Source organism: Mus musculus, chromosome 4 (genome assembly GCF_000001635.26).
Source record: "Mus musculus strain C57BL/6J chromosome 4, GRCm38.p6 C57BL/6J".
Taxonomy (NCBI): Eukaryota; Metazoa; Chordata; class Mammalia; order Rodentia; family Muridae; genus Mus; species Mus musculus.
In genome coordinates, this window is record NC_000070.6 from 61,664,067 (window position 1) to 61,736,155 (window position 72,089).

General features: G+C 41.5%; 1 protein-coding gene and 1 long non-coding RNA gene across 7 annotated transcripts; one reads left to right on the top strand and one right to left on the bottom strand.

Annotated features, from left to right (window-relative positions):
- Nucleotides 1-6,110: 6,110 nt before the first annotated feature.
- Nucleotides 6,111-10,066, bottom strand: Mup18 (major urinary protein 18). 2 transcript variants are annotated; one of them, XM_006537515.4, is made up of 7 exons: nt 9,861-10,066; nt 9,389-9,522; nt 8,546-8,619; nt 7,806-7,916; nt 7,363-7,464; nt 7,154-7,240; nt 6,111-6,363 (listed from the first exon to the last, which is right to left on the bottom strand). In XM_006537515.4, the coding sequence occupies exons 1-7, from the start codon at nt 9,957-9,959 to the stop codon at nt 6,260-6,262; spliced, it is 711 nt and encodes a 236-aa protein (XP_006537578.1). In that variant the 5' UTR covers nt 9,960-10,066; the 3' UTR covers nt 6,111-6,259. The 2 variants fall into 2 exon arrangements, with proteins under 2 accessions (XP_006537578.1, NP_001186262.1); NM_001199333.1 differs by having other exon boundaries at nt 7,154-7,199; nt 9,861-10,028.
- Nucleotides 10,067-11,093: 1,027 nt separating this feature from the next.
- On the top strand, nt 11,094-38,505 carry Mup-ps15. Of its 5 annotated transcripts, XR_004691348.1 has the most exons (7): nt 11,094-11,148; nt 12,920-13,014; nt 33,875-33,944; nt 35,204-35,337; nt 36,734-36,844; nt 37,453-37,498; nt 38,279-38,505. It is a non-coding gene; the product is annotated as a major urinary protein, pseudogene 15 (long non-coding RNA). The 5 variants fall into 5 exon arrangements; XR_004691349.1 differs by lacking the exon at nt 12,920-13,014 and having other exon boundaries at nt 11,112-11,148; XR_004691350.1 differs by lacking the exons at nt 12,920-13,014; nt 33,875-33,944 and having other exon boundaries at nt 11,105-11,148.
- The last annotated feature ends 33,584 nt before the right edge of the window (nt 38,506-72,089 follow it).

Sequence of the window (72,089 nt, forward strand, 5' to 3'; positions counted from 1 at the left end):
GTGCTCGAGGCTCTTCCCTACTTCTTTTCTATCAGTTTCAGTGTATCTAGTTTTATGAGGAGGTCCTTGATCCACTTGGAATTGAGCTTCGTAGCAGTAGATAAGAATGCATTGATTTTCTTTCTTCTACATGCTAACTGCCAGTTGAGCCAGCACCATTTGTTGAAAATGCTGTATTTTCCACGGGATGGTCTAGCTCCTTTTTCAAAAATCATGTGACCATAGGTGTGTGGGTTCATTTCTGGGTCTTCAATTCTATTCTATTGATCTATCTTCCTGTCAATGTACCAATACCTTGCTGTTTTTTTTTTTTTATCACAATTGCTGTGTAGTGCAGCTTGAGGTCAGAGATGTTGATTCCCACATAAGTTCTCTTATTGTTGAGAATAGTTTTTGCCATCCTAGGTTTTTGTTATTATAGATGAATTTTCAAATTGCTCATTCTAACTCGATGAAGAATTGAGTTGGAATTTTGATGGGTGTGCATTGAATTTATAGATTGCTTTTGGCAAGACGTTCATTTTTACTATATTAATCCTGATCATGATCCAGTTCATGATCATGGGAGAACTTTCCATCTTCTGAGATCTTTGGTTTCTTTCTTCAGAGACTTGAAGTTCTTCTCATACAGATCTTTCACTTGCTTAGTTAGAGTCACACCAAGTTATTTTATATTTTGTGACTATTATGAAAGGGTGTTGTTTCTCAACTTTCTTTCTCAGCCTATTTATTCTTGGAATAGAGAAAGGCCACTGATTTGTTTGAGTTAATTTTATATCCAGCCACTTTGCTGAAGTTGTATATCAGGTTTAGAAGCTCTGTGGTGGAATTCTTGGGGTTAATTAAGTACACTCTCATATCATCTGCAAATAGTGATAGTTTGACTTCTTCCTTTACAATTTGCATCACTTTGACCTCCTTTTGTTGTCTAATTGACCTGGCAAGGACTTCAAGTACTATATTGAATAGGTAAGGAGAGAGAGGGGACCCTTGTCTCATCTCTGATTTCAGTAGGTTTGCTTGAAGTCTCTCTCCACTTAGTTTAATGTTGTCTACTGGTTTGCTGTATATTGCTTTTACTATGTTTAGATATGGGCCTTGAATTCCTGATCTTTCTAAGACTTTTATCATGAAGGGTTGTTGGACTTTGTCAAATCCTTTCTTGGCATCTAATGAAATGATCATGTGTATTTTTTTCCTTTGAGTTTGTTTATATAGTGGATTACATTGATGGGTTTCCATAAATGAACCATCCCTGAATCCCTGTGATGAAGTCTACTTGATCCTGATGTTTGATGATTTTGAATTGTTTTTGGATTAGTTTTTTGAGAATTTTATTGGGTAGTTTTTGTATCGATATTCCTAAGGAACATTGGCCTGAATTTCTATTTCTTTGTTGGTTCTTTGTGTGGTTTAAATATGAAAATAATTGTGGCTCTATGGAACAAATTGGGTAGTGTTCCTTCTGTTTCTATTTTTAGGACTACTTTAAGGAGTATTGGTATTAGGTCTTCTTTGAAGGTCTGATAGAACTCTGCACCAAATCCATCTCATCCTGGGCTTTTTTAAGGTGGAAGACAATTAGTGGCTGCTTCTATTTCTTTAGGGAATTGAACTGTATAAGATCCTGATTTAACTTTGGTACTTGGTATCTGTCTAGAAAATTGTCCATTTCATTCAGATTTGCCAGTTTTGTTGAGTATAGGTTTTCATTTTTTTTAAAGTAAGACATAATGGTTTTTTGTTTTGTTTTGTTTTGTTTTGTTTTGTTTTTTTGGATTTCTTCAGTTTCAGTTGTTATGTCTCCCTTTTCATTTCTGATTTTGTTAATTAGAATACTGTCTCTGTGCCGCCTAGTTAGTCTAGATAAGTGTTTATCTATCATCTTGTTTTCTCAAGGAACCAACTCTAGGTTTGGTTGACTATTTTACTAGTTCTTTTTGTTTCTACTTATTTGATTTTAGCCCTGAGTTTGATTATTTCCTGCTGTCTTCTCTCTTGGGTGTATTTGCTTCTTTTTGTTCTAGAGCTTTCAGATGTACTGTCAAGCTGGAAGTGTATGCTCTCTCCAGTTTCTTTTTGGAGGCACTCAGAGCTATGAGTTTACCTCGTAGGGTAGGACTGCTTTCATCCTGTCCCATAAGTTTGGTTATGTTGTGGCGTCATTTTCATTAAACCTAAAAATCTTTAATTTCTTTCTTTGTTTCTTCCATGACCAAGTTATCATTGAATAGAGTGTTGGTCAGCTTCCATGTGTATGTATGCTTTCCATTGTTGATGTTGGTATTTAAGACCAGCCTTAGTACATGGTGATCTGATAGGATGGATAGGATTATTTCAATCTTCTTGTAGATGTTGAGGCCTGTTATTTGACTGGTTATATGGTTAGTTTTGGAGAAGGTACTGTGAGGTGTTGAGAAGAAGGTATATTCTTTAGCTTTAGGATAAAATGATCAACAGATATATGTTAAATCAAATTGTTTTATAACATCTGTTAGTTTTAGTGTGTCACTGTCTAGTTTCTGTTTCCAGGATCTGTCCATGATAAGAGTGGGGTATTAAAGTCTCCCACTATTATTGTGTGAGCTGCAATGTGTGCTTTGAACTTTAGTAAAGTTTCTTTTATGAATGTGGGTGGCCTTGCATTAGGAGCATAAATGTTCAGAATTGGGACTTTTCTTGGTAGATTTTTTTTCTTTGATGAATATGAAGTGCCCTTCCTTATCTTTTTTGATAACTTTAGGATGAAAGTCAATTTTATTTGATATTAGAATGGATACTCCACCTTGTTTTTTTTTTGGGGGGGGGGACCATTTGCTTGAGGAATTGTTTTCCAGCCTTTTACTCTGAGGAAGTGTCTGTGTTTTTCACTGATGTGTGTTTTCTGTATGGAGCAAAAGGTTTGGTCCTTTTTAAATATCCAATCTGTTAGTCTATGTCTTTTTATTGGGGGAATTGAGTCCATTGATATTAAGATGTATTAAGGAATATTAACTGTTGCTTCATGTTATTTTTGTTGTTAGAGTTGGAATTATGTTAAGATGGCCTTCTAATTTTTTGGTTTGTTAAAAGATTACTGTCTTGAGTTTTCTAGGGTTTAGTTTCACTCCTTTTGTTGCAGTTTTACATTTTTTATCCTTTGGTGAGCTGGTTTTCTTGAAAGATATTTTGTAAATTTTTTTTATATCATGGAATATATTGGTCTCTCTAAGGTAATTGAGTGTTTTGCTGGGCATAGAAGCCTGGGCTGGCATTTGTGTTTTCTTAGGGTCTGTATGATATATTTCCAGGATCTTCTGGCTCTTATACTCTCTGGTGAGAAGTCTGGTGAAATGCTGAATGGTCTGACTTCATGTGGTACTTGACCTTTTTCCCTTACTGCTTTTAATATTCTTTCTTTGTTTTGTGCATTAGGTGTTTAGATTATTATATGACAGGAGGAATTTCTTTTCTGGTCTAATCTATTTGGTGTTCTCTCTGCTTCCTGTGTGTTCATGGGCCTCTTTTTTTTTTTATTTTAGGTCAGGAATGTTTTCTTTTCTAATTTTGTTGAAAATATTTACTGGCCCTTTAAGTTGGGAATTTTTGCTCTTTTCTATACCTGTTATCCTTAGGTTTGTTCTTCTCATTGTGTTCTGGATTGCTTGGATGTTTTGAGTTAGAAAGTTTTTGCATTTTGCACTTTCTTTGACTGTTGTGTCAATGTTTTCTATGGTATCTTCTGTACCTGAAATTCTCTCTTCAATTTCTTGTATTCTTTTGCTGATGCTTGAATCTATGACTTCTGATCTCTTTCCTAGGATTTATATCTCTGAAGTTTTCTCCCATTGTGATTTCTTTATTGTTTCTACTTCCATTTTTAGATCCTGGATAGTTTTGTTCAATTCCTTCACCTGTTTGGTTGTGTTTTCTTGTAATTTTTTAATGGATTTTTGTGTTTTCTCTTTAAAACCCTCTCCCTTTTAAATCTGTTCTCCTGTATTTTTTCAAGGGAGTTATTAATATCTTTCTTAAAATCTTCTATCAGCATCATGAGATGTGATTTTATATCCAAAACTTGCTTTTCCAGTTGTTGGGGGTATCAAGGACTTGCAGTGGTGGGATAACTGGATTCTGATGATGCCAAGTATCATTGGTTACTGTATGTAAGGTTCTTGCCCCTGCCTTTTGCCATCTGGTTACCTCTGGTGTTAAATGGCCTTGTAGTCTCTGGCTCGAGCTTGTCCCTTCTGTGCATCTGTAAGCCTGTGCCTATACTCCTTGGAGAACGCTCTATCCTGGATGAACTTGTGTACAGAGGGCTGTGGAACAGCCCAAGCTCCGGGAGTAGATGGTGACTGAAGGGATCCTGTCCCAGCTGCTCCACTGTTTCTGTGCCCTGCACACCCTTGCTGGTCATTCCCTGGAGTGTTAATGGAGAGAAAGTGTCTACTTCACCTCCCAGCCCTCGAGTGAAAGCACTTCTGGGAGAACAGTTCTTTCCTGTCCTGGCCTTTGCACAGCTGATAATCTTTATAAAAGGAATGAAATAAGGAACTCCTATAGGGTTAAGGAATGTCTCAATAAGCTCTAGGTTGGGTGTAATTGGGAAATTACACTTCAGTGATTAAATAGCCCATTATATCCTATTTATAATAAGTGGACACAAACATAAAGCTAACTCTGCTATTGGTAAAGAAGTAGCTGTCACTGATTTTAGCCAGAGGACAGACACCATTTTAGATGGCACAATTATCTTGTGTTTCCAATCTCAGGAGGATGGTGCCTAATGTTGATATTTTGTGAGGTTATTTATTCCTGATAAGACATTTGGGCCAACCATGAGCATCAAGCCAGCTTTTGCAAGTTGAAACTCCTAGATCTAGCAGTCAGACCAGTCCTTAGGTGTCAACAGCTGCTTTGATATTTAGAATGGTTGGTCCTGTCACAGCAGCTACAGGTATTTGTGTTTTTTCTGTATGTCATGTAAGGTTGGGCATCTGTCTTCAAATTCACCCTGCTTCAGCCCTTGTTATCTGAGGGTACATGCTCATGTGGCATCCTTGGGCTTTTGTGACAGTTTTCCCCAACCCTCTATGTTCCCTAGCTGTAATGTATTCCCAGATCACAAAGAATTGTACAGTTCTACTGTGTCAACCATCACTTCTTCCCTGTCTTCTTACTTTACAAAGGGATTGCTTGGTCTGAGATTTTGAATTCCTTCCTTGACTTTGAATGTTTTCACTATTTCAAATCTTATTTCTACAAAGTGTTTGGTGTTGAAAGCGAGAGGATTTAGCTTGAACATAACCTGCAGTGTTGGTATGGAATAACCAAAATTTTTTGTACCTTTCTCTGGGTTGTGTTCTTTTGAGGTATGGTAGCATGGTCAAGCCTTTTTTTGTCTTCTACAGAGTCTTGGATTGGAACTGCTTCTTAACTATATAAAGATTCCCATTGATAGCTTATTTTGTGAACACTTTTTTTGTCGATTAATTTTTTGTCAATTCTAAAAATGAAAAGCTAGGCATGGTAGTCCATGGATGTAGTTGAAGCCACTTAGGAGGCTTTGGTCAGAGAATGATTTGGACCCACAAATCAGGGCAATTGTGGGGAGGGAGCTATTTCATCATAATTGCTTAGGTTTCTCAATAGTGTTTTGCCATCTTTTAGCAAACTACAGGAAGAACTCCTTTCATGTGTCCTGAGTTGAACCAATTTAATCTATTGATCTAGGGTCCAGAGTATTCTATGGAAAGCTAGAAACCTTTTTCTTTTTATCCAATGTTACTCTAATTACCAAACCTCCCCCCTCACTATGTCCTGAAAGTTATTGAGCAGGCATAGCCTTAGAAATATGTGTCTCTCCTTTGCTGTGTTGAAAGAGAAAGTATGGATGTAGGAGTCATACAGCAAGTGTCATGCTCCCGAGGTCCTCATAAATCACTAAATCAGGAGAGCTAAAGAGCAGGCAGTACACATCAGGGCTTGGGATTTCTGCAGGGGAGCCAAAATCCAGAAACTCAGGTTACATTTGGGGTCATAAGGAAGGATCTTGGTTACAGGACCCAGGAGGTCCCCTCATTCACTCACTATCAGCCCCACATTTTTTCTGGACATAGAGACATATATTTAAGTGCAAGGGTAATCATTTATTGAACAGGAAGAGGAAGAAATTCATGAAAAATTGTCATGTGTGTATCAAAGAGAAATTTAAAGAAGTCTTTGATTCTTGATGAGGTATCCTAGGTAACATGTGGATATACTGGTATTGGACTTCTCAGTGAGACAGGATGGAATGCAGATCACAGAATTTATACTGGGGATGCTGTATGGATAGGAAGGGATGATGGTGGAGTCCTGGTGAGAAGTCTCCACTCAACACTGTAAGCCAGGAAGAAAGAATATAGAAACTCATTAAACACTTCTTGGATTGACTTCGGGACAGTGAGACATTCTATTATATAGAACAAAGGGGATGAAGAAATGGATCTTCCCTTGCAATCTAACTGGAATTATTTGCCAGAACACAGGGATGAAAGTCAGAATAAATGACCGTAATGGAAGATCTGAGGCTTGTTTCCACAATCTTTGTTATAAGAATCTCTGAAGAATGTTAGGTAAATTGTAGAATAATGATAAAAGCCTTGGCTACTTTTAAAGACTTCACACATTATATGAGTGATGTCTTGTACTACATGAGAAAGGAGGGCCATAGCAATTTGCTCTCCAACCTGGTCGAGAAGTAGTGATCAGGGACCTCCACTCCCAGGTAAGAAGCCAAGGTTGTACAGAGTTCAGATTAAGATGTTATTATCTCGAGTGGGATGGGGGGGGGGGTCCACAGACACTAAAGAACAGTTATACCACAACCTTCCATTCTATCTCTTAATGATATTGAACCCATCGCTGAGCCATTTTTATACAACCATACATCAAATATGTAAAACTCAAATCCTTGTTTCATTGCCTAAGTCTTGGGTCACATTACTTCCAAGCTCAAAGTAGGACTAGATCACAAATCCAGACAATTCAAAGCCAATCTTCAAGCTTTCCTAGAAGATTCTTTATCGAACTATTTTTTAATGTAATTTGGGTGCACAACATTAATACTTTGGGAAGGGCCTCTCCATGATGACCAACCCCCTCCTTGCTCTCTTTGGATATTGCCCACCTGGAGGCTCAGGCCATTCTTCATTCTCGGGCCTGGAGGCAGCGATCTGTAGTGTGAGAACAAGAACATGTTCAGGTACCAGGTCCACTTTATTTCCCCAAGAATAAGGATAGGACTCTCCAGCATTCAAAAATGACTGGTAGCCAACTAGGTTTGTTTCCTCTATGATAAATATTCAGGATGAGAAAAATAACTGAATCCTGACTTACTGGCATTGGATAGGTCAATGATATTTTCTCTAAGGATTCCATGCTCCTCACATAGTTGTGCAAACCTTTCCTTGATGTCTGAACTCAAATCTGGTTCTCGGCCTGTGAGAAGAGCAATAGTGAGTGTAGCAGCTATATTGTGTGCATTGACCACAGCCTGAGTGAGGGGACAGGGACTTCCCCATAAGGATGGGAGTATGTTTGCCAACACAATTGACAGGCATTGGTATGATCTATCCTGGATTTGGCATCCATAGAATATCCTTCAGTCACACTGAGAGATTTCAGAATGCTTCCATTACTATGCTCAAAGGTTGATGGGGAGAGCATCAATCTTCAGGAGGTTACAAAGAGGTAGGCCCAAGCTGGGAAAACCATATTAAACTAGAGGTTCTTCGTTCTTTTCCCATCCGAGGATCAGTTTCTGTGTGAAAATACTTTACCATAGAGCCCCATCAGCTGGAAGGTTTCCCCATCCTTTTCGTTAATGAGATGAGCCATAAGAAAGTTATCATAGTCTGTCTTAGGTATAGTAAATGTATTGAATCCATCATCTGTGGAAGAAATGGAACACAGCTCAGAAATTTTTTGTTCTGCAGGAAATTTTGGATACCCTTTACTTGTTCTACCCCAACATAAAATAAGTAAAATACATATCGTGGAAGAGATGGGTGAAGTGTCTGAGCCTTTCTGTCTTTAGTTTTCTGATCTTCAAGAAGTAACTGCCAAGAAAAGGGACTCTGAGAGGTCCACACCACTAGTGAACAGTCAGCCATAGCAGCACCACTCTCTCATCATCTCCTAGGCTTACCTCCCTCCCTCAGCAGCTTCAAGCAACATGTTTCTATCTTTTATAAGTTTGTTGTATCAAACATCCACTGCTACACCCTAAGCGATTAACACCAGTGCTAGCCTCCAGGCAGTATCAGATAGATTTCATCTCCCCCTACTTATCCTACTTTCCTGCCACAGGGTGTTAGCTATAAGATGGCACCAGTTTTACTAGTAGGTGCAAGTTCCTGAGTTCAAACTCCAGCAAAACACACACAACAATAACAACAACAACAACAACAACAACAACAACAACAGCAACAAAAACACACACACACACAGACACACACACTAAAGGTATTAAGGTTTACTAATCATCTTGTGGATAGATATATAGATTTTATGTACTCACACGTCACAGAATATTCACCAGCCTTTTCTGTTTTGTCAGCAACCATAGATAATTCGGAGCACTCTTCATCTCTTCTGTAAAACAGAGTGAGCTGGTTCATAAGGGATTTTGATCTGGATGGATTCTGGACCCTGTACTCTTTACCTATCTCCAGTTTCTGATTCCATTTAACTTTTGACTGTTTTTGTAAAATTAGCAAAAGGCGTTTATTTACATTAATTCCTTAATATTTCATGCTTTAGCAATCACAAATTTGCCTAGTATTTAAAAAAAAAAGAAAACAACAATCACTTCTCATCCTTATTACAACTGCAACTACCTCCAAGTTTCACCAGTGCCATGCTTCAGCCAGCGGTGTAGATTATCAGCCAGATTTCCACCATCTGCCTCAAATTAGCACTCTGTAATGTTGCCTGATGTGGTTCCCAGTACCACAGAGGAGAATTATTATTATCGCCTTTACTGCAGGAAAACGGAAGTACAAAGGGGTGGATTTATTTGGCTAACAACTAGAAAGAAAAATTTGATTCATGATCACATAATCTTAACTTGTGATAAACTGGCTCAATAATGTGGTTTCAGAAGTGTCTCTGACCTTTCCTTAAGGAACTCCTAGTGAATTAATTCCTGTCACCAACTCTTGTCTCTGACTTTTGAAAAATCCCTCGTTATGAGATCTTGGTTCAGTGTCAGATGGAGCGTTCTGGTTTAGGATACAGACTTAGTATGTGTGTACAAATGTACATACTGAGATGCATCTCTTCCCCCAGTCCCGAGTGTTTGTAGGCGTGAGACCATACCAGGTTTCATTTCCTCTTTCTCAGCTAAGAGCATCTCACTTACACAGTATGGAATTTAAGAACTAAGGAATTCTCCAAGACATGGATTTGCTCCAGAAAAAGTCTAAAGTTGCCATTATCTTCTATCTTTTCTCTTTTGTCAGAGGCCAGGATAATAGTATGCCATTCCCCATTAATCTGTAATAGATAAGCAAATGGTTAAGGGAGAAGAAGCAGGGATACCACATGCACATGTGTCCACTTGAACTCCAGCCTATGGGTTAGGGCCTGAGCATACACAGGGGTAGAACTCATGCCAGTTGTCACAAAACTTAGCATACTGCCCCTGCCTCTCAGTGAGACTAGAGGTCCCCCAACATTTTCAGTTATGAAGAGCTGGTCTTACTTCAAGGTCTGGATCCATTCATTTGTCTAAGAGATTGGGGCACTATACCCATCCCCTCAAAGGACCTACTTGGCTTCAAGAGTTCCCCAAAGCACATTCTGAGTCAGAAGCTACTATTCAGTGATCATACCTTTTCTACATTAAAGTTCCTTCCCGTAGAACTAGCTTCTTCTGCATGGACACAGACTAGGGTCAGTCCCAAACACAGCAGCAGCAGCAGCATCTTCATTTTGGTAGGGAATAGGATTGTCTGTCTGTCAGGACCACGTCTTTCTTGTGATCGTGGCTACACTCCACTTCCCAGCCCCTTTGCTTGTCCTTATATACTCTCTGGGTTCAGTGTTTTTTTTTTTTTTATTGTTTTTTTTTTTTTTTATCCTCTTCCTGTATGGGTCTCCTCTACCTCTGTCAGGCTTTGTGGTATGTTTTCTCATTTATTGATTAGAGGCCAAGAATTGTTCCTTGCCCTTTGCAAACTTGGCAATTTCATAACCTATGGATTGATTTAGTAATCTTATGTTTCTCAAAACATATTCCCAATAAAACAGTGGGTGTTCAAGAGAACTGCCAACTGGAATCAGATGCAACTTTGGATCTGGTTTGGAATCAGAAAGCCAGTTTTGGAGGGAGTACAGACTGAACTGGAAGGACAAGTATGCATAGAATCTTTGCTTTAAGATGAGTATGGAAGAACTTGAGTTACCCAATTTTTGCAAAAGATTCATTTATATTTCATGTGTATGAGCACTGGTTTTTCATGTGTACCTGAGTACCATGTCCAGGCCTGGTGCAGCGGAGGTCAGAAGAAGGAGTCAGATTCTTTGAAACTTGTTTTTACTGAGAACCCAGGTTCAATTACCAGCACTCCTATGGCATCCCAAAACACACTCTAACTTCAGGAACAGGAAATCACATACTTTCGACCCTTGTGGCCTCCTCTACAAATGTGGTGCATACAAACTCATTCAGTCACATGCAAATAAAATAGTAAATCTTAATTTAAAAAATTATCAAGAAAAGTCTTCCAAGGCTATGGGGATAGCTGCCTGAAAGGCTTCAACCTTTGTACAGACAGCACTGACCTCAGAATCCAAAGTGGTGTCAGTAGCCAGGTTTCATCAACTGTTTACTTTTGAGAACATTGGACTTCACCTGACAAGACATAATCTCATCATTAATGAAAAATACAAGTATTGTTCAAAGTCATATTTGCTGATGGATGTCCAAGTAGAAATCATGCTAAAAATCATGTTTCCAAAGACATGCATTTACAAAGGGAACATATTTTGTATCAGTCGACATTTCATTTACCCTGGAACTAGAAACATAAACTAGTGTTTGATGTGAGGAAATAAAGACTTCAAGAAGGAGGCAAGTATGTGATATGCTTTGTTTCAACTTTGCTTCAGCTTTATATGGTATGTACTATTTTATTCTTCGTACCATAGTATTAGTTAAGACTCACAAAGATGATGTAACTGTATAATGTCATTTAGCCAATCAACGTGAGAACTTAGATTTATTCCAAGACTCTCTAACTCAGGAGCCTTTGTTCTTATTGACTCTACTACACAGGTCACGATATTTTTACCATGAATGGGGAATGGTTAAACAGGCAAACGAGGAATAAACAGTGTTGGAGAGTTCCAAACAAGTCAGACTGGCAGGTAGTAGCAAAGAAAGTACACATGTGTTTCTTTAAAATATGGAGGAGTTGGTGTGGACTGAGAATGAATTTGGTATGACAACTGACTCTCTCTAGGTCTACAAGTATTTGGAGGAAGCTCTTCTAGGGGATTATCACATTTTTCCTTCCTCCCTTCCTCCTCCTCCTCCTCCTCCTCCTCCTCCTCCTCCTCCTCCTCCTCCTCCTCCTCCTCCCCATCCTCATCTACCTCCTCCTTCTCCTCTTCCCACATTCTTCTTTTTGGTTGATTATGGTGTCTGCACACATGTGCACATGCTTGTGCCTTTGCTGGTATATGCAGAAGTCAGCACAGGACACCAGTTGTCTCCCTTTATGTCTTTTTAATTCATCCGCTTGAGACAGGGTCTCCCTCTGAATCTGGCAATTAGTGTATTTCATATAGGCTGGCTGGCCACTAAGTCCCAGCAATCCTCCATTCTCCACCATCTACCCAGTGCTAGGGTTAAAAGCAGCCATGACCAGCTTTTTAATGTGAGCTCTGAGCTGGACTTGAGCTTACACTGAGGGTCTGAATGGTCTTAGATCTGTATCTATCCTCCTGCTCCAGCCTCCTGAACGCTGGGATTATGGGTTGTGGCACCTCATCTGCTATGGATTATTGTTTTTCTAGTAATAAACTAGAAGTTGCTTCTACAGCAGAAAGCAACAATGAGTTCCCCCCACTCCTGGCTTCAACTCAGGCACCTTCCCTGTCACTAAGCATGTTAACACTCCTTAGCATGTGTAGACTGTTTATGTGACTGAAAACCTGAAGTAGTCAAGAAATGACTAGACAAAGTGTGTGGGTAAGGGGTTTAAGGACTTTACGTGAAACCAACTTACATTCCAGTTGTAACTAGCTAGCATTTCTGAAACTAATAGGAAAATGATTTAATCACTTTGATCTTTGTTTCACCCTCAAGTAACTGAACAAATAACTCTTTCAGAAAGCTTGTGGACACATACAAGCCACTTATATGATGCCAGGGTATATTTGGGGCCGAGAAGAACATCAATAAAAACAGGCTTATTTGATTCATGTCCCAGAGAGGAAATATTCTGTTGTGTCTCTAGCAGCCAAAGTGATAGTGCATACAGCTGACCCTGGCTCAACATCAGTTCTGAAACACCTGCTGTGTCAGTGTCAGAGTGATCCCCACCAACCCCCAGCCTTGAGCTGGCTGAACAAGTTTGCAATACTGGAGGTCCTGTCTTGCTTTAATACAATTATATCATCTGTCAGACAACTGAGAACTGCCAAACCTCAGAGCTGCTGAAGAGCCTACTTTGCAACTCAATCCAAATGAAACAAGCAACAGAACTCAGCTGAAACAAAGGGATGGGACTTTGGGTTTTCCCATATATATCCAGTGCCATACATTAAAGATTGAGCCTTAATTAGAGAACTTTGTCTTGGCTTGTTATTTCTCTTGCTGTCCTTCCCATCCATCCCCAGTTTTCCTTTCAGGAACCCAGTAACCTGTGTCTGCTGTTGGCTACAGGTGGCACTGGATTCAGAGACCTGATATGGAAAAACCGACTGAGGGACACTGTCATGATGGGGCGCTACAAAAAACGGAAGATGGTATCCTGCATGGTAAGCAACATACAGCTTTAATGTTAGTGCTATAAGTTTTATCTTTTGAAGGCTGTTGATTGCAAGGGTGCAAAAAGGATACAGGCTAGACTGAGTAAGATTGGACCCAACAGTAATATCAGTTAGGGGTTGACAGTGGAAAATGGGTCTGGAAAATTCTAAAAAGTCATTTGTCCACAGTCAAGAACTGCATCAGAGAAGAGGAGTAGGCTAAAAATAATAAAATAAAATAAAATAAAATAAAAAGTTTAAAAAACTATACACACAAAAAGAGAAATGCTAGATATGCAAATGACATGAGAGAGAGACAGAGAGAGAGAGAGAGAGAGAGAGAGAGAGAGAGAGAGAGAGAGAGAGAGAGAGAGAGAGAGAGAGAGAGAAGGAAAATGGATTTTAGAACTCTCACAGGGACAGAAGGACATCAGGAGATGTCCTACAGGAGACATCCTTAGTTCTGGTTACACCAAGTTTTCTATTCTCTCTGTATTTTCTGTGTTTCTTGCAACAATCTGTCCACATGTCAACTCATGACTGCTTCTGTTTCTTTGTCTGAATGACTGTTGTTCTTTTGTTTTTTTGTTTGTCTTTTCAAGACAGGGTTTTCTTGTATAGTCCTGGCTGTCCTGGAACTCACTTTGTAGACCAGACTGGCCTTGAACTTAGAAATCTGCCTGCCTCGCCTCCCCAATACATGACTGTTGTTCTATGTTTTGTGTTGGGAGGAAAAAAAATGGTTTAAACTTTATCTGCTGGATCTCCATCTCTTGATTCAGTTTCAGTTTGCACAGTGGTGGCTGATTTAAGTTGCCCTGCACCCTTAGCCAGGAGTCAAGTACAGCAGGAGAAGCCCTGCTGGAAAGCTGTATTTTAGAGGGGCCCGCAGCTTCTTAGTTCTAAGGCAAAGAAGCTGATAGGTTTTTTCCCCCAGAAAAATCTCTGCAATTATGATTACTTGGTTCAGCATATGACAATGTGCTTTTTCTCTTGAAATTATTCCAAGAAAAGTAAAAATTCTTTGATTGGTACAAATGTATAAGATTCAAGAAGCTGCTTCATTTGTTTTCTGATTGGTCTTAATGGTATAAATATACTCTGCATGTCTTGGTCATAGAGTATTGGCTTATAAGTTATTGGGTATGATTTAAAAAGTGTAACACTGGTAACAAGAAAGTTAGCTTAAAACTGGTAACTCAGGGTTGTAGTCATTTTAAACAACATGTGGCATGAACCAGCCCAGGAAATCAGGCCTCTTAAGATACTTCTAAATCGGGATAATATTTTATGTAACTCTTATCCAAGAAACTAGACTCATAAGAGATAAGATTTAAAACAATGTCTCTTCAAAGAAGTATTAAAAGTTGAAATGTCATGCATTCATATATAAGAATTGTTAGCCAAACTTTGTAACATGAAAGTAATCCTTTTGGTATTGATTTTAAAGAGAATGGATTGCTTCTAGTTGGGGTTTGCTTTCCAAAATTTATGGTTATGCTCTAATATTGAAAAGAACTTAAAAATTATGGTTATAATTGCCAGTGTTCTATTGGCTGCACTTTGCAGTTTGATTGGAAGCTGAGGATTCTTTTTTTTTTTTTTTCTATTTTATTTTTTATTTTTTTTTCCATTTTTATTAGGTATTTAACTCATTTACATTTCCAATGCTATACCAAAAGTCCCCCATATCCACCCACCCCCACTCCCCTGCCCACACACTCCCCCTTTTTGGCCCTGGTATTCCCCTGTACTGGGGCATATAAAGTTTGCAAGTCCAATGGGCCTCTCTTTCCAGTGATGGCCGACTAGGCCATCTTTTGATATATATGCAGCTAGAGTCAAGAACTCCGGGGTACTGGTTAGCTCATAATGTTGTTCCACCTATAGGGTTGCAGATCCCTTTAGCTCCTTGGCTACTTTCTCTAGCTCCTCCATTGGGAGCCCTATGATCCATCCATTAGCTGACTGTGAGCATCCACTTCTGTGTTTGCTGGGCCCCGGCATAGTCTCACAAGAGACAGCTACATCTGCGTCCTTTCAATAAAATCTTGCTAGTGTATGCAATGGTGTCAGCGTTTGGATGCTGATTATGGGGTGGATCCCTGGCTATGGCAGTCTCTACATGGTCCATCCTTTCATCTCAGCTCCAAACTCCGTCTCTGTAACTCCTTCCATGGGTGTTTTGTTCCCAAATCTAAGGAGGGGCATAGTGTCCACACTTCAGTCTTCATTCTCCTTGAGTTTCATGTGTTTAGCAAATTATATCTTATATCTTGGGTATCCTAGGTTTGGGGCTAATATCCACTTATCAGTGAATACATATTGTGTGAGTTTCTTTGTGAGTGTGTTACCTCACTGAGGATGATGCCCTCCAGGTCCATCCATTTGGCTAGGAATTTCATAAATTCATTCTTTTTAATAGCTGAGTAGTACTCCATTGTGTAGATGTACCACATTTTCTGTATCCATTCCTCTGTTGAGGGGCATCTAGGTTCTTTCCAGCTTCTGGCTATTATAAATAAGGCTGCTATGAACATAGTGGAGCATGTGTCCTTCTTACCTGTTGGGGCATCTTCTGGATATATGCCCAGGAGAGGTATTGCTGGATCCTCCGGTAGTACTATGTCCAGTTTTCTGAGGAACCGCCAGACTGATTTCCAGAGTGGTTGTACAAGCCTGCACTCCCACCAACAATGGAGGAGTGTTCCTCTTTCTCCACATCCTCGCCAGCATCTGCTGTCACCTGAATTTTTGATCTTAGCCATTCTGACTGGTGTGAGGTGGAATCTCAGGGTTGTTTTGATTTGCATTTCCCTGATGATTAAGGATGTTGAACATTTTTTCAAGTGCTTCTCTGCCATTCGGTATTCCTCAGGTGAGAATTCTTTGTTCAGTTCTGAGCCCCATTTTTTAATGGGGTTATTTGATTTTCTGAAGTCCACCTTCTTGAGTTCTTTATATATGTTGGATATTAGTCCCCTATCTGATTTAGGATAGGTAAAGATCCTTTCCCAATCTGTTGGTGGTCTTTTTGTCTTATTGACGGTGTCTTTTGCCTTGCAGAAACTTTGGAGTTTCATTAGGTCCCATTTGTCGATTCTCGATCTTACAGCACAAGCCATTGCTGTTCTGTTCAGGAATTTTTCCCCTGTGCCCATATCTTCAAGGCTTTTCCCCACTTTCTCCTCTATAAGTTTCAGTGTCTCTGGTTTTATGTGAAGTTCCTTGATCCACTTAGATTTGACCTTAGTACAAGGAGATAAGTATGGATCGATTCGCATTCTTCTACACGATAACAACCAGTTGTGCCAGCACCAATTGTTGAAAATGCTGTCTTTCTTCCACTGGATGGTTTTAGCTCCCTTGTCGAAGATCAAGTGACGATAGGTGTGTGGATTCATTTCTGGATCTTCAATTCTATTCCATTGGTCTACTTGTCTGTCTCTATACCAGTACCATGCAGTTTTTATCACAATTGCTCTGTAGTAAAGCTTTAGGTCTGGCATGGTGATTCCGCCAGAAGTTCTTTTATCCTTGAGAAGACTTTTTGCTATCCTAGGTTTTTTGTTATTCCAGACAAATTTGCAAATTGCTCCTTCCAATTCGTTGAAGAATTGAGTTGGAATTTTGATGGGGATTGCATTGAATCTGTAGATTGCTTTTGGCAAGATAGCCATTTTTACAATGTTGATCCTGCCAATCCATGAGCATGGGAGATCTTTCCATCTTCTGAGATCTTCTTTAATTTCTTTCTTCAGAGATTTGAAGTTTTTATCATACAGATCTTTCACCTCCTTAGTTAGAGTCACGCCAAGATATTTTATATTATTTGTGACTATTGAGAAGGGTGTTGTTTCCCTAATTTCTTTCTCAGCCTGTTTATTCTTTGTATAGAGAAAGGCCATTGACTTGTTTGAGTTTATTTTATATCCAGCTACTTCACCGAAGCTGTTTATCAGGTTTAGGAGTTCTCTGGTAGAATTTTTAGGGTCACTTATATATACTATCATATCATCTGCAAAAAGTGATATTTTGCCTTCCTCTTTTCCAATTTGTATCCCCTTGATCTTCTTTTGTTGTCGAATTGCTCTGGCTAATACTTCAAGTACTATGTTGAAAAGGTAGGGAGAAAGTGGGCAGCCTTGTCTAGTCCCTGATTTTAGTGGGATTGCTTCCAGCTTCTCTCCATTTACTTTGATGTTGGCTACTGGTTTGCTGTAGATTGCTTTTATCATGTTTAGGTATGGGCCTTGAATTCCTGATCTTTCCAAAACTTTTATCATGAATGGGTGTTGGATCTTGTCAAATGCTTTTTCTGCATCTAACGAGATGATCATGTGGTTTTTGTCTTTGAGTTTGTTTATATAATGGATTACATTGATGGATTTTCGTATATTAAACCATCCCTGCATCCCTGGAATAAAACCTACTTGGTCAGGATGGATGATTGCTTTAATGTGTTCTTGGATTCGGTTAGCGAGAATTTTATTGAGGATTTTTGCATCGATATTCATAAGAGAATTTGGTCTGAAGTTCTCTATCTTTGTTGGATCTTTCTGTGGTTTAGGTATCAGAGTAATAGTGGCTTCATAAAATGAGTTGGGTAGAGTACCTTCTACTTCTATTTTGTGAAATAGTTTGTGCAGAATTGGAATTAGATCTTCTTTGAAGGTCTGATAGAACTCTGCACTAAACCCATCTGGTCCTGGGCTTTTTTGGTTGGGAGACTATTAATAACTGCTTCTATTTCTTTAGGTGATATGGGACTGTTTAGATGGTCAACTTGATCCTGATTCAACTTTGGTACCTGGTATCTGTCCAGAAATTTGTCCATTTCGTCCAGGTTTTCCAGTTTTGTTGAGTATAGCCTTTTGTAGAAGGATCTGATGGTGTTTTGGATTTCTTCAGGATCTGTTGTTATGTCTCCCTTTTCATTTCTGATTTTGTTAATTAGGATTTTGTCCCTGTGCCCTTTAGTGAGTCTAGCTAAGGGTTTATCTATCTTGTTGATTTTCTCAAAGAACCAACTCCTCGTTTGGTTAATTCTTTGAATAGTTCTTCTTGTTTCCACTTGGTTGATTTCACCCCTGAGTTTGATTATTTCCTGCCGTCTACTCCTCTTGGGTGAATTTGCTTCCTTTTTTTCTAGGGCTTTTAGATGTGTTGTCAAGCTGCTAGTATGTGCTGTCTCCCGTTTCTTCTTGGAGGCACTCAGCGCTATGAGTTTCCCTCTTAGAAATGCTTTCATTGTGTCCCATAGGTTTGGGTACGTTGTGGCTTCATTTTCATTAAACTCTAAAAAGTCTTTAATTTCTTTCTTTATTCCTTCCTTGACCAAGGTATCATTGAGAAGAGTGTTATTCAGTTTCCACGTGAATGTTGGCTTTCCATTATTTATGTTGTTATTGAAGATCAGTCTTAGGCCATGGTGGTCTGATAGGATACATGGGACAATTTCAATATTTTTGTATCTATTGAGGCCTGTTTTGTGACCAATTATATGGTCAATTTTGGAGAAGGTCCCGTGAGGTGCTGAGAAGAAGGTATATCCTTTTGTTTTAGGATAAAATGTTCTGTAGATATCTGTCAGGTCCATTTGTTTCATAACTTCTGTTAGTTTCACTGTGTCCCTGTTTAGTTTCTGTTTCCACGATCTGTCCTTTGAAGAAAGTGGTGTGTTGAAGTCTCCCACTATTATTGTGTGAGGTGCAATGTATGCTTTGAGCTTTACTAAAGTGTCTCTAATGAATGTGGCTGCCCTTGCATTTGGTGCGTAGATATTCAGAATTGAGAGTTCCTCTTGGAGGATTTTACCTTTGATGAGTATGAAGTGTCCCTCCTTGTCTTTTTTGATAACTTTGGGTTGGAAGTCGATTTTATCCGATATTAAAATGGCTACTCCAGCTTGTTTCTTCAGTCCATTTGCTTGGAAAATTGTTTTCCAGCCTTTCACTCTGAGGTAGTTTCTGTCTTTTTCCCTGAGATGGGTTTCCTGTAAGCAGCAGAATGTTGGGTCCTGTTTGTGTAGCCAGTCTGTTAGTCTATGTCTTTTTATTGGGGAATTGAGTCCATTGATATTAAGAGATATTAAGGAAAAGTAATTGTTGCTCCCTTTTATTTTTGTTGTTAGAGTTGGCATTCTGTTCTTGTGGCTGTCTTCTTTTTGGTTTGTTGAATGATTACTTTCTTGGTTGTTCTAGGGCGTGATTTCCGTCCTTGTATTGCTTCTTTTCTGTTATTATCCTTTGAAGGGCTGGATTCGTGGAAAGATATTGTGTGAACTTGGTTTTGTCGTGGAATACTTTGGTTTCTCCATCTATGGTAATTGAGAGTTTGGCCGGGTATAGTAGCCTGGGCTGGCATTTGTGTTCTCTTAGTGTCTGTATAACATCTGTCCAGGCTCTTCTGGCTTTCATAGTCTCTGGTGAAAAGTCTGGTGTAATTCTGATAGGCCTTCCTTTATATGTTACTTGACCTTTCTCCCTTACTGCTTTTAATATTCTATCTTTATTTAGTGCATTTGTTGTTCTGATTATTATGTGTCGGGAGGAATTTCTTTTCTGGTCCAGTCTATTTGGAGTTCTGTATGCTTCTTGTATGATCATGGGCATCTCTTTTTTTATGTTTGGGAAGTTTTCTTCTATTATTTTGTTGAAGATATTAGCTGGCCCTTTAAGTTGAAAATCTTCATTCTCATCAATTCCTATTATCCGTAGGTTTGGTCTTCTCATTGTGTCCTGGATTACCTGGATGTTTTGAGTTAGGATCCTTTTGCATTTTGTATTTTCTTTGACTGTTGTGTCGATGTTCTCTATGGAATCTTCTGCACCTGAGATTCTCTCTTCCATTTCTTGTATTCTGTTGCTGATGCTCGCATCTATGGTTCCAGATCTCTTTCCTAGGGTTTCTATCTCCAGCGTTGCCTTGCTTTGGGTTTTCTTTATTGTGTCTACTTCCCCTTTTAGTTCTAGTATGGTTTTGTTCATTTCCATCACCTGTTTGGCTCTGTTTTCCTGCTTTTCTTTAAGAGCCTGTAACTCTTTAGCAGTGCTCTCCTGTAAATCTTTAAGTGACTTATGAAAGTCCTTCTTGATGTCCTCTATCATCATCATGAGAAATGTTTTTAAATCTGGGTCTAGATTTTCGGTTGTGTTGGGGTGCCCAGGACTAGGTGGGGTGGGAGTGCTGCGTTCTGATGATGGTGAGTGGTCTTGATTTCTGTTAGTAGGATTCTTACGTTTGCCTTTCGCCATCTGGTAATCTCTGAAGCTAGCTGTTTTAGTTGTCACTGTTAAGAGCTTGTTCTTCAGGTGACTCTGTTAGCCTCTATGAGCAGACCTGGAGGGTAGCACTCTCCTTAGTTTCAGTGGGCAGAGTATTCTCTGCAGGCAAGCTCTCTTCTTGCAATGCAGGTACCCAGATATCTGGTGTTCGAACCAGACTCCTGGCAGAAGTTGTGTTCCACTCACTAGAGGTCTTAGGATCACGTGTGGAATCCTGTGTGGGCCCTTGCGGGTGTCAGGCGACTCAGCTGGCAAGGTAGCCGGGGCTCGAGTGGAGTGGAAGGGGTTTGTGCCCCAGATCAAGCCCGGGTAGCCTGCTTCCCTATGTACCGCAGTCTCAAGTTCCACGCGATTGGATTGGGGTAGGCGCTGTGTTCCACTCACCAGAGGTCTTAGGGTCCCGTGGGGAGTCCCGTGTGGGCCCTTGCGGGTGTTGGGCAAGACTCTGCTGTCAAGGTTGCCCGGGGCTCGAGTCTCGAGTCGAGCGGAAGGGACTTGTGCCCCAGATCAGGCCCGGGTAGCCTGCTTCCCTATGTACCGCAGTCTCAAGTTCCGCGCGATTGGATTGGGGCAGGCACTGTGATCCACTCACCAGAGGTCTTAGGGTCCCGTGGGGAGTCCCGTGTGGACCCTTGCGGGTGTTGGGCAAGACTCTGCTGGCAAGGTAGCCCGGGGCTCGAGTCTCGAGTCGAGCGGAAGGGACTTGTGCCCCAGATCAGGCCCGGGTAGCCTGCTTCCCTATGTACCGCAGTCTCGAGTTCCGCGCGATTGGATTGGGGCAGGCACTGTGATCCACTCACCAGAGGTCTTAGGGTCCCGTGGGGAGTCCTGTGTGGACCCTTGCGGGTGTTGGGCAAGACTCTGCTGGCAAGGTAGCCCGGGGCTCGAGTCACGAGTCGAGCGTAAGGGACTTGTGCCCCAGATCAGGCCCGGGTAGCATGCTTCCCTATGTACCGCAGTCTCGAGTTCCGCGCGATTGGATTGGGGCAGGCACTGTGATCCACTCACCAGAGGTCTTAGGGTCCCGTGGGGAGTCCCGTGTGGACCCTTGCGGGTGTTGGGCAAGACTCTGCTGGCAAGGTAGCCCGGGGCTCGAGTCTCGAGTCGAGCGGAAGGGACTTGTGCCCCGGATCAGGCCCGGGTAGCATGCTTCCCTATGTACCGCAGTCTCGAGTTCCGCGCGATTGGATTGGGGCAGGCACTGTGATCCACTCACCAGAGGTCTTAGGGTCCCGTGGGGAGTCCTGTGTGGACCCTTGCGGGTGTTGGGCAACACTCTGCTGGCAAGGTAGCCCGGGGCTCGAGTCTCGAGTCGAGCGGAAGGGACTTGTGCCCCAGATCAGGCCCGGGTAGCCTGCTTCCCTATGTACCGCAGTCTCAAGTTCCGCGCGATTGGATTGGGGCAGGCACTGTGGTCCAATCACCAGAGGTCTTAGGGTCCCGTGGGGAGTCCCGTGTGGGCCCTTGCGGGTGTCAGGCGACTCAGCTGGCAAGGTAGCCGGGGCTCGAGTGGAGTGGAAGGGGTTTGTGCCCCAGATCAAGCCCGGGTAGCCTGCTTCCCTATGTACCGCAGTCTCAAGTTCCACGCGATTGGATTGGGGTAGGCGCTGTGTTCCACTCACCAGAGGTCTTAGGGTCCCGTGGGGAGTCCCGTGTGGGCCCTTGCGGGTGTTGGGCAAGACTCTGCTGTCAAGGTTGCCCGGGGCTCGAGTCTCGAGTCGAGCGGAAGGGACTTGTGCCCCAGATCAGGCCCGGGTAGCCTGCTTCCCTATGTACCGCAGTCTCAAGTTCCGCGCGATTGGATTGGGGCAGGCACTGTGATCCACTCACCAGAGGTCTTAGGGTCCCGTGGGGAGTCCCGTGTGGACCCTTGCGGGTGTTGGGCAAGACTCTGCTGGCAAGGTAGCCCGGGGCTCGAGTCTCGAGTCGAGCGGAAGGGACTTGTGCCCCAGATCAGGCCCGGGTAGCCTGCTTCCCTATGTACCGCAGTCTCGAGTTCCGCGCGATTGGATTGGGGCAGGCACTGTGATCCACTCACCAGAGGTCTTAGGGTCCCGTGGGGAGTCCTGTGTGGACCCTTGCGGGTGTTGGGCAAGACTCTGCTGGCAAGGTAGCCCGGGGCTCGAGTCACGAGTCGAGCGTAAGGGACTTGTGCCCCAGATCAGGCCCGGGTAGCCTGCTTCCCTATGTACCGCAGTCTCAAGTTCCGCGCGATTGGATTGGGGCAGGCACTGTGATCCACTCACCAGAGGTCTTAGGGTCCCGTGGGGAGTCCCGTGTGGACCCTTGCGGGTGTTGGGCAAGACTCTGCTGGCAAGGTAGCCCGGGGCTCGAGTCTCGAGTCGAGCGGAAGGGACTTGTGCCCCAGATCAGGCCCGGGTAGCCTGCTTCCCTATGTACCGCAGTCTCAAGTTCCACGCGATTGGATTGGGGTAGGCGCTGTGTTCCACTCACCAGAGGTCTTTGGGTCCCGTGGGGAGTCCCGTGTGGGCCCTTGCGGGTGTTGGGCAAGACTCTGCTGTCAAGGTTGCCCGGGGCTCGAGTCTCGAGTCGAGCGGAAGGGACTTGTGCCCCAGATCAGGCCCGGGTAGCCTGCTTCCCTATGTACCGCAGTCTCAAGTTCCGCGCGATTGGATTGGGGCAGGCACTGTGATCCACTCACCAGAGGTCTTAGGGTCCCGTGGGGAGTCCCGTGTGGACCCTTGCGGGTGTTGGGCAAGACTCTGCTGGCAAGGTAGCCCGGGGCTCGAGTCTCGAGTCGAGCGGAAGGGACTTGTGCCCCAGATCAGGCCCGGGTAGCCTGCTTCCCTATGTACCGCAGTCTCGAGTTCCGCGCGATTGGATTGGGGCAGGCACTGTGATCCACTCACCAGAGGTCTTAGGGTCCCGTGGGGAGTCCTGTGTGGACCCTTGCGGGTGTTGGGCAAGACTCTGCTGGCAAGGTAGCCCGGGGCTCGAGTCACGAGTCGAGCGTAAGGGACTTGTGCCCCAGATCAGGCCCGGGTAGCCTGCTTCCCTATGTACCGCAGTCTCAAGTTCCGCGCGATTGGATTGGGGCAGGCACTGTGATCCACTCACCAGAGGTCTTAGGGTCCCGTGGGGAGTCCTGTGTGGACCCTTGCGGGTGTTGGGCAAGACTCTGCTGGCAAGGTAGCCCGGGGCTCGAGTCACGAGTCGAGCGTAAGGGACTTGTGCCCCAGATCAGGCCCGGGTAGCCTGCTTCCCTATGTACCGCAGTCTCAAGTTCCGCGCGATTGGATTGGGGCAGGCACTGTGATCCACTCACCAGAGGTCTTAGGGTCCCGTGGGGAGTCCCGTGTGGACCCTTGCGGGTGTTGGGCAAGACTCTGCTGGCAAGGTAGCCCGGGGCTCGAGTCTCGAGTCGAGCGGAAGGGACTTGTGCCCCAGATCAGGCCCGGGTAGCCTGCTTCCCTATGTACCGCAGTCTCAAGTTCCACGCGATTGGATTGGGGCAGGCACTGTGATCCACTCACCAGAGGTCTTAGGGTCCCGTGGGGAGTCCTGTGTGGACCCTTGCGGGTGTTGGGCAAGACTCTGCTGGCAAGGTAGCCCGGGGCTCGAGTCTCGAGTCGAGCGGAAGGGACTTGTGCCCCAGATCAGGCCCGGGTAGCCTGCTTCCCTATGTACCGCAGTCTCGAGTTCCGCGCGATTGGATTGGGGCAGGCACTGTGATCCACTCACCAGAGGTCTTAGGGTCCCGTGGGGAGTCCTGTGTGGACCCTTGCGGGTGTTGGGCAAGACTCTGCTGGCAAGGTAGCCCGGGGCTCGAGTCTCGAGTCGAGCGGAAGGGACTTGTGCCCCAGATCAGGCCCGGGTAGCCTGCTTCCCTATGTACCGCAGTCTCAAGTTCCGCGCGATTGGATTGGGGCAGGCACTGTGGTCCACTCACCAGAGGTCTTAGGGTCCCGTGGGGAGTCCCGTGTGGGCCCTTGCGGGTGTTGGGCAAGACTCTGCTGGCAAGGTAGCCCGGGGCTCGAGTCTCGAGTCGAGCGGAAGGGACTTGTGCCCCAGATCAGGCCCGGGTAGCCTGCTTCCCTATGTACCGCAGTCTCAAGTTCCGCGCGATTGGATTGGGGCAGGCACTGTGATCCACTCACCAGAGGTCTTAGGGTCCCGTGGGGAGTTCCGTGTGGACCCTTGCGGGTGTTGGGCAAGACTCTGCTGGCAAGGTAGCCCGGGGCTCGAGTCTCGAGTCGAGCGGAAGGGCGAAGCTGAGGATTCTTAACTCACCCATATTTTGTAATTAGGATGGATGCAAGAGTAATAAAAGTTAAAAACAGCTGTGGCCAGTATGAACCTGCTGCTCCTTTTACACAGCTTTATTGGATACAGTGGTAGAAGCAAAATTTAAGTCCCCAAGATTGGAAAGGAGATCTAAGTGATAATTTATTTGGTATCAAACAGGTTTCTGATTAACATTTTCATGATTTTGTGGATATGTTACTAAAAACAGCTAGCAGGATTTTTAGAGAGTCTCAATTCAAGCAGGGGTTCCTTTTTTTTCTTCTTCTCACAATTGTCTTATGAGAATGCTAATGCAGCTCTCTGTGGATATTCAGCCACATGAAACAAAGACAGACTTATCTGGATATATTTGTCCTTGTGCAGAAAATTGGAGCCTCATATAATCAGTGTTTGCTTATTATTGCTGTCTTGCAGGGGATTATAATACTTACAAGCAATGTTTTCACAACACTAAGATTATAAGGAATGTTTTAAGTATAAATCATCTTAGGAAAGACTGTCCAAAACTTTGAAGCACAAAGAGACAGTAGAATTGCTCCCCTGGAATCTTTTTGCTGTAGGAGGGGTAGTCATTGGGCCAGACCTCAGGAAAAAGGCTCAGATTAAGAAATATTTTCATTTGAGTTAATGAAAAGCTCAGAGCAGCCTTAGTGAGGATTGTGTGGCCTTCCTTCCTTCCTTTCTGTCTTTCTTTCTTTCCTTCTTTCTCTCTCTCTCTCTCTCTCTCTCTCTCTCTCTCTCTCTCTCTCCCTCTCCCTCTCCTTCTCCCTCTCCCTCTCCCTCTCCCTCTCCCTCTCCCTCTCTCCCTCTCTCTCTTTCCCTCTCTCTCTCCCTCCCTTCCTCTCTCTCTCTCTCTCTCTCTCTCTCTCTCTCTCTCTATCTATCTATCTATCTATCTCTTTTTGCAAACCCTCCCCAGGGAAGTTGTTGGGGCCTCACCTCTCCTTGCCTTTAGGGAATGATTTTTAAGCCTAAAGGGCATCATTACAGGCCTATCCAGGTGTTGTTCAAAATAAAGTTTAAACTTAAGATTTATAAAAGTTTAATGAGGCTGTGGAACTACTAAGGGCATTACAATCTGCATTGCCTACTCCATATAGTATTATTATGGTTTTGGAAGTTTGTGTTTTCCTTGCAACCTGATGATTTTAAAGGGTTTGCTTCTAGTGAGTTTGTGACCATTGGAAAGTTTTGCCTCTAGGTATGCCTAATAGCCCTACATCATGTAAATTAAAAAATAATAATTTTTTGTCTCTGGTTCAATACAAGAACTTTAAATCTTTGAGTTTATATTGTTTATTATATGGAGAGTATTATATTAACTATTCCATCTTAAGGGAAATTTACTGTAAACCTTTGCTCTTACACAATGAGCTTGAAAAATTTTGGAGTAGTTGTCACTCCAGAAAAGATTCAAAAGGCAATATCTTTTTCAATATTTGGGCTCTCAGTTATATCCTAGAAAACTATGGTAGAGAAAATTCAAGAAAGAGAAGATGATTTGCTTCCTTCAAATGATTTTCAAAAGGTTCCAGGAGATGTTAATTGGCTAAGACCTCACTTTAGGCTTACCACAGGAGGACTTAAGCCTTTGTTGGATGTTATCAAGGGAGATGCAAATTAACTGGTGATAAAATAAAGCTATTCAGAAAATAGAGGAAGCTTTTGTAATCAATTGTTATCAACTGTAATCAATGATAGTGGAATGATAACTGCTTATTTTAGTTATTGTTACTCAATGAGCCCACAGCAATTCTTTGGTAAAGGAAGTATTAATGTGAAATCATCTTTCTTCATCTCCAAGTATTGTTTTAACATCCTGTTATGAAGCTGTCATGGTGTTAATAAAATATTGTAGGATAGAATCATGAAGGTAGTTTAGAAAAAAAATCTTAAAAGCCTGACAAGACATCTATAACTTGTTTCAAATAGCAATTAAATTGTTTTTGCAGAATATTGATATTTGGCCTATTGCATAGTAAACTTTTGGGTAAATTGATAATCATTATCCAAAGACAAGTTAAAATTTACTTCTATGCATGCCTTTGTATTTCCTGTAAATTGACGTATGCATCCCATAAAGAAAACACCTACTGTATTTATAAACTGTCCGTCTATGGGAGAGAAGTATATGTGATTGGATCACATGTTTATTCTTTTGAGGTTCCTCCTGCTTCAGGACAGATAATTGAATGTGTGCTGTAGCCAGTGTTTTGAAATGTTGGAAAAAAAAACCAAGCTTTAATTTGTATACTGATATCATATATATATATATATATATAGGTTAATAGTTTCTTGAAAGAGTTTCTTTTTTAGATACTGCTAATTCTCAAATTTTGCAACTGTTTCTGCACATACATCTCAAGGGAAAATATTGCTCCTTTAAAGGACTCATTGCACCTTTAAGAACTCATTGTGGACTGCCCGGAACAGACCCCTTAAGGCAATGGCACAGCAGATTTTTATCCCAGGAAGATTATAGACCTTAAACAAGAACAGTTGGCCATATTATCTCATTTTTTTACATCCTCAAAATAGTAATGGCTTGATATAATAATTTGGTATTTTTAGAGAATGCACATGTTAAATTGTAAAGACTTGTTCTCAGAAACCTCAATTTTTATCTGTTCCACCGAATGGTATTAAAATCTCAATGACTTATACTTAATCAATTATTGCAAACTGATACTCATATTTCTGATCTTAGAAAAATAAAATATTTACATGTGACTATTGACACCTGTTCAGGCTTTATGGTTGCAATTTCTTTAACAAGAGAAGCAAATATTAATGTAATTAGTCATTGCCTACATTAACTTTTTTTAATGCTTGGTGTTCCAAATCAGATTAAAACAGAAAATGGAAGTGGCTATTACATTCAAGCATTTGAGATATTTTGTTAACAATTTAATATTACCCTTGATACTGGGATTTTATATAATTCTCAACGAAATAAATCCAATTTTGGATATTCTAATCATGAAGATTGCTAAAAAAATCTTTATCATCCAGCTTACCTGACTCTTACAACTATTTACCTGAGGAGGAACAGTTTTTTTATTTTTTATTTTTTTTCTGTTGCTTCTCAAAGCCACCTCCCTCACACTAGGAGGCCAGACCCTGGGAAGGATCTTTGCTAATTTGAACTGAATTGAGAGCCTGGGACATCCCCACAGAGAACTTTAGTTCTGTTCCTTTTAATTTTTCCTTTGTATTTTAAGCAGGTTGGTTATTTGCATACATTCTCACCTTCAGCAAAGCTCACATATGGCAGTTATTCATCGCTATGAAGAGATGCATTGAGAGCATATTGTGGCTTTGATCTGAATGGGAAAAAGGCGTGCTATGAGGTCCAGTAGCCAAGATGGGCCACTGATGAGTCTATGACTCTTATCAACCTAAGACAGAGGCATGTGCCAAAAGGCCATGTTTGTTCATTATAAACACTGAAAAGCCATGCTTGTGTAAATAAACACAAATTGCACGTGTACTCCAGGGAGGATCAAAAGGAGTCTAGACATTCAGAATCAAGGCAGGCACAGCCACCAGCCACCATTTTTCCCACACAGGGCCATGGAGCATAAGTAAATTCTATGCTCCAGTTCAGCTGATTTTTAATCAATAAAAATGGAGGAACTGGACCCCCTAAGTCTATGCCACTGGAGCCAGGCATCTGGCTCTATACATTTACATGTTTCTGCTACAGAACTGAAATCTGCTTGACCACTGAGCAGCTGAAGAGCCTACTTTGCAACTCAATCCAGCTGAAAGAAACAACAGAACTTAGCCAAAACCAAGGGACAGGTATGGGGTTTTCCCATATATATTCAGGGACTTACATTAAAGACTGAGTCTTGATCTGAGAACTTTGTCCTGGCTCATTACTTCTCTAGCCATCCTTCCCATCCATCCACAGCTTTCCTTTCAGGAACCCAGGAACCTGTGGCCACTTGTGGCTACATCAGAGGATGCTTGGAGTAACTGGAATCTACCTGCTTAGCTCCCCAAAACTATCATGGTCCCCTGGAAACCAGAGGTAGAGACAGAATTAGGGGGCAAACAGATTATTGGCCAGTAACTCATGGAGGATGAAGGGAGCTAGAGGGCAGCAGAATCAACAAAGGGAAGTGGTCCTGTGTTAGTCAGAAATGCTATGACATAGTTTTGTTCATTCATGGGGGAAGGGAGGTGTACCCCAAATAGGCTAGCATCTCAGCTCAAAAATCATAGAGTCTGCTGAAGAGGTTAACAGCTGGGACTGCTAGCTGTTCCCACCCCTCACAACCAAGCAGTCTTTTCTTCAAGGTTGGGGGTGGACTCCAAACTATACTGACTCTTGATTCTGACATTCCAATCTGCTATTGAACACAGATAGTCTTTTCCTAAGAGGTCTTGAGTCCTCTCCTCAATAGGTATCTGTCATAGTGACATTGCAGTACAAAGTTATTTAACTTAGGGAAATCTGTCATCTGAGGTCAAGAACAATGTTTACAGGAAAGGTCAGCACATGGCAGGCACAGAGTTAGCAATCAGTCACTAAATGTTGAACAAGGGAAAGCAGGATGACAACAGAGAGGGAGAGGCTGGAGAGATAACTCCTGGATAAGAGCACTTGCCTGTTCTTTCAGAGGTCCTGGGTTAAATATCAACCACTGACATGGTAGCTTACAGGAATCCATAACTGTAGTATCAGGGGTTCTGACACCCTAGGTGTGCACTGCAGGCATGTAATGCACAGACATATGTGCAAGCAAAACACTCACAAACATGAAATAATCTATTAAAATATGAAAGCATTAACCAGACCACCAGGAAGTAGGCAGAGGGCTATCTAGGGCATGGAGAGTGTCCACACATGCAAAGGCCATGACAAATAGGAGCACAAATAGTTCAGAGAGCCAAAGGAAACCTTGCAGGAGCACAGCAAGCATAGAAGTTATGAAGTGAGTCAAGGCTAGAAAGGGGGTTGTTTCAGTTTGCAGGGTGTGACTTTACGAAATCATGCAGTATGGGTGACTTCAACAGCAAGAATTGAACTCTCTCATTTCTGGCAGCTAGAACTCTGAGAGCAAGGTGTTCAATGGGGCTAGACCCCTATCTCCAAACTTAGATTCTTCTACTGAAGTTATTTTATATAGTCTGAGCTCTTTCTCCATAGGAAGCTGTTCTTGGTCCTTTTGTGTTAGACAGTTGTTCTCAGCTTATATGGCATCACATATTTTTCCTATTCCAGTTCCGTTCTAAATGCCTTCGTTACTTTTTACCCAATCCAAATCAAATGTAAATGCCTCTGTGGTATTGTGTTAGGTGGGGTTCTCTAGAGGAATAAAACCTACAGCATGTATGTGATTTGTTTGTTAGAATGGCTTATAGACTGTATAGTTCAGCAAATCTACTAACAGAAATTCCAAGGATTCCTTAATTGTTCATTCCTCAAGGTTGGATGTCTTAGCTTTTTTTTCAGCCACCTCCATGAACAGCCAGGGCCACACAGACAGGCAGACAGACAGACAGGCCTGTGTAGCCAGGCCTGAGCACAAGGAGCCACCTCCATGCACAGCCAGGGCCACAGAGACAGACAGACAGACAGACATACAGACCCTGAGATCTTAAATAAAGACAGTTAAAGCTCCTAGGATGCTTTGCTGGCTGTGTGTGTGTGTGTGTGTGTGTGTGTGTGTGTGTGTGTGTGTGTGTCTGTGTCTGTGTGCAGAGGCAGAGGCATGGAGATGTCTGAGTTCCAGCACAGCCTGGGGCACACAGTGAGCTCCAGGACAGACAGACAGACAGACAGACAGACAGACAGACAGACAGACAGACAGATAGCAGTATGTAGCCAGGCTTGGAGTTCAAGGAGCCACAGCGATGCACACCCAGGGCCATAAAGACAGCCAGCCAGACAGCCAGACAGCCAGGCCCATGTAGCCAGGCCTGGAACATAAGGAGCCATCTCCATGCACAGCCAGGGCTACACAGACAGACAGATAGACACTGAGATCTGAAATAAATACATTTAAAGCTCCCAAGATGCTTTTCTGGCTCTGTGTTTGTATGTGTGTGTGTGTCTGTGTGTCTGTGTGCAGAGGCAGAGGCAGAGGCAGAGGCAGAGGCAGAGGCAGAGGCAGAGGCAGAGGCAGAGGCAGAGGCAGAGGCAGAGGCAGAGGCAGAGGCAGAGGCAGAGGCAGAGGCAGAGGCAGAGGCAGGGCGATTTCTGAGTTCAGAGCCAGCATGGTGCACACAGTGAGGGTCACAGGAAGTGTTTATGGGGGGAGGCGTTTCATGGCTCTAGTGTGTTGTGTGAAACAGCTACACGTATCTTATAAATTTATACCAATTAAAGAAGTTTTACTTTTCTAGGTATAATTTCAAGAGAAAAAGCAATTTGTCATTTGCTGAACCCAGTAATCATAACTGCAGAGTTTTTTTTTTTTTTTTTTTTAGGAAAAAAAAAAACCTATCAGCTTATTTGCCTTAGAACTAAGAAGCAGCTGGCCCCTCTAAAAAACAGCTTTCAGCAGGGCCTCTCCTGCTGCTCTTGACTCCTGGCTAAGGGTGCTGGGCTACTTAAATCAGCCACCACTGTGCAACTGAGACTGAATCAAGGATGGATAGCCAGCATATAAAGTTTTAACCATGTTTTTCTTTTCAACATGAAACACAGAATGACAGTCATTCAGACAACAAAACAAAAACAGACATGAGTTGACACGTGGACAGATTGGTGCACCAAACACAGACAATACAGAGATGGTAGAAAACTTGATGTAACCAGAACTAAGGATGTCTACTGTAGGGACCAGAAAGCAGAAGCAGGACATCTCTTGAAGTCCTTCTATCCCTGGGAGAGCTTAAAATCCATTTTCCCTCTCTCTCTCTCTCTCTCTTTCTCTCTCTCTCTCTCTCTGTCTCTCTCTATCTCTCTCATGTCATTTGTATATCTTGCATCTCCCTTTTGTGTGTATTCAGTATTTATTTTATTTTATTTGTTTTAATTTATTTTATTATTTTAAGCCCTACTCCTCTTCCCTGATGTAGCTTTTGACTGTGGCCAAATGTCTGTTTAGACATTTCCAGTCACATTTTCCACTGTCAACCCCTAACTGATATCAGTGTTGGGACAACTCTTACTCAGTCTAGCCTATATCCTTTTTGCAACCTTGCAGTCAACAGCCTTCAAAAGATAATACTTATAGCACTAACATTAATGCAGTATGTTGCTTCCCATGCAGGATACCATCTTCCATTTTCTGTGCAGCCCCACCAAGACTGTGTCCCTCAATCAGTCTTTCCATATTTAGGTCCCTTGTTCAGGCGCCAACTGGACTGACAACAGTCACAGGTTACTGGGTGCCTGAAAGGAAAACTTGTGGTGGATTGGAAGTTCAGTGAGAGAAATAACAAGCCAAGACAAAGTTGTCTGATCAAGGATCAATCTTTAATGTAGGGCACTGAATATATATGTGAAAACCCAAGGACCTATCCCTTTGTTTAGGCTGGGTTCTGTTGCTTGTTTCAGTTAGATTGAGTTGCAAAGTAGCTCTTCAGCAGCTCAGCGGTTGGGCAGTTTTCAGGTGTCTGACAGGAAGATATAATTGTAGCAAAGCAAGACATGTAGCTCCAGTGTCAGAGACTTGTTCAGCCATCTCAATGCCTGGGGTGGGGGATGGCAGGGGTCAGACACTGACACTGACACAGCAGGTGTTTCAGAACTGATGTTGAGCCAGGGTCAACAGTATGAACTCTCACTCTGGCTGCTAGAGAGACTACAGAATATTATCTCTCTGGGACAGGAATCAAATAAGTCTGCTTTCATAGATGTTCTTCTTGGCCCCAAATATACCCTGGCATCATATAAGTGGCTTGAATGTGTCCATAGGCTTTCTGAATGAGCTATTTGTTCAATTAGTTGAGGGTAAGACATAGGTTAAAGTGATTAAATCATTTTCCTATTAGTCAGTTTCAGAAATGCTAGCTAGTTACAACTGGGATGTATGTTGGTTACATGTAAAGTCCTTAAACTCCTTACCCACACACTTTTTCTAGACATTTCTTGACTACTTCAGGTTTTCAGTCAAGAGTGTTAACATGCTTAGTGACAGGGAAGGTGCCTGAGCTGAAGTCGGGAGTGGGGGGAACTCATTGTTGCTTTCTGCTGTAGAAGCAACTTCTAGTTCATTACTAGAAAAACAATAGTCCATAGCCAGATGAGGTGCTACAACCCATAATCCCAGAGTTCAGGAGGGTGGAACAGGAGGATAGCCAGAGTTAGAAGACCATTCAAATCTCAGTGTAAGCTCAAGCCCACCTCAGCTCACATTAGAAAGCTGGTCATGTCTGCTTTTAACCCCAACACTAGGTAGATGGCAGAGACTGGAGCATTGCTGAGACCTAGTGGATAGGCAGCCTATCTGAAACACACTAATTCCCAGATTCAGAGGGAGACCCTGTCTCAAGGGGATGAAGTAAAAAGAGATAGAGGGATATATTGGTTTCCTGTTCTGATTTCTGCATATACTAGCAAAGGCATAAGCATGTGAACAGGTAGGCAGACACCATAATCAACAACAACAACAAAAAAGAATGAGGGAAAGAAGGGAAGAAGGAGGAGAAAATGGTAAGGAAAAGAAGGAGGAGGAGGAGAAGGAGGAGAAGTAAGAGGAGGGAAGATCGTGATATTCCCCTAGTATCCACCAAACACTTGTAGACCAAGAGAGAGACAGTTGTCATGCCTCATTCAGACTTGAACCACACCAACTCCTCCATATTTTAAAGAAACCCATGTGCAGTTTCTTTGTTAGTACCGGCCAGTCCAAAATGTCTGAAGCTGTACAGCAGTGTTTATTCTTCTTTCTCCTATTAATCATCCTCCTTTCATCGTAAAAAACATCCAGACCTGTATAGTGGCATCAATAAGAACAAAGGCTCCTGAGTTAGAGAGTCTTGGGTTTAAATCTAAGTTCTCACATTGACTGACTATATAACCTTATACAGTTACTTAATCTTTCTGAGTCTTAACTAATACTATGGTAAGAAAAATAAAATAGTACATACCATATAAAGCTGATGTAAAGTTGAAATGAAGTGTATCGAGTACTTGCCTCCTTCTTGAATTCTTTATATCCCCACATCAAACACTAGTTTATGTTTCTAGTTCCAGGGTAAATGAAATGTCTACTGATACAAAATATGTTCCCATTGTAAGTGTATGTTTTAGGAAATATGATTTTTGCCATGATTTCTACTTGGACCTCCATCAGCAAATATGACTTTGAACAGTACTTGTATTTTTCATTAATGATGAGATTATGTCTTGTCAGGTGAAGTCCAATGTTCTCAAAAGTAAACAGTTGATGAAACCTGGCTACTGACACCACTTTGGATTCTGAGGTCAGTGCTATCTGTACAAAGGTTGAAGCCTTTCAGGCAGCTATCCCCATAGCCTTGGAAGACTTTTCTTGATAAGTTTTTTAAGTTAACATTTACTGTTTTTATGTGTATGTGCCTGAATGAGTTTATATGCACCACTTGTGTACAGGAGGCAACAGGGATCAAAAGAAAGTGTATGGTTTCCTGTTACTGAAGATAGAGTCAGTTTTAGGATGCCAGGTAAGTGAGGTAATTGAACCTGTGTCCTCAGCAAAAGCAAGTTTCAAAGAATCTGATTCCTTCTTTGACCTCCACTGCACCAGGCCTGTGCATGGTACTCAGGTACACATGCAAAACCAATGCTCATACACATGAAATATGAATGAATCTTTTGCAAAAATTGAGTAACTCAACTTCTTCCATACTCACCTTAAAGCAAATATTCTATGCATACTTGTCCTTCCAGTTCATTCCCCACCCACTACAAAACTGTCTTTCTGATTCCAAGCCAGATCCAAAGGTGCCTCTAGTTCCAGATCACAGTTCCCTTGAACACCCACTGTTTTCTTGGGAATATGTTTTGAGAAATGTAAGACTACTAAATCAATCCATAGGTGATGATATTGCCAAGTTTGAAAATGGCAGGAACAATTCTTGGCCTCTCATCAATAAATGAGAAAATATTCCACAAAGCCTGACAGAGGTAGAGTCGACCCATACAGGAAGAAAAAAAAAACCCACTGAACCCAGAGAGTATATAAGGACAAGCAAAGGAGCTGGGGAGTGGAGTGTAGGCAACATCACCAGAAAGACTTGTTCCTGACACACAGATAATTCTATTTCAGAAAAAAATGAAGCTGCTGCTGCTGCTGCTGTGTTTGGGACTAATTCTAGTCTGTGTCCATGCACAAGAAGTTATGTGAGGGAACTTTAATATAGAAAAAGTACGATCAGTGAATTGTATGTATGATCAGAATGTGCTTTGGGGAAATGTTTTAGCCAAGTGGATCCTTTGAGGGAATGGTTATAGTGCCACAATCTATTAGACAAATGAATGGCTCCAGACCTTGAAGTAAGACCAGCTACTCAGATATAACAATGTTTGGGGACCTCTGTTCTCACTGAGAGGTAGGGACCGTATGCTAAGTATTGTGGCAACAGTCATGAGATATATCCCTGTGTATGCTCAGGCCCTAATGCATAGGCTGGAGTTCAAGTGGAAACATGTACATGTGGTATCCCTGCTTCTTCTCCCTTAACCATTTGCTTATCTAATACAGATTAATGGGGAATGGTACACTATTATCCTGGCTTCTGACAAAAGAGAAAAGATAGAAGAACATGGCAGCATGAGACTTTTTGTGGAGCACATTCATGTCTTGGAGAATTCCTTAGCTTTTAAACTCCATACTGTGTAAATGAGATGCTCCTAGCTGAGAAACATGAAAGGAAAACCTGGTATGGTCTCATGCCTACAAACCCTTGGGATTGGGGGAAGAGATGCCTCTCAGTATGCACACGTGTACACACATACTGAGTCTGTATCCAAATCTAGAATGCTTCGTTTGACACTGATCCAAGATCTCATAAGAGGTTGTTTTTCAAAAGTCAGAGACAGGAGTTGGTGACAGGAATTAATTCACTACGAGTACTATAAGGGGAGATCAGAGATGCTTCTGAAGCCACTTAATGAGACAGTATATCACAAGTTAAGATTATGTGATTATGAATTAAGTTTTTATTAGTAGTTGTTAGCCAAATAAATCCACCCCTTTGTACTTCCGTTTTCCTGCAGTAAAGGCGATAATAAGAATTCTCCTGTGTGGTACTGGGAACCACATCAGGCTCCATTACAGAGTGCTAATTTGAGGCAGATGGTGGAAATCTGGCTGGTAATCTAGACCACTGGCTGAAGTCCAGCATCGGTGAAACTTAGAAGTAGTTGCAGTTTTTCTAAGGATGAGAAGTGATTGCCGTTTTCTAGTTTAAAAATAATAGGCAATTTGTGATTGCTAAAGCATCAGATATAAAGGAAATAATTTAAATAAAATCCTTTAGCTATTTTTTCCAAAAGTCAGAAGTTAAATGGAATCAGAAACTGGAGATATGTATAGTGTAGTGGGGCAAGAAGCCAGCCAGTTCAAAATACCTTACTCACCAGTTCACTCTGTTTTACAGTATAGATTAAGAGTGCTCCAAAGTATTTTTAGTTGGTGACAAAACAGAAAAGGCTGGTAATATTCTGTGACATGTGTGTATATAAAATGTCTATCCACAACATGATTCGTAACCTTAATACCTTTAGTGTGTGTGTGTGTGTGTGTTGCTTTAGTCTGAACTCAGGAACTTAAATCTACTAGTCAAATGAGCACCATCTAATAGCTAACACCCTGTGGCCTGCAAGTGGGATAAGTAGGGGGATATAGAATCTATTTGATGCTGCCTGGTGGCTAGCACTGTTTCGCATCGCTCAGGGTTTAGCAGCAGATAATTTGATAAAACAAACTTATGAAAGATAGAAACATGTTGCTTGAAGCTGCTGAGGGAGGTAGGTAAGCCTAGGAGAGGATGAGAGAGTGGTGCTCCTGTGGCTTACTGTTCACTAGTGGTCTGGACCTCTCAGAGTCCCTTTTCTTAGATATTACTTCTTGAAGTTCAGAAAGCTAAACACAGAAAGGCAAAGACACTTTACCAATCTCTTCCAGGATATGTATTTTAATGATTTTGTGTTTGGGGTAGAACAAGAAGAGTGTATCCATCATTTCCTGCAGAACAAAGAATTTCTGAGCCATGTCCCATTTCCTCCACAGATGATGGATTCAATACATTTACTATACTGAAGACAGAATATGATAATTATATTATGTTTCATCTCATTAATGAAATGAATGGGGAAACCTTCCAGCTGATGTTGCTTTATGGTAAAGTATTTTCACACAGACACTGATCTTGGAGTGGTAAAAGAAGAAAGAACCTCTAGCTTTAATATGGTCTTCCCAGCTTGGTCCTCCCTCTTTCTCATGTCCTTAAGATTGATGCTCACCTCAATCATCCCTCAAGCATAGTGATGGAAGCACTCTGAAATCTCTCAGTGTGACAGAAGGATATTCTATGGATACCAAATACAGGATAGATCATACCAATGCCTGTCAATCATGTTGCCAACCATTTCCACATCCTTACGGAAAGTCCCTGTCCCCTCATTCAGGCTGTGGTCAATGCACAAAATACAGCTGCTACACTCACTATTACTCTTCTCACAGACCTAGAACCAGATTTGAGGTCAGACATCAAGGAAGAGTTTGCAAAACTATTTGAGGAGCATGGAATCGTTAGAGAAAATAGCATTGACCTATCTAATGCCAGTAAGTCAGGATTCATTTATTTTTCTCATCGTGAATATTTTATCATAGAGGAAACAAACTCAGTTTGCTACCAGACATTTTTGAAAGCTGGAGAGTCCTATCCTTTCTCTTGGGGAAATAAAGTGGACCTGGTACCTGAACATGTTCTTGTTCTCACACTACAGATCACTGCCTCCAGGCCCTAGAATGAAGATTGGCCTGAGCCTCCAGGTGGGCAATATCCAATGAGAGCAAGGAGGGGGTTGGTGTTCATAGAGAGGCCCTTCCAAAAGTATTAGCATTGTGCACTCAAATTACAATACAAATAGTTTGATAAGGAAACTTTGAAGAAAGCTTGTAAATTGGCTTTGAATTGTCTGGATTTGTGTCCTAGTCCTACTTTGAGCTTTGAAGTAAAGTGACTCAAGCACTTAGGCAAGAAAAGAAGGATTTGAGTTTTGCATGGTTGATGTATGCTTGTGTTAAACAGGCTCAGCAATGGGTTCAATATCATTAAAAGACAGAGTAGCCCGATGTGGTATAGCTGCTTATGAGTGGTCTCCCTCCATCCCACTCCAGATAATAACATCTTAATCTGAACTCCGTACAACCTTGGCTTCTTACCTGGGAGTGGATGTACCTGATCACGACTTCTCAACCAGTCTGGAGAGCAGACTCCTCTGGCCCTCCATTCTCATCTAGTCCAAGACTTCACTCATATAATGTGTGAATTCTTTAAAGTAGCCAAGGCTTTTATTATTATTGCACAATTTACCTAACCTTCTTCAGAGCTTCTTATGACAAAAGTTGTGGAAATAAGCCTCTGATTCCATTATGGTCATTTATTCTGTCTTTCATCCCTGTGTTCTGGCAAATAATTCCAGTTAGAGTGCAAGGGAAGATCCATTTCTTCATCCCCTTTTTCCTATATAATAGAATGTCTCTCTGTCCAGAGGTCAATCTAAAAAGTACTTAATGAGTTTCTGTATTATTTCTTCCTTGATTACACAGTGTTGAGTGGAGACTTCTCACCAGGACTCCAGCATCATCCCTTCCTATCCATACAGCATCCTGTGACAAGTTTTGTGATCTGCTTTCCATCATGTCTCACAGAGAATTGCAATCCCTGTCTCTCCAGCATGCTAATAGGATAACTCATCAAGAATCAAAGTCTTTCTTTAAATTTCTCTTTGATACACCCATGACAATTATCCTTGAATTTCTTCTTCTTCCTGATCAATAAATGATTACACTTGCATTTAAATATATGTCTCTCTGTCCAGAAAAAATGTGGGGCTGACAATGAGTGAATATGTGGACCTCCTGAGTTCTGATCGTTCCTTCTGGTCCAGAATGTACCCTGAGTTTCAGGATTTTGCCTCCACTGCAACAATCTCAAGCCCTGATGAGTACTGCCTGCTTTTTAGTTCTCCTGCTTTAGTTCTGTCTGAGGACAATGGAAGCATGACACTTCCTGCATGATTCTTCCAAGCATAGTCTTTTTTCTAACAGAGCTTAGGAGAGACATGGATTTCTAAGGCTATGCCTGCTAAGTATGTTTCATGACATGGTGAGTGGGTGTGCTACAGTGGGAGAGGTTTGGTAATTACAGTCCCATTGGATACAGAGAAAAAGGTGTCTAGCTTCCCATAGCATACTCTGGCCCCTAGATCAAGAGATTAAATTGGTTCAACTAAGGACACATGAAAGGAATTCTTGCTGTAGTTTGCTAAAAGATGGCAAAACACTATTGAGAAACCTAAGCTTTTATGATGAAATACCTCTCTCCCCCCCAAATGCCCTGAGGTTGGGTCCAAGTCATCCTTTGACCAAAGCTTCCTAAGTGGCTTCAAGTACATCTATGGACTACCATGCCCAGATTTCATTTTTAGTCTTGGTAAAAATTTGAGACAAAAAAAAAATTGTTCGCAAACTAAGCTATCATTGGGAAACCTTATATAATTAAGTAACAGTTCCAAACAAAGACTCTGTTGAATACATAAAAGGCTTGACAATGCTACCATACCTCAAAAGAAAACAACCCAGAGAAAGGTACAGAAACTATTTAGTTATTCCCTGGTCAACATGAGAACTTGAGGTCACCCTAAATCCTCTCTCTTTCAACACCCAACTCTTTGTAGAAATGAGACGTGAAATAGTGAAAACATTCAAAGCCAAGGAAGAAATTTGAAACCTCAGACAGAGAAATCCTATTGTAAAGGAAGAAGACAGGGAAGAGGTGAGGGTTGATACCGCAGAACTTTACAATGCTTTGTGATCTGGGAGTAGATTACAGCTAAGGTAACATAGAGGGTTGGGGACAACTGTTACAAAGGCAAAAAAATGCCATTTTAGCATGGACACTAAGAGGAACAAGGGCTGAAGCACAGTGATTATGTAAGGAAAGATCCCCACCCTTACATGACATCTACCAAGTAGACAACTATCTGTACCTGCAGAAGTGACACGACCAACCATTCTAAAGTTCAAAGAAGCTGGTGACATGTAAGGACTGGCCTGACTGGTAGATCTAGGAGTTTTCACTTGCAAAAGCTGGCTTGATGCTCATGGTTGGCCCTAATGTCTTATCAGGAATAAATAACCTCACAAAATATCAACATTAGTCACCATCATCCTGAGATTGCAAACACAGGATCATTTTGCCATCTAACATGGTGTCTCTCCTCTGGCTAAAATCAGTGACAGGTACTTCTTTACAAATTGCAGAGTTAGGTTTATGTTTCTGTCCACATATTATAAATAGGACATAATGGGCTATTTAATCACTGAGGTGTAATTCCCCAGATGCACCCAACTTAGAGTTTCCTGAGACATCCCTGAAACCTATAGGAGTTCCTTTTTTCATTCCTTTTATAAAGAGTGTCAGGTGTGCACAGGCCCAGACAGCAAAGAGCTGTTCTCTCAGAAGTGCTTTTACTCCTGGGCTGGGAGGTGAGAAGAGAGAATTTCAGGTACAGAGATACCATTGAAAACATTGACACAATAGTCAAAGGACATGCTACATGCAAAAGATTCTAACTCAAAACATCCAGGAAATCCAAGACAGAATGAAAAGACCAAAACTATGAATAATAAGATTGGAAGAGAGCAAAAATTACCAACTTAAGGGCCAGTAAATATTTTCAAAAAAATTATAAAAGAAGACTTCCCTAACCCAAAAAATAAAAAGATGCCCATGAATAAACAGGAAGCAGACAGAACACCAAATAGATTAGATCAGAAAAGAAGTTCCTCCTGTCACATAATAATCAAAACAGCAAATGCACAAAATAAAGAAAGAATATTAAAATAGTAAGGGAAAAAGGTCAAGTACCACATGAAGGCAGACCTATCAGAATTACAGCAGGCTATGAGAATTACACCAGACTTCTCACCAGAGACTATAAAAGCCTGAAGATCCTGGTAAGACATAATACAGATCCTAAGAGAACACAAATGCCAACCCAGGCTACTATGCCCAGCAAAACTCCCAATTACCACAGATAGAGAGACCAAGATATTCCATGATAAAAACAAATTTACACAATATCTTTCAACAAATCCAGCTCTTCAAAGGATAAATAAGTGGAAAACTAAAATAAAAAAGGAAACTATACCCTAGAAACGTCAAGAAAGGAATCTTTTAACAAACCAGAAGGAAGATAACCATCTTAACATAATTCCACCTCTAACAACAAAAATAACAGTAATAATAGTCTTTATTACCTCTTAATATCAATGGACTAAATTCCTCAATAAAAAGATATAGACTAACAGACTGGATACTTATAAAGGACCCAACATTTTGCTGCATAGAGAAAAATCCCACATCAGTGACAAACACAGACACTATCTCAGAGTAAAAGGCTGGAAAACAATTCTCCAAGCAAATGGTCCCAAAAAGAAAAAGCTGGAGTAGCCATTCTAATATCAAATAAAATTGACTTTCATCCTAAATTTATCAAAAAAGTTAAGGAAGGACACTTAATATTCTTCAAAGAAAAAAATCTGCCAAGGAACGTCTCAATTCTGAATTTCTATGCTCCTAATGCAAGGCCACCCACATTCATAAAAGAAACTTTATTAAAGCTCAAAGCACACATTGCAACTCACACAATAATAGTGGGAGACTCTAACACCCCACTCTCATCAATGGACAGATCTTGGAAACAGATACTTAAGAGAGACATAGTGAAAGTAACAGAAGTTGTAAACCAAATTGGTTTTACATATATCTGTTAAACATTTTATTCTAAAGCTAAAGAATACACCTTCTTCTCAGCACCTCATTGTACCTTCTCCAAAACTGACCATATAATCAATCAAATAACAGGCCTCAACAGCTACAAGAAGATTGAAATAATCCCTTCCATCCTATCAGGTCATTACGGACTAAGGCTGGTCCTAAATACTAACAAAAACAATGGAAAGCATACATACACATGGAAGCTGATCAACATTTTACTCAATGATAACTTGGTCATCAGAAAGAAATTAGAGAGTTTTTAGAGTTTAAAGAAAATGAAGCCACAACATAACCAAACTTATGGGACACAGGGAAAGCAGTGCTAATAGGAAACTCATAGCTCTGAGTGCCTCCAAAAAGAACCTGGAGAGAGCATACACTTCCAGCTTGACAATACACCTGAAATATCTAGAACAAAAAGAAACAAATACACCCAAGAGAGTAGACAGCAGGAAATAATCAAAGTCAGGGTTAAAATCAACCAAGTAGAAACAAAAAGAACTATTCAAAAGTCAACCAAACCTAGAGTTGGTTCCTTGAGAAAATCAACATCATAGATAAACCCTTAGCCAGACTAACTAGAGGGCACAAAGACAGTACCTTAATTAACAAAAACAGAAATCAAAAGGGAGGCATAACAACTGAAACTGAAGTAATCCAAAAAAATCCTCAGATCCTACTTAAAAAAAAAAAAACCTATACTCAACAAAACTGGCAAATCTTGGTCAAATGGACAATTTTCTAGACAGATACCGTATACCAAAGTTAAATCAGGATCAGTGAAATGATCTAAACAGTCCCATATGCCCTAAAGAAATAGAAGCAGTCATTAATTGTCTCCCAACCAAAAGAAGCCCAGGACCAGACTGGATTGGTGGAGAGTTCTATCAGACCTTCAAAGAAAATCTGATATCAATACTCCTTAAAGTATTCCAAAAAATAGAAACAGAAGGAACACTACTCAATTTGTTTCATAGAGCCACAGTTACCTTGATAGTTAAACCACACAATGATCCAACAAAGAGAGGGAAATTCAGGCCAATGTTCCTTATAAATATCGATGCAAAAAATACTCAATAAAATTCTCAAAAACCTAACCCAAGAACACATCAAAATCATCAACAATCAGGATCAACTATGCTTCATCCCAGGGATGCAGGGATGGTTCACTATATGGAAATCTATGACATATTCTATTATCTAAACAAACTCAAAGGAAAAAACTACACATGATCATTTCATTAGATGCTGAGAAAGCATTTGACAAAGTCTAACACCCCCTCATGATAAAAGTCTTAGAAAGATCAGGAATTCAAGGCCCAAACCTAAACATATTAAAAGCAGTATAAAGGAAAATAGTAGCCAAAATTTAATAAATGGAGAGAGACTTGATGCGATCCCACTGAACTCAGAGAGGAGACAAGTCTCCCCTCTCTCTCCCTACCTATTCAATATAGTGTTCCGAATTCCTAGAAAGGGAAATTAGACAACAAAAGGAGGTTAAAGGGATGCAAATTAGAAAGGAAGATCTCAATATATCAGTATTTACAGATAATAAAATAGTATGCTTAAGTGCCCCCCCACCAAAGCCCCACAAGAGTTCTCCTATAGCTGATAAACAACTTCAGCAAAGTGGGTGGATACAAAATTGACTCAAAGAAATCAGTGGCCTTTCCCTACTGAAAGGATAAACAGCCTGAGAAAGAAAGTAGAAAAACAACACACTTAACAATAGTCACAAAATATAAAATACCTTGGTGTGACTCTTACTAAGCAAGTGAAAGACCTGTATGACAAGAACTTCAAGTCTCTGAAGAAAGAAATCAAAGATCTCTGAAGATGGAAAGATCTCCCATGCTCATGAATTAGCAGGATTAATATAGTAAAAATGGCCTTCTTGCAAAAAGCAATCTACAGATTCAATGCAATCCCATCAAAATTCCAACTCAATTCTTCATAGAGTTAGAAACAGTAAGTTTCAAATTCATCTGTAACAACCTGAGAGAACTTCTATGGGAATGAACATCTCTGACCTCAAGGTTTACTACAGAGCAATTGTGATTAAAACTGCATGGTATTATTACAGTGACAAGCAGGTAGATGAATAGCATAGAATTGAAGACCCAGAAATGAATACACACATCTATGGTCACTTGATCTAGACAAAGGAGCTAAACCACCCAGTGGAAAAGACAGCATTTTCAACATATTGTGCTGGTACAACTGGCAGTTAGCATGAAGAAGAATGCAAATCAATCCATTCTTATCTACTTCTACAAAGCTCAAGTCCAAGTGGATCCAGGACTTCCACAAAAACTAGATACACTGAAACTAATAGAAAAGAAGTGGGGAAGAGCTTCAAAGCACATGGTCACTCGGGAAAATTTCCTGAACAGTACACCAGTAGCTTATGCTGTAAGATCAAAAATTGACAAATAGACCTCATACACTTGCAAAGCTTTTGCAAGGCAAATGACATTGTCAATCGGACAAAACAGCAACCAATAGATTGGGGAAAGATCTTTACCAACCCTACATCTGATAGAGGGCTAATATTCAATATATACACAGAACTCAAGAAGTTAGATGCCAGAGAACCAAATAACCCTTTTAAAAATGGGGTACAGAGCTAAACAAAGAATTCTCAAGTGAGGAATTCCTAATGACTGAGGAGCAACTATAGAAATGTTCAACATCCTTAGTCATCAGGGAAATGCAAATCAAAACAACCCTGAGATTCTCACACCACTCAGAATTGCGAAGATCAAAATTTCAGGTGCCAGCAGATGCTGGTGAGGATGTAGAGAAAGAGCAACACTCCTCCACTGCTGGTGGGATTGCAAGCTGGTACAACCACTCTGGAACTCACTCTGGAAGTTTCTCAGAAAACTGGACATAGTATTACCTGAGGACCCAGCTAAACCACTACTGGGCATCTACCCAAAAGATTCTCCAACATAAAACTAGGAAACATGTTCCACTACATTCATAACAGTCTTTTTTTTTTTATAAAAGCCAGAAGCTGGAAAGAACCCAGTTGTCCCTCAACAGAGGAATGAATACAGAAAATATGGTACATTAACACAGTGGAGTACTACTCAGCTATTAAAAACAATGAATATATAACTCTTAGGAAACTGGTTGGAACTAGAAAATATCATCCTAAGTGAGGTAATTCAATCACAAAAGAACACACATAGTATGCACTCACTGATAAGTGGATATTAGCCCAGAAGCTCAAAATATCCAAGTTACAATTCACAGACCACATGAAGCTCAAGAAGAAGTAAGACTAAAGTGTGGATACTTTGGCCTTTCTTAGAAGGAGGAACAAAATACCCCTAGGAAGAGTTACAGAGACAAAGTGTAGAACAGAGATTGAAGGAAAGGCCATTCAGATGCTGCCTCTCCTGTCATCCATCCCAAATACAGTCACCAAATCCAGACACTACTGTGGATGCCAACAAGTGTTTGCTGACAGAGGCTCTAACAGTGCCTGAAAATACAGAATTAGGTGCTCTCAGTCAACCATTGGACTGAGCACAGTGTCCCGAATGAAGGAGTTAGAGAAAGTACCAAGGGAGCTGAAGGGGTTTGCAACCTCACAGGAGGAACAACAATATGAAACAATGTGTACCCCAGAGGTCATAGGAACTAAACCACCAAACAAAGAGTACACATGGAGGGATCCATGGTTCCAGCCCATATGTAGCAGAGGATGGTCTCGCCAGTCACCAATGGGAGGAGAGGCCCTTGGTCCTGTGAAGGCTCTGTGTCCCATTGTAGGGGAATCTCAGGGAAAGGAAACAGGAGTGTGTGGTTTGGTGAGCAGGCATGAGGGGAGAGGATAGGGGGATTTCAGAATCGAAACCAAGAAATGGGATACCGTTTGAAATGTAAATAAAGAAAATATCTAATAAAAAAGAATATACATACAAAATAATGTACAGAAAAAGATTGTCATATGCTTGTGTGTGTGTACACGCCTGTGTATGTAGGTTCATATGCACCTGTGCATGTGTATATGTAGAAGCCAGATGTTGATGTCAAGTGTCTTCCTCTCTCATTCTCCCCCTAGTTTTCTGAGACAGAGTCTTTCTCTTCACCAAGAGCTTATGAATGTGGCTAGACCTACTGGCAAGCAAACCCCAGGATCTCCCTGTTCCCCAGTGCTGGGATTACAGGACTTTCGTCACTAGCCTTCTTCTGTGGATGCTGTGGATCCAAAGAGAAGACCCCAGGCTTTCATGGAAAACATGTTAGCAACTCAATTACATTCCCAGCTCAGGTTCTTTCTGAGAGGTCCCAGGCTGTCCTCAGGTAGTACTGGTTCCAACATCAGTAGTACTAGTAAACCCAACCTTACTTTACTTACAAATCTGCTCCTTGTGGCCTTCCAAGGAGTGATAAGAAACTTTGAAGATAAACAAAGATTACTCCATGACTTGGGAGCAACAACCTAAGCCACAAATACTATACTTGCTTTGAGGCTGTAGGTTTAGTAGGGGAGAGAAACAAGGAAGTGTTTACATTAAATCTGAGCTATGAGAGCAAATAAAAGGGTTGTTATATCTCCAAGTCTCTTGGGAGCATAGGGAGGAAGGAAAGGTCCCAGTTTCAAACATTGAAGTATTCAGCTAGACTGACTGCTGTATAAAAAAAGGACCCAGGGCTGGGATGACATCTCAACTGGTCAAGAGCTTGCTGTGCAGTGTGAGGTCCTGAGTTTGAGCCCCAGATCAAAAAAGGAGTTGAGCTTGGTGGAGCACAGTGGAACATAGTGTCTCATGATTGTAATAGCAGTACTGGGCAGATGGAGACAGGCAGATCTCTAGGGCTCAGCTTGCCAGCTGGTCAGCCCAGCCTCGTGCTTATCCTCCTGGGTTTCAGGCAAAGAACACACCTGGTTTCCAAATACAGTGGACAGACTCTGGCCAAGAACATGAAAGGTTCATATCAGGCCTACACATAAACACACACACACACACACACACACACACAGAGGAACACACACACACAGGCACACACAAGCACAGGCACACGAGCACACACACACAGTCCCAATCATAATCTAATATGGCTCAATGAGGATGAAATTAATTTCTCTTTTCCTATACTCATTCAAACCCTGGTTCTTTTTCCAATGATCCCTCAGACATGACCTCAGCCACAGTGAAGAGCATGAGAAGATACAATAAAAGATACAATGTTCTTTTCAGTTTACCCTTGGCTCTGAATCAAGGTTCTGCTTCATTTATTATCTCATTTATTATCTTCCATAGCTAATCCCCACTTCCTGTTTTCTCTGATTCAGGGTCAAATGCCTAGTAAAGGGCAGACATGAATTTCTTTTGGCAACACAAATTCTTCTAACACTAACCCTAAGCCTAAACCTAAATTTAACCCTAACCACAAACTCTAACCCTAACCGAACCAAACTTTGTGGAAATTAGATGGGAAATAGTGAAAAAATTCAAAGCCAAGGAAGAAATTAGAAACCTCAGACAGAGCAATCCCTCTGTAAAGGAAGAAGACATGGAAAAGGTGAGGGTTGATACAGTAGAACTGTAAAATTCTTTTTGATCTGGGCGTAGATTACAGGTAAGGGAGCATAAAGGGTTGGTGACAACTGTCACAAAGACCCAAGGATGCCACATGAGCATGCACCCTCAGAGGAGCATGGGCTGAAGCAGAGTGATATTGAGGACAGATTCCCAACCTTACATGACATACAGAAAGAATACAACTGCCCGCGGGTTTAGAAGTGACAGGAACACCCATTCTAAATATCAAAGCAGCTGCTGACACCTTAGGGATGGCCTGACTGCTAGATCTAGCAGTTCCCACTTGCACAAACTGGCCTGATGCTCATGATTGGTCAGAGTGCCTTATCTGGAACAAATGACCTCACAAAATATGAACATTAGACACCATCATCCTGAGATTGTCATCACAAGATCATTTTGCCATCTAAAATGGTGCCTGTCCTCTGGTTAAAACCAGTGACAGCTACTTCTTTACCAATTGCAGAGTTAGCTTTATGTTTCTGTCCACTTATTATAAATGGGATCTATTGGGCTAATAAATCATTGAGGGGTCATTTCCCCATTGCACCCAACCTAGAGCTTCCTGAGACCTCTCTAAATCCTACAGAAGTTTCCTTTCTTCATTCCTTTTATAAAGATTGTCTTGTGTTTGTGTGTGTGTACATGCATGTGTATGCAGGTGCATGTACATTAGTGTACGTGTATATATAGAAACCAGATGTTGATGTCAAGTGTCTTCCCCTCATTCTCCCCCTAGTTTTCTGAGACAGAGTTTTTCTCTTCAACAAGAGCTTATGAATGTGGCTAGACCTACTGGCAATCAAACCCCAGGATCTCCCTGCCTCTGTTTCCCCAGTGCTGGGATTATAGGACATACATCACTAGGCCTCTTTTGTGTATCATGGCATCCAAAGAGAGGTTTTCAGGCTTCATGGAAAATACCTTAGTAAGTCAGCTACCTTCACAGCTCAGGTTCCTTCTGAGATGCACCAGCCTGCCTTGAGAGGGTTCTTCCCAACTTCAGTAGTACTAGTAAACCCACAAATGCAGTGCTTGCTTTGGGGCTGTGTATTTGGTAGGGGACAGAACCAAGGAAATGTTTACATTTTAATCTGAGCTATGAGAGAGGATAAGAGAGTCTTTATTTCTCTAAGTCTCTTGGGACCTTAGTTTTAGGGAGGAAGGAATGGTCCCAGTTTCAAACATTAAAGTACTCAGCTAGACTGACTGCTTTATCAAAAAGGGTCCAGGACTGGGACTACAACTCAACTGGTCAAGAGCTTGCTGTGCAGTGTGAGGTACTGAGTTTGATCCCTAGAATCCACATAAATCACAAGAGTTGAGCTTGGTGAAGCACAGTAGAGCATAGTCTAAATCCTATATAAATCCTAATCTTGTTCTTCTGGTGTGTTGGTGTATCTCGAACTTGCTGTGGTGGGATAACTGGATTAGATACTGAAACTTTAAAACTTTAACTTCTTTACAGAAGGTTGTGAGCCAGTGTGTGGGTGCTGGGATTTGAACTCAGGACCTCTGGAAGAGAGAAACTAAATTAGATTCATGTTTTAGATCCATCCTTGCTTACCATTTTTCCAGTTTAGACTAGCTTCAAGCCTTTTAACTTTATGGCAAAAGAACATCAGAAACTGTATATTCCGATTTAGTAAGATTAGTCATTTAAGAGAGTCATAATGATTTTTCTCTTTTCTTCATTGTGACCAGTCATTCTAACTCAATCTTAGACTGGGCTAATATTTAGTCCAATATTAGAGATTCCTATTGTAGATAACTACATTCTTAATTACCTAGCAAAGTTAATTCAGAACACATCCCCCACTTCCAGAGAGTCTCTGGCCTTTTTACTATTCTAAAACCAGCCCAGAGACTGAGCTTGAGCCTTGCTAATTTGCAACTGAATAAAGTACCTGAACTTCCCCAAAAGAAGCTTTGTGATGTTACACTTCTATGTTTAAGATTTTGTCTTTCAAGCAGGTCAATCAACACCTTCAGCAGGACTGCAGTGGGCATGCATCCCTGCCCCCTAGAGCGTGCTAGACGCAGCTGTTATTTTCATTCAAAAGACATATTGTGGCTTTAGGTCTGATTTGAGATTTAGGTTTACTACGAGGGCTAAAAAGGCAGAAATTTCAAATATTAGAAGAGATTGGTTTTTATTCTGATAGACGGGCTTAGTCCCTTAGCTGGTCTCTGGTTTTCCACCCTTGCTGTTTTTGCAAGGTCCCCTTAGTTCCTCAGGCTGTGGGAATAATAGAGATGAGGAGGGTGGCCTCCAGGTCCTAAAATAGCCTAAAAGCCACAAATTGTGGTGTTACTAGTGACATAATTCTTGTTGTGGCCTTGCTAAATTTGAGGTTGACAATTCTCCTTTAGGAGCTGCACAGTACTCAGAACTGTGCATACTGATTCGTGATCATATGAATACAGTATGGGTACCACTTGGGTGCAGAAATTTACTGTAGGTGAAGGTCCAACTTGACCATTTCTGGGTTCCCTGTGAGATATACCTGGTTTGGATTGAGGTTGGTATAAAGTTCCAGTTACAACCAAAATATCTTTCTAAGGCTCTGCCTCCCCTCCCCAAAAGATACCAAGAGCCACAAGTGTGGGTCATGTCAGCACCCACGGGAGGAATCAGGTCAATTTCCCCCCAAGCCATGGTTAAAGCCCACTCATCTATGGATGAGAAAATAATTTGATCACTTCAGTAAAGCGTGGCCTTATTAAACTTAATTAATAGGGTGGGGGGAGAGGTTGGAGATTTTACCGTCAGAAGGGTAAGCCCTTCACAGCTTCCCACCCTAAAAAGCCAATTGGCCTTGTACTAAGGAGCCGGTTGTCACCTCCCTCCTCCCTGTTCCCCACCTGTCATCCAAGAATATGGAGGAAATATCCACAAACTCTCCGTCAGTGTTATTCATAATAAAGTGCCTTTCAATTTCGTACAGTCAGCCTTCGCCTGGGTTCCAACGCCCTGTAGCTGACTATATAAAATTCAACTAAGAAGTTACCTATTCAGTACTAATTAGCAACATAAAGTCAGAGCCTACAGCTCAGGGCTAATCTGCTAGTTGTTTACTAGGACAGAAAGGACAGTCTTATCCAGATATGGTTTACCATAAGAAAAGTTAAGAAATCCCACTGAGACAGGTTTCTTCATTAGGCCCTAAAATTCAGGCAGAACTATAGAGCAGAAATAAATTTTATGCCTCAGCCCAGCCCTTTCTTTTTTATATTAACAACAGGGAGGAGATGTAGCCTCCCCTCCCCAGCCTGAAACCTGTTTGCTCAGGTTTCAGTATTAGAGAGCACTGGGGCAGAACCTGTCGCCCTATCATCCTGCCACTCCCACTGCCGCTGCCTGGCAACTAGCTGTTCTGGACCTATCACGTGTGTACCTGCAACTTTACTCCAAGATGATTTGGTGGGATTTGGTTCCCTTCCCCTGCTTCATAACTGAGTGTCGGAAATAGTAAAATTGAACCTTGAACAGAGCCTTGTCTTGGTTCTGTCTTTCTCTCGTGCCGCCTAGTCCCCCCACCCCCTTCTCTTCCAGGTTTCCAAGATGCCTTTCCAGACTAAAACCCAGACATGTGAGCTGCTGGCCGGACACAACACCAAGTAGCTTTGGTTTCTGTTTTAAGTTGTTGCACTTGCCATTAGCCATCTGGTTATCTCTGGTATTAGCTGTTCTTACTGTCTTTGACTGTTGCTTGTCCCTCCTGCAAGTCTGTGTGTTAGTACTCCTGGGAAACCAGTTCTCTCCAGGAGGAATTTGGGTATAGAAAACTGTGACACAGGTTCAGCTTGTGGGTGCAGACAGAAACCAGAAGAATCCTGTCCTCCACTGTTCCATGGTTCCTGTGTCCTGTTGGCTCTGGGTGGGTCCTTCTTGGACCAGGAATTTGAGCAAAACTGTTGGTCTTACCTGTGTTCACAGGTGTGTCAGTATTCCTGGGAGACCAGGTTTCTCCTGGCAGGATTTGGGTATGGAGTGTGGTGGCACAGGGTGAGCTCTGGAGCCTTCTTTTGTTTGCGATGGGAGACTTTTAATGACTGCTTCTATTTTCTAGGGCCTATAGGGTTATTTAAATACTTTACCTAATCTTGATTTAACTTTGATAAGTGATATCTATCTAGAAAGTCATCCATTTCAGTTAGATTTTTCAATTTTATGGAGTACAGGCTTTGTAGGTCTGGCCGAATGATTCTTTGAATTTCTTCAGTGTATGTTGTTTTGTCTCCCTTTTTATTTCTGACTTTGTTAATGTGGATACTGTCTCTTTGCCTCTTAGGTGGTTAGGCTAAGAATTTGTTTATTTTTGTTGAATTTTTCAAAGAACCAGCTTTTGTTTTCCTTGATTCTTTGTATTCTTTTCTTTGTTTCTAACTTACTGATTTCAGCCCTGTTTGATAATCTCTTACCAACTACTCACTTTGTGTATGCTTGCTTCTCCTTTTTCCATGGAACTTTCAGGTGTACTTTCAAATTGCTAATATGAGAATTCTTTTCTTTATTTCTTCCTTGACTCAAGGATCATTTAGTAGAGAATTGTTCAGTTTCCACGAGTTTGAGGGCTTTCTGTTGTTTCTGTGGTTGAAGTCTAGATTTAATGCATGATAGTCTGATAGGATACTAGGAGTTATTTCAATGTTCTTGTATCTGTTCAGATACAAGACCAACTGCTTTGTGATCAACTATGTGGTCAGTTTTGGAAAAGATTCAATGAGATGCTAAGAAGAAGGTATATTTTTTGTTTTGGGTGAGATGTTCTCTAAATATGTGTTAGGTCCATTTGATTCATACCTTCTGTTAGTTTCATTATTTCTCTGCTTACTTTCTATCTCAATGACCTATCCATTGTTGAGAATGGGGACCTCTACCTATTTGATTGTATCTTACTGTATTTCTTTAAGGGAATTATTCATTTTTTCTTTAAAGGCCTCTATCATCTTCATAAGATTGAATGAATGTCATTTTCTTGTGCTTTACTCGTGTTAGGATATCCAGGGTTGCTGTAGTAAGATAGCTATGCTCTGAAAATGGCATATTTCAGTTGATCTTGTTGGTTATGTTCTTATGCTGGCCTTTAGTCATCTGGTTGTCCCTGGATTTTATAGGTGTAGCAGGTATCAGGAGATTTGACCGAACCTGGATATTCCTGGTGCAGCAGGCCTCTGGTGGGTAGCCATGGACTGGACTATGGAACTCATTGGGCAGGCTCAGAGCAGCTGGTTGTGCCCAAGGTGACATAGAGGGCAGGAGATTTGGGGCAGGATAAAGGGTCTATCCTGTATATTCCAAGTAGAGCAGGTCTGGGTGAGGCCAGTGGAGCAATGGCTGGACAATGGAGCTGGGGTTGGGGGTGGGCGGCACACAGCTCAAGGAAACTGGGTATGCACCAGAGGAGTCCACCTTGTATTTTGTTAAGAATGTGTTTGTACAGATTTTCATGGTTTGTTTCATTGGCATATAATATCAGAACAATTAAAAGATTATCAGTGGTTGTCATATTTAAATTTTGAGATATCAAAGAATGTCCCTTGGGTGGACATTATAAAATTTATAATGCATTTATGGTTGTATGAGGGATATTTATATCATGTTGTACACAATTATTACTCTGTTAAATATATAATGCTTTTGAGATTGTCCATGGGATAGTTGTATAGGTACAATTATGACCTGGCTATTATTTCCATTTGGAAGATAATCATGAAAAAGGGATATATGAATGTGTGTCTAGATGACAAGGGGTGGGCTTGTAATGGCTATTGTTGTTGTTAACCTCATCTGGAATCAACTAAAACTTTAGCAGGTCAGTACACCTTTGAGAGATAATAAATCAATCTCTTTGAGAAATAAAAGTCAATTGAAGATGGAAAGACCCACCTTTAATACAGATTTTTTTGAGGATTGAAGATACACCTAAAACTGGGTCAGACCTTGTTTTGGCAGCCTATACAAAAGACATGGAAGAAGGAAGTTCCCTCTAGAGATCTTCCCCTTACTCTTGCTAGCAAGTCTATTCCTTCATGAGCATTAGGGCCTACTTTTTTTCTTATTAGATATTTTCTTCATTTACATTTCAAATGCTTTCCCAAAAGTCACCTATACCCTCTTCATGCTCTGCTTGCCAACCTATCCACTTCTGCATGCTGGCCATAGCATTCCCCTGTACTGGGACATATGATCTTCACAAAACCAAGGGCCTCTCTTCTTATTGATGGCCAACTAGGCCATTGTCTGCTACATATGAAACTAGAGACACAGTTCTGGGAGGTACTGTTTAGTTCATATTGTTGATCCTCCTATAGGGTTGCAGACCCCTTTAGCCCCTTGCTTCCTTTCTCTAGCTCCTTCATTAGGGGCCCTGTTTTCCATCCAATAGGGCCTACTTCTTTGGAATTCTGACATATACTGAAAAACAGCTAAGACATCCAACCTTGAGGACTGAACAATTAATTAATTCTTGGTATTTCTGTTAGTAGATTAGCTGAACTATACAGTCTGTAAGCCATTCTAATAAACAATTCACATACATGCTGTAAGGTTTACTCTTCCAGGGAACCCCACCTAACACAATACCACAGAGGCATTTACATTTGATTTGGATTGGGTAAGAAGTAATTAAGGCATTTGGAAAGGAACTGGAATAGGAAAAATGTGTGATGCCACATAAGATGAGACAAACTGTCCAACACAAAAGGACCAATAACAGTTTCCTATGGAGAAAGAGCTCAGACTATCTAAGGTAACTTCTGTAGAAGAATCGAAGCTTGGAGATAAGGGTTTAGCCTGCTGGCTGTGAGTGGTAACTTGGTTACCGTGACAAGATAGGTTCAATCCTTAGCACTTGAAGAACAAAAGACTATAACTCATAGGTTAAAAGACTAGTAACCAAAGGTTTTTATTAGAAGGTTAGATTGAAACATTTGTAATGAAAGATGAGACTTTCTTTTAATGTAGATTAACAATGGATCCTTTGGAGCTGGAGTTACAGATGGTTGTGAGCCACCATGTGGGTGCCATAAACCAAACCTAAGTCCTCAGAAGGAACAGCCTGTGCTTTAAACTGATGATTCATCTCTCCAGTCCCCTGATTTGTTATTTATATTTATTTGCTATTTATACATTTTTAGATTTATTTTATGTGTATAAATGTTCTGGCTGCATGTATGTCTGTTCATCATATATATGACTCATGCCTGAGGAGGTCAGAATAAGGTGTCAGACTTTCTGAAACTGGAGGTGTAGACGGTTGTGAGCTATCATGTGTATGCTGGAAACTGAATTCAGGTCATCTGTGAGGGCATCAAGTGCTCTTAACACTGAGCTACCTCTCCAGACTCAATTTTTTCTATTTTTAAAAGGGACTATAATGAGCACATGTTCTGTGCTATAACTCTCCAGCTACTGGCTTCAAATTATACATACAAATGTAATATACATACAAATGTAATATGTATACATAGAGCACAAACCTAACAGGCACAAACAGAGGATGCCCCTGCAGTGGGGCTGTAGGAGACAGCGCAACACTCAGCTTGGCCAGTAGAGGGCAACCGTGCCTTTGCTACACTTGCAGTGTGAGTGCTCAACCAATTTCTTAAGCTTCATCATAGTCCAGGTGTCTACTGTGGTTAAGTTCTTTCTCTTTCAGACATAGATGAGCTTCACAGAGCTATGCATGCGTAGATACAAAGGCCATGGTGTGGTTGTTGTGTCTGTCCCATTATCTCCAGAGTTTCTGTCCTTATCTTTTCAGTTGTATTTGACAGGCACTGTTCATGTCTTTATATATCTAATTACTGCCTAGTGGATGGATTAAACTGCATGAAACTAAGCTGAGTACCACAACCAGGTAGCATGGAATGTCAGACACATTGGAACTTCTCTGCAATATAGAGCTTATTTAGTCTTTTTGTTATTTACAAACAAATGTCTAACACTAGATTTATAGTGTATTTGAATATTGGATTTGGTTGATTCTTTTTAAATATCCATTTCAAGCAGGTCCATTTCCTATAGTCATCCCAAAACTATTTAAATTTTCTTTGCATCTAAATAAAATCAAAGTGATCATCTCTCCAGAAAACCAATTGTCAAGCTTACAAAGAAATTAATTCTGAATTGCTATTTATCAAATTAATTACAAGGGACAAAGTCAGTGATTGACTTATCATCCACATAGAAGCATATAATAAGTCCATTTTAAGCATTTATTTTGCTGTGTTTTTAAACAATAATTTGTGTGTTTGTGTGTTCATGTGTGTGTATGTGTGTTTGCAGGTGCATGCAGAGGCCTGACAGGGCCCTTGGCTGACAGCTGATAGCTGCTTGACATAGCTGCTGGAAACTTCCGTTCATCTACCTAAAACTGGGTCATACCTTGTTTTGCCAGCCTATATAAAAGACATGGAAGAAGGAAGTTCCCTCTAGAGAGCTTCCCCTTACTCTTGCTAGCAAGTCTATTCCTTCATGAGCATTAGGACCTACTTTTTTTCTTATTAGATATTTTCTTCATTTACATTTCAAATGCTTTCCCAAAAGTCACCTATACCCTCTTCATGCCCTGCTCCTCAAACTACCCACTTCTGCATGCTGGCACGGCATTCCCCTGTACTGGTACATCTGATCTTCACAAAACCAAGGGCCTCTCTTCTTATTGATGGCCAACTAGGTCATCCTCTGCTACATATGCAACTAGAGACATAGATCTGGGAGGTACTAGTTAGCTAATATTTTTGATCCTCCTACAGGGTTGCAGACCCCATTAGCCCCTTGGTTACTTTCTCTAGCTCCTTAATTAGGGGCCCCATGTTCCTTCCAATAGGGCCTACTTCTTTGGAATTCAGACATATACTGAAAAACATCTAAGACTTCCAACCTTGAGGACTGAAAAATTAATGAATTCTTGGTATTTCTGTTAGTAGATTAGCTGAACTATATAGTCTGTAAGCCATTCTAATAAACAATTCACATACATGCTGTAAGGTTTTCTCTTCTAGAGAACCCCACCTAACACAATACCACAGAGGAATTTACATTTAATTTGGAATGGGTAAGAAGTAATGAAGGCATTTGGAAAGGAACTGGAATAGGAAAAATGTGTGATGCCGCATAAGATGAGACAAAATGTCTAACCCAAAAGGACCAATAACAGTTTCCTATGGAGAAAGAGCTCAGACTATCTAAGGTAACTTCAGTAGAAGAATCTAAGCTTGGAGATAGGGGTTTAGCCTGCTGGCTGTGAGTGGTAACTTGGTTATCGTGACACCATAGGTTCAATCCTTAGCAGTTGAAGAACAAAAGAATATGACTCACAGATTAAAAGACTAGTAACCAAAGGTTTTCATTGTAAGGTTAGCTTGAAACATTTGTAATGAAAAATGAGATTAATCTTTTAAAGTAGATTAACAATGGGTCCTTTGTAGATGGAGTTACAGATGGTTGTAAGCCACCATGTGGGTGCAATAAACCAAACCTAAGTCCTCAGACGGAACAGCCTGTGCTTTTAACTGATGATGCATCTCTCCAGTCCCCTGATTTGTTATTTATATTTATTTGCTATTTGTATGTTTTTAGATTTATTTTATGTGTATAAGTGTTTTGGCTGCATGTATGTCTATCACATACATGACTCATCCCTGAGGAGTCAGAAAAAGGTCCCAGATCTTCTAGAACTGGAGGTGTAGATTGTTGTGAGCTATCACGTGTATGCTGGAAACTGAATTCAGGTCTTATGTGAGGGCATCAAGTGCTCTTAACACTGAGCTACCTCTCCAGACTCAATTTTTCTATTTTTAAAAGGGACTATAATGAGCACATGTTCTGTGCTATAACTCTCCAGCTACTCGCTTCAAATTATACATACAAATGTAATATACATACAAATGTAATATGTATACATAGAGCACAAACCTAACAGGCACAAACAGAGGACGCCCCTGCAGTGGGGCTGTAGGAGACAGTGCCACACTCAGCTTGGCCAGTAGACGGCAATCGTGCCCTAGCTGCGCTTGCACTGTGAGTGCTCAACCAATTTCTTAAGCTTCATCATAGTCCAGGTGTCTACTATGGTTAAGTTCTTACTCTTTAAGACATAGATGAGCTTGACAGAGCTACACATGCATAGTTACAACAGCCATGGTGTGGTTGCTGGGTCTGTCCCATTATCTCCAGAGTTTCAGTCCTTATCTTGTCAGTTGTATTTGACAGGCACCCTTCATGTTTTTATATATCTAATTAAAATTTTACTGCCTAGTGGATGGATTAAACTGCATGAAACTAAGCTGAGTACCACAACCAGGTAGCATGGAATGTCAGACACATTGGTAATTCTCTGCACTACGGAGCTTATTTAGTCTTTCTGTTATATACAAACAAATGTCTGACACTAGATTTATAGTGTATTTGAATCTTGGATTTGTTTGATTCTTTTTAAATATCCATTTCAAGCAGGTCCATTCCCTGTAGTCATTACAAAACTATTTAAATTTTTTTTGCATCTAAATAAAATGAAAGTGATCATCTCTTAATAAAACCAATTGTCAAGCTTACAATGAAATTAATTCTGAATTGCTATTTATCAAGTTAATTACAAGGAACAAAGTCAGTGATTCCCTTATTATCCACATAGAAGCATATAATAAGTCCATTTTTAGCATTTATTTTGCTGTGTATTTAAACATTAATTTTAGTGTGTGTGTGTGTGTGTATGTGTGTGTGTGGCCCTGACCTGAATGGATTCCAGCCTCTGGTCGGGCGGGGTTCTTTTGCCCCTGTTCCTGTAGGCACAAGACCCTCCACGATTCTTTGGAGCTGATATTGTGTTCCACTCACCCGTTTTCCCAAAGTGATCCTTATGTCCTGCAGCATGGAGAGCACTCTGGAGCCCTTAGCAGCCTCTGCTGGGCTTAGAAGGAATATTGCTGGGAGTGGCCTCAACCAGAACAGATCCCCGCCTCTGGTCTGGCAGGGTTACTCCGTCCCTGTTCTTGCTGGTACAGACCCACTGCGATTCTTTGGAGCTGAGGTTGTGTTCCACTCACCCGTGATCGGGAGGTAATCCTGAGGTTCTGAGGTGTGGAGAGCACTCTGGAGCCCTTAGCAGCCTCTGCTGGGCTCAGAAGGAAGATGGCTGGAGTGGATAAGAATGGATTGATTTGCATTCTTCTACATGCTAACTGCCAGTTGAACCAGAACCATTTGTTGAAAATGCTGTCTTTTCCACTGGATGGTTTATCTCCTTTGTCAAAGATCATGTGACCATAGATGTGTGGGTGCATTTCAAACATAGTATGAAAGTGAACATCTCTTCCAAATAGAAAAAAACGTAGTGTACCAAATTGAGAATTTAAAGAGTCAGAGGAGACATTATAAAACTTTAAGAAACTAGAACCCACTTATAAGTTTCCTGACATATCTATGATATGATTTTCTTTCAATTTGGCTATATTTGATTTAATCATTTCTTCATATGGAAACCATGCAGATATATTATGGTTTTGTAAAGAAAATAAAGAAATAATTGATACAATTTATAGAATGTTTTATGAATAATTGGTTTCTCTGGCTTAAATAATTCCTTTCAGGGTTACAAATTATTTTGGTCAGACCTTAGAATGTTTAGGAATGTAGTTAGCAGGGGTAAGACACTCATAAGTTTCTTTCATGTGCACATTTTCTCGTACAAATCTAGCTTTAGGATATAGTCCTTCAAACATAAACAAAACATTCTGCTGGTTCATTTCTGTAAATATCCTCTAAAAATAATCTTCCTTACAATCACCATTATATATCTACTGTATTATCAGTTGCATAATTGACAGAAACAAATTTGTTCTGAAAGTAAAACTTTCCACGATGTTTCTATGTGCCTCATGTTAAGAGTACTACTAACTTCTGGCTTTGTGTACTTCAAATTGTACCAAGGTTGGAGTTGAGTGTTTAAAATACTATAAGGTACGCTGATGGTGAGAATGGGGCTGTGGGCTGCCATTGTGTAACTGTGTCCATGAGCTATAACACAGCATGCAGAAGTGCCTGTGTCCTTTCCTAAAGAAAACACCCCTAGAACAAAACTATGTGTGTTTGTGTGTCTGTGTGTCTGTGTGAGTAAATGTGTTGGTGGTGTGTGTGTTTTTGAGTGATATGGAGTGTGTTTGTGTGTGACATGGTGTGTGTGTATGTGTGATGTGATATGTGAGTGATGCTGTATGTGTGTAATGTGTATGTATATGTGGTGTGTGTTTGTGTGTGTATGTGCATGTGTGTTGTGGTATGTGTGTGAAGTGGTGTGAATGTGTGTGTTGTATACACTATCTAAATCTAAATGAATTTGAGATTCAACTTGTGTGTTTATTTTGTGGTATGCATATGTGTGTGTGTTTGTGGTGTATGTGTTTACATGTGTTATGTGATGAGTGTACAATGTGATGTGTGTGTGGTGTGTGTGTAATGTGTATGTGTATGGTCTGTGTATGTGTGTGAGTGTGTGGGTGTGTGTTTGTGTGTGTGTGGTATGTACATATCATCTAAATCTAAATGAATCTGTCTCCAACAAGTCCAAAATGCCTTAAATGACCCTCTAGTGATTCAGCAGATAGGGTAAATATATCTGAGGGGGAGATGTTTGTGCTGGAAATAAATTTTATAAAAATTAGTTTAAATATATTTCATATGTTTGATTTAAAAATGGCTATACAAAAAATACCTATGCCTATCTTGAGGCTTAGTCACATGATAGGCAAAAAGCCACACAATTGGTAACCACACCACTTAAAGTTCTGCAGGAACATGCTAAGTCTACTGCTCTATGTTGTTGTATGGATGTTAGTCTGCCATCTCATTAGGAAAATTAAAATGTGGCTTATGTAAATTAAAAAAAAAAAGGAAATGCAAATCAAAACCACCCTGAGATTCCACCTCACACCAGTCAGAATGGCTAAGATAAAAAATTTTGGTGACAGCAGATGCTGGCGAGGATGTGGAGAGAGAGGAATACTCCTCCATTGATGGTGGGATTGCAAGCTGGTACAACCACTCTGGAAATCAGTCTGGCGGTTCCTCAGAAAATTGGACATAGTATTACTGGAGGATCCCGCAATACCTCTCCTGGGCATATATCCAGAAGATGTTTTAACTGGTAAGAAGGACACATGCTCCACTATGTTCATAGCAGCCTTATTTGTAATAGCCAAAACCTGGAAAGAACCCAGATGCCCCTCAACAGAGGAATGGATACAGGAAATGTGGTACATTTACACAATGGAGTACAACTCAGCTATTAAAAAGAATGAATCTATGAAATTCCTAGGCAAATGTATGGACCTGGAGGGTATCATCCTGAGTGAGGTAACTGAATTACAAAAAAACTCATATGATATGTACTCACTGATAAGGGAATATTAGCCCAGAAACTTACAATACCCAAGATACAAGTTGAAAAACAGATGAAACTCATGAAGAATGATGATCAAAGTGTGGTCACGTTGCCCCTTCTTAGAATTGGGAACAAAACATCCATGGAAGGAGTTACAGAGACAAAGTTCGGAGCTGAGAGGAAAGAATGGACTGCCGCACCCAGGGATCCATCCCATAATCAGCCTCCAAACACTGACAACATTGCATACACCAGCAAGATCTTGCTAAAAGAACCCTGATATAGCTGTCTCTTGTGAGGCTATGCAGGTGCCTGGCAAACACAGAAGTTGATGCTCACAGTCAGCTATTGGATGGAATACAGGGCCCCCAATGGAAGAGCTAGAGAAAGTACCCAAGAGCTAAAGGGGTCTGCAAACCTATAGGTGTAACAACAATATGAGCTAACCAGTACCCCCAGAGCTCGTGTCTCTAGCTGCATATGTAGCAAAAGATGTCCCAGTTGGCCATCATTGGGAAGAGAGGCCCCTTGGTCTTGCAAACGTTATATGCCTCAGTACAGGGGAACACCAGGGCCAAGAAGTGGGAGTTGGTGGGTAGGGCAGTGGAAGGGGGGAGGGTATGGGGGACTTTTGGGATAGCACTTGAAATGTAAAATAGAAAATACCTAATTAAAAAAATTCAGGTGACAGCAGATGGTGGCAAAGATGTGGAGAAAGAGGAACACTCCTCCATTGCTGGTGTGATTGCAAGCTTGTACAAACACTCTGGAAATCAGTCTGGCAGTTCTTCAGAAACCTGGACATAGTACTGCTGGTAGATCCAGATATACCACTCCTGGGCATATACCCAGAAGATGTTCCAACTGGTAATAAGGACACATGCTCCCCTATGTTCATAGCAGCCCTATTTATAATAGCCAGAAGCTGGAAAGAACCCAGATGTCCCTCAACAGAGGAATGGATACAGAAAACGTGGTACATTTACACAATGGAGTACTACTCAACTATTAAAAACAATTAATTTATGAAATTCTTGGGAAAATGAAAGTATCTGGAGGATATTATTCTGAGAAAGGTAACCCAATCATAAAAGAAGGCACTAGATATGCATTCACTGATAAGTGGATATTAGCCCAGAAACATAGAACACCCAAGATACAACTTCTAAAACACAAGAAAATCAAGAAGGAAGACCAACTCATGGATACTTCATACCTCCCTAGATTAGGGAATAAAATATCCATAGAAGGAGTTGCAGAGACAAAGTTTAGAGCTAAGACGAAAGGATGGACCATCCAGAGACTGCCCCAATACTATTGCATACACCGGCAAGATTTTGCTGAAAGGTCCCTGATATATTTGTCTCCTGTGAGGCTTTGCCAGTGCCTGGCAAATACAGAAGTGGATGCTCACATTCATCTATAGGTTGGAACACAGGGCACCCAATGTAGGAGCTAGAGAAAGTACCCAAGAGCTGAAGGTGTTTGCAACATTATTGGTCTAACAACAATATGAACTAATCAGTACCCCCAGAACTCGTGTTTCTAGCTGCATATGTAGCAGAAGATGGCCTAGTTGGCCATCATTGGGAAGAGAGGCCTCTTGGTATTGCAAACTTTATATGCACCAGTACAGGGGAAAGCCGGGGTCAAGAAGTGGGAGTGAGTGGGTAGGGGAGCAGGGTGGTGGGGAGGACATAGGGGACTTTTGGGATAGCATTTGAAATGTAAATGAAGAAAATATCTATTAAAACAAGAAGTATAAAAAAAGAAACTAAAAAAGAATTTACATCCATAGAAGATTCTCCAGTGTTGAGGTGAACTGTATCAACTGCCAGCACAGTCATTTTACATCTATAAAATGGCATTTATATATGGTTCCATTCAATGCATGTCAACGGGGAAGTCCTGAGCATAATATATAAAGCTATTTGCAGCATGACAAATAGAAAATTATGAGTAATTATCCCGAGCCTTTGTCCCCACCGGCAAGAACACGCTCAGGACAACCGGAATCTTCTGCGGCAAAAGCTTTATTGCTTACTTCTTCAGAAGCAAGAGGAGAAGAGGGGCGAATGGCAAAACCCTGTCCCTTTTATGGAGGATTGTCCTCTGCCTCGGACGTGTCGCTCCCTGATTGGCTAGAGCCCATCGACCGAGTTGTTGTCATGGGGAAGGCAGAGCACATGGAGTGGAAAATTACCCCAGCACATGCGCAGATTATTTGTTTACTACTTAGAACACAGGATGTTGGCGCCATCTTGTAATGGCGAATGTGAGGGTGGCTCCTCACATCTCCCCTTTTTCTTTTATTTAAGAGCAATATGCCACCCATTCTAATGAGAGTGGAGATAGAGGTCAAATCCCCAGTGTGCAGGTAAAGGAGCCGTACACAAAACCCTCTTCCAGGCTCATCACCGGGAGGGGTCCTGGTCTGGTCCTGTGTCCTTTTTCCTGGGGGAAGGACACTTGGACACTCAACCTTCTTGAAAGATGACATGTCTCCCTAGAATAGGCTCATATATGCCGCAGAGCCCTTCTACTGCAATGCTTAGCCGTGCAACTCTCTCGGGCTGCTGAAGCACACTCACTCTATCCCGTGCAATGAGACCAGTCTCGTGGGAAGCAAGAGCTGAGCGACCAGCGACCTATTGCTTAAGCATAGATAACCATATATCAGGGGAAGCACCATGTTCTAGTGCTGCAAGCGCCTGGGCAATAACCACCTTTTCTCTCCTAGTTTGGGCCTTAAGCCTACAGACCAATCAGAGAAGCAACACTAATCCACAGCAAAGTATAGCTCCAAATAATCCCACCCCCACCCATTCTTTAAAGAAGGAAAATGTTGAGGAGATAATCCTTTGGTCAGGGACAGGTCCAAGTGCGTGGAGTTGACCTGAATGATGGCAAGTCTCAATTTTCGAAGGGTCTGTTCAAATTTAGCCATCCAATTCTGTATCTCCCAACGCTGCTCTCCCTTTGTTGTTGTTGCCCTGGACATCACCAAGACGAGGGACATCAATATTTCCTTGGTCAATCTGGATTTTTTGGGTGAGTCTTTCTGGTATCCAAAATGGGTTGTCTTCATTCTGTGGAAAAACACAAACAGCTCCCCTGGATCTTATTAAAATAGGATCTAGTCCTTTCCATTTGTTACTTAAAACATCTTTCCATTTAACCGTCTCTTTAGGCCTAGCTGGCTCTGAACAATGACGTTCAGCCGCAGTATGGCCATGAGCATCAAGATTTAAAAAATTGAGTGTAAAGAGTGCCCTAGACACAGACACTCTTGGTACTTGGGGTAGAGCCTCCTCGACTCCCCCTTTCTGTTTTATTAGATAGGATTTGAGGGTGCGATGTGCACACTCAACAATACCCTGTCCTTGAGGGTTGTATGGAAGTCCAGTCAGGTGGGTCACGTCCATCTGACGGCAGAACTGCTGGAATTTTTGAGATGTATAAGCTGGTCCATTATCAGTCTTAAGGAGTTTGGGTTTCCCCCAAGCACTCCATGCCTCAAGGCAATGTTGAATCACATGTGAGGCCTTTTCTCCTGTTAAAGGAGAGGCAAACATGATGCCAGAGCATGTGTCAATGGACACATGGAGATATTGAAGTTTTCCAAAGGAAGAAACATGTGTAACATCCATTTGCCAGACCTGTAGAGGTCGAATACCGTGTGGGTTAATTCCCACATGAGGAACTGGCAAGAACTCACAGCAGCTTTGACATTGAGTAACAATGTCACGGGCTTCTTTTCTGGTCAAGGAGAAACAACAGCGTAATGTTTCAGCCGTCACATGAAAATCGTTATGAAAATTTCTTGCAGCCTCTACCGGGGATGATAGGGCAGCAGCCACCACTTTAGTGGCCTTATCTGCCAAATCATTTTCCAGAGCCATGGGGCCAGGTAGGCCTAATTGTATCTGCTGAAAAATATTGGCAACTTTACTGGAAGGCTTAATCACTCCAGCCACTTCTAAAAGATTTACTGCATTAACCACATAACAGGAATCTGACACAATATTAAGGGGTTCTAAAAAGGTTTTTAAAACTTCTATAACCACTAAACATTCTACCACTTGAGGTGAATTTTCATTATATTGTTTGGATACTACTTTACCATTAGCCACATAGGCACCTATGCCAGTTTTTGATCCATCAGTATATACCACAACCCCATTTTTAAGTGGGATTCTTACTGTTATTTGTGGAAACACAACAGATTGATTTTGGGCAAACTGTAAAATTGGATGTTTTGAATAATGGTTATCTATTTGTCCTGAAAAGGAGGTAACTAAAACTGCCCAATCATTATATGTGGCTGCCAAGGTTTGAACCTGTGCAGTGGTATAATGTACAATTAAAAGATAGGGACTTCGTCCAAAATGGGTGATTGCTGCTTTTAGGCCTTTAAGGGCAAGCTGTGCAATTGCATCAGGATACCAATCTATTATTTTAGCTGGGGATACATTTGGATGGATCCACAACAATGGCCCATTCTGCCACAAAACTGCGGTTGGCAATTGTGCTGTCTTAAAGACACACAAACTAAAAGGCTGCGAATCCTCAATACGTTGTAATTGTGCATTCTGTAAGACATTTTCCACCTTTTGTAAGGCCTGGTTAGCAGCTAGAGTAAGAGCCCTAGGGGAGGAGATATGAGAATCTCCTTCTAAAATATCAAACAAAGGCCTTAACTCAGCGGAAGGAATCTTCAAAAAAGGTCTGAGCCAATTAATATCTCCCAACAGCTTCTGAAAATCATTTAAGGTATGGAGGTGATCTCTTCTTATCTCTACCTTTTGGGGCACAATCTTATTTGGGGACACCACAGAGCCCAAAAATTGTCCTGTATCAGAAATTTGGACCTTTTCTGTGGCTATCTGTAAAACCCACTGACTTAAAGTTTTAAGTAGAAAAGGATATGCCTTTTGTAGCTTGGTAAGGTTTTTATGGCACAGGAGGATGTCATCCATGTAATGGAGCAAAATTAAAGAGGGGAATTGTTCCGTCACTGGCAAAAAAGCTTCTTGCACATAAAGTTGGCACATTGTAGGACTATTGGACATTCCCTGTGGTAAGACCTTCCATTGATACCTCTTATCAGGTTCCATGTGATTAATAGATGGGATGGTAAAGGCAAATCTGGGCCTATCCCTTGGACACAAAGGTCTAGAAAAGAAACAATCTTTAATATCTATAATAATTAAATTCCAGCCACGTGGTAAGGCGGAAAGTACAGGGAGACCACTCTGTACCGGGCCAAATAAGTTCATTTGCTCATTAATGGCTCTGAGGTCATAGAGCAGTCTCCACTTTCCTGAATTTTTCTTAATTACAAAAATTGGAGTATTCCAAGGTGAGGTAGATGGTTCAATATGAATGGCCTAGTTTTAATTGTTCCTTTACCAGTTGAGTCACAGCTTCCAGTTTTTCAGAGGATAGGGGCCACTGAGGAACCCATACTGGATCCCCTGTTTTTTATGGTATGGGTCGTGCTGCCCCAATGGCCCCTAGAAAAAAACCCAGACCCTGTCTGTCTTGGTTTCCATTAGGTGAGATGGGCTCTATCCTTCCTTGCTCTTGACGTCCTAACCCTTCTCCTTCTTTATAACCCATCTTTGCCATGATATTTTTTGCTTTAGCTGAATACCCTCTTGATGGGGCATTCTCATTGGACAAAATAAGGCCCAAATGCTGCATAATATCCCTTCCCCAGAGGTTAACCGGGAGTGGGAGCACATAAGGTATGAATTTCCCTTGCTGCCCCTCGGAGGATTCCCATGTCAAGGCAACGGAGCTTATAGTGGGACATGATTGATATCCTAGGCCCCGTAATGAATGAGATGACTCTATGGTGGGCCATGCTTTGGGCCACCAATGTGTAGAGATTATACTTTTATCTGCTCTGTTATCAAGGATGCCTTCAAACTCTTTTCTGTTGATCTTAAGGCGGAGCTTAGGTCTATCATTCAAAGATACAACCAAATAGGCAGAATCATTTCCGGAGGAGCCCATTTTCTTTATCTCAGGTCCTGCAGATTTCTCCCTGGTATTATCAGGGAGGAGCAGCAGCTGAGCTATCCTATCTCCTTTGCTCTTAGAAAAAACGCCCTTAGAGCTTGAGCACAGGACCTGTATTTCAGGGGAATGTTGACAATCCATAACTCCAGGGTGGAGTACTAAGCCCTGCAAGGTGAGTGAACCCCGGCCGAGAATAAGGCCCAAGGTTCCAGGGGGCAAGGTTGGTATAGGCTCCACCAGCACCGGCTGACTACTCATTTGAGGCATTAGTAGGAAGTCGGAGGCGGCACGCAGGTCCACCCTTGTGGGTCTTCCTGGGTCGCCTCTCTGACTGCTTCCTGGGCCCTGACAAACTGATTCCCATATCTTTGAGGGCCCTGGGACCGAGGGCCCGATGGCCCGTTTTTTTTTGACACATCAGCTGGTTGGTTATCAGGCGGGGAAAGGAGTCTGCCCTTTTTATCCCTCACAGAATGACACTGGTCAGCTCTATGATAGCCCTTGCCACAGTTAGAGCAAAGAGTGAGGGTCCCCCCCCCTTTTGTCTGGAGCTCTGCAATCTTTCTTAAGATGCCCAAGCTTCCCGCAGTTAAAACATGTCCTCCGATCATTTCTGCTCATGGAGCGTTTTTGGGATTGGAGGATGGTGGCCGCTAAGCCTGCAATGGTGAGAGGTCCCCCGAGCTCCCGACAAACCCTGAGCCAGTCTTGTAAGCCTTTGTTCTTTCTTGGGGCTATGGCCGCTCGGCACTCCTGTGTGGCTTGCTCATAAATGAGCTGTTCTACCAGAGGTGCGGCTTGCTCTGAATCTCCAAAAATACGCCCTGCTGCCTCTGTCATTCTGGCCACAAAATCTGAGAAGGACTCCTGTGCACCTTGAGTAATCTTGGTCAAATGCCCACTTGCCTCTCCCTTCTTAGGTAGTGCTTTCCACGCCTTAACAGCGGCAGCTGAGATCTGAGCATATGCTCCCCAATGATAATTTGTCTGGTTAGCAGCGTGTTGTCACTGACCTGTAAGTAATTCAAAAGTCCACGTTCTTTGATCCCCTTCCATGGTGGCATTGGCCCTTGCCTGCGTCTGGCAGGAGTCCTGCCACAAGGCTTTTCACTCAAGATACATTCCCATACTGGGGGCTACAGCTTTTACTACAGTCTGCCAATCACCAGGAGTCATAGCGTGATTCGCAAGCCTTTCGATTTGTGCTATAGTGAAATTAGCACTGACTCCATAGTTATGGACTGACTTGGTAAGCTCTTTAATCTGTATATACTCTACTGGAGCGTGAACACGCCCTCCCTCGGCTCCTTCAAAAACCGGAAATGCCTGTTGTATTTTCCTTTGTTCCTCCTTTGGAATGAATGAGTCTGTGCATTGCCTCTCTGCCCATTGCCTCTCTGTGCAGGGCTGACGCACTACGCAGGGCAGGGGCTCCGCATAGGGCGGAGGTGCACTATGACCTTGAAGCCGACTGCCAGGAGGCCGAGCAGCAAGCTGGCCTTCGCCAGCCGCTTTTGGCTTTTTTCTTGACTGATTAGCTCACATTTTATCTGGCTGGTACTTTTCTCTCTCATAACAAGCTGCTTCCTCCTCCAAGTCTGTTTCCTCAGAGAGGCTAAGTTCTTCATCTGATTCAGAGCTACTAAGAGCTAGCTCCTTAACCTTATCTTTTTTCTCCTCTTTCCTTCCAATCTCTCCACAGGTATTCTTCCCTGACATTAACTTTTCCTGCTGGTTGGTTATCAGGCGGGGAAAGGAGTCTGCCCTTTCCCTGCCTGATAGGGGAAAGGAAGCTGATTATGGGATGGATCCCTGCATATGGCAATCACTAGATGGTCCATCCTTTCGTCACAGCTCCAAATTTTGTCTCTGTAACTCCTTCCATGGGAGTTTTGTTCCCATTTCTAGGAAGGGGTAAAGTGTCCACACTTTGGTCTTCCTTCTTCTTGAATTTCATGCGTTTAGCAAGTTGTATCTTATATCTTGGGTATCCTAAGTTTCTGGGCTAATATCCACTTATCAGTGAGGACATATTGTGCGAGTTCCTTTGTGAATGTGTTACCTCACTCAGGATGATGCCCTCCAGGTCCATCCATTTGGCTAGGAATTTCATAAATTCATTCTTTTTAATAGCTGAGTAGTACTCCATTGTGTAGATGTACCACATTTTCTGTATCCATTCCTCTGTTGAGGGGCATCTGGGTTCTTTCCAGCTTCTGGCTATTTTAAATAAGGCTGCTATGAACATAGTGGAGCATGTGTCCTACTTACCCGTTGGGGCATCTTCTGGATACACACCCAGGAGAGGTATTGCTGGATCCTCCGGTAGTACTATGTCCAATTTTCTGAGGAACCGCCAGACTGATTTCCAGAGTGGTTGTACAAGCCTGCAATCCCACCAACAATGGAGGAGTGTTCCTCTTTCTCCACATCCACGTCAGCATCTGCTGTCACCTGAATTTTTGATCTTAGCCATTCTGACTGGTGTGAGGTGGAATCTCAGGGTTGTTTTGATTTGCATTTCCCTGATGATTAAGGATGTTGAACATTTTTTCAGGTGTTTCTCTGCCATTCGGTATTCCTCAGGTGAGAATTCTTTGTTCAGTTCTGAGCCCCATTTTTTAATGGGGTTATTCGATTTTCTGAAGTCCACCTTCTTGAGTTCTTTATATATGTTGGATATTAGTCCCCTATCTGATTTAGGATAGGTAATGATCCTTTCCCAATCTGTTGGTGGTCTTTTTGTCTTACTGACGGTGTCTTTTGCCTTGCAGAAACTTTGGAGTTTCATTAGGTCCCATTTGTCAATTCTCGATCTTACAGTACAAGCCATTGCTGTTCTGTTCAGGAATTTTTCCCCTGTGCCCATATCTTCAAGGCTTTTCCCCACTTTCTCCTCTATAAGTTTCAGTGTCTCTGGTTTTATGTGAAGTTCCTTGATCCACTTAGATTTGACCTTAGTACAAGGAGATAAGTATGGATCGATTCGCATTCTTCTACACGATAACAACCAGTTGTGCCAGCACCAATTGTTGAAAATGCTGTCTTTCTTCCACTGGATGGTTTTAGCTCCCTTGTCGAAGATCAAGTGACCATAGGTGTGTGGGTTCATTTCTGGATCTTCAATTCTATTCCATTGGTCTACTTGTCTGTCTCTATACCAGTACCATGCAGTTTTTATCACAATTGCTCTGTAGTAAAGCTTTAGGTCTGGCATGGTGATTCCGCCAGAAGTTCTTTTATCCTTGAGAAGACTTTTTGCTATCCTAGGTTTTTTGTTATTCCAGACAAATTTGCAAATTGCTCCTTCCAATTCGTTGAAGAATTGAGTTGGAATTTTGATGGGGATTGCATTGAATCTGTAGATTGCTTTTGGCAAGATAGCCATTTTTACAATGTTGATCCTGCCAATCCATGAGCATGGGAGATCTTTCCATCTTCTGAGATCTTCTTTAATTTCTTTCTTCAGAGATTTGAAGTTTTTATCATACAGATCTTTCACCTCCTTAGTTAGAGTCACGCCAAGATATTTTATATTATTTGTGACTATTGAGAAGGGTGTTGTTTCCCTAATTTCTTTCTCAGCCTGTTTATTCTTTGTATAGAGAAAGGCCATTGACTTGTTTGAGTTTATTTTATATCCAGCTACTTCACCGAAGCTGTTTATCAGGTTTAGGAGTTCTCTGGTAGAATTTTTAGGGTCACTTATATATACTATCATATCATCTGCAAAAAGTGATATTTTGACTTCCTCTTTTCCAATTTGTATCCCCTTGATCTCCTTTTGTTGTCGAATTGCTCTGGCTAATACTTCAAGTACTATGTTGAAAAGGTAGGGAGAAAGTGGGCAGCCTTGTCTAATCCTTGTCTAGACTTGGATTTTATTGGGATTGCTTCCAGCTTCTCTCCATTTACTTTGATGTTGGCTACTGGTTTGCTGTAGATTGCTTTTATCATGTTTAGGTATGGGCCTTGAATTCCTGATCTTTCCAAAACTTTTATCATGAATGGGTGTTGGATCTTGTCAAATGCTTTTTCTGCATCTAACGAGATGATCATGTGGTTTTTGTCTTTGAGTTTGTTTATATAATGGATTACATTGATGGATTTTCGTATATTAAACCATCCCTGCATCCCTGGAATAAAACCTACTTGGTCAGGTGGATGATTGCTTTACTGTGTTCTTGGATTCGGTTAGCGAGAATTTTATTGAGGATTTTTGCATCGATATTCATAAGAGAAATTGGTCTGAAGTTCTCTATCTTTGTTGGGTCTTTCTGTGGTTTAGGTGTCAGAGTAATAGTGGCTTCATAAAATGAGTTGGGTAGAGTACCTTCTACTTCTGTTTTGTGAAATAGTTTGTGCAGAACTGGAATTAGATCTTCTTTGAAGGTCTGATAGAACTCTGCACTAAACCCGTCTGGTTCTGGGCTTTTTTCGGCTGGGAGACTATTAATAACTACTTCTATTTCTTTAGGTGATATGGGACTGTTTAGATGGTCAACTTGATCCTGACTCAACTTTTGTACCTGGTATCTGTCCAGAAATTTGTCCATTTCGTCCAGGTTTTCCAGTTTTGTTGAGTATAGCCTTTTGTAGAAGGATCTGATGGTGTTTTGGATTTCTACAGGATCTGTTGTTATGTCTCCCTTTTCACTTCTGATTTTGTTAATTAGGATTTTGTCCCTGTGCCCTTTAGTGAGTCTAGCTAAGGGTTTATCTATCTTGTTGATTTTCTCAAAGAACCAACTCCTCGTTTGGTTAATTCTTTGAATAGTTCTTCTTGTTTCCACTTGGTTGATTTCACCCCTGAGTTTGATTATTTCCTGCCGCCTACTCCTCTTGGGTGAATTTGCTTCCTTTTTTTCTAGAGCTTTTAGATGTGTTGTCAAGCTGCTAGTATGTGCTCTCTCCCGTTTCTTCTTGGAGGTACTCAGAGCTATGAGTTTCCCTCTTAGAAATGCTTTCATTGTGTCCCATAGGTTTGGGTACATGGTGGCTTCATTTTCATTAAACTCTAAAAAGTCTTTAATTTCTTTCTTTATTCCTTCCTTGACCAAGGTATCATTGAGAAGAGTGTTGTTCAGTTTCCATGTGAATGTTGGCTTTCCGTTATTTATGTTGTTATTGAAGATCAGTCTTAGGCCATGGTGGTCTGATAGGATACATGGGACAATTTCAATATTTTTGTATCTGTTGAGGTCTGTTTTGTGACCAATTATATGGTCAATTTTGGAGAAGGTCCCGTGAGGTGCTGAGAAGAAGGTATATCCTTTTGTTTTAGGATAAAATGTTCTGTAGATATCTGTCAGGTCCATTTGTTTCATAACTTCTGTTAGTTTCACTGTGTCCCTGTTTAGTTTCTGTTTCCATGATCTGTCCATTGATGAAAGTGGTGTGTTGAAGTCTCCCACTATTATTGTGTGAGGTGCAACGTGTGCTTTGAGCTTTACTAAGGTGTCTTTAATGAATGTGGCTGCCCTTGCATTTGGAGCGTAGATATTCAGAATTGTGAGTTCCTCTTGGAGGATTTTACCTTTGATGAGTATGAAGTGTCCCTCCTTGTCTTTTTTGATAACTTTGGGTTGGAAGTTGAT

What these genes read in the sequence shown, in the direction of transcription:
- Mup18 (XM_006537515.4), bottom strand. Translation starts at nt 9,959, where the DNA reads ATGAAGATGCTGCTGCTGCTGCTGTGTTTGGGACTGACCCTAGTCTGT. An exon ending in GTTCTTAAATTCCATACTGT is followed by an intron (nt 8,620 to 9,388) that starts GTAAGTGAGATG and finishes TCTGTTTTACAG; the next exon opens with AAGAGATGAAGAGTGCTCCG. An exon ending in AGAATGGCCTGAGCCTCCAG is followed by an intron (nt 6,364 to 7,153) that starts GTGGGCAATATC and finishes CCTGGCTTACAG; the next exon opens with TGTTGAGTGGAGACTTCTCA.